Here is a 72,089-nt window from a genome sequence, read left to right as displayed (position 1 = left end):
ATCCGACCCCCGAACTCCTCAGACTCAGTCCGGAATCAGCCAACCAACAGATAAATATTTATTGAATGAGCAAAATATATTTAAATCTAAAAGTAGAGTTTGGAAAATACTTACAGAGCTATATGGTATTTTTAGAAAGCTCGCGACGTTGCAAACGGCGGAGGAAGAGCAAAGTAACAGTGTAATTTACACTATTGCCGTGGGTAATAAATTACCCATTTTCAAACGGGGACAAACCAAGGCACGAAATTGATAGGGAATGATCTTGAGATATTTATGAAGTTAAAGGAAACGAGTTTTGGCCGTGGGTGGTGGTGGAAATGGCGGTCGAAGGCCAAAAAGGGGTTGAACGGAGTTGAGCTCGTGGGAGCTGCTCCGGCAACGGATCGAGGCCGGAAATGGGTGGTTTAGGTTGGTAAGAGGTAGGGGAAGAAGCTGTGAAAAGATGGTGGCCGGAGGTGGTGCGACGTCGCCGGAAACGGTGAAAAACCGTATGGCTTGGAGGAGCTCGTGGTGGCTAACGGTGGCTCGGATGGAGGTGAAACTTGGTGGAGATGTTCACCGGTGAGAGGGGAAGAAAACTGGGTGGGTGGTGTAGGCCACGCCACCGGCGAGCGGCGGTTCTGGGCTGCGAAAGCAACCGGCGACAGGGGCAAAAACAGAGCAGGTGCAGCGACTTCCGGCGGCTCTCGAAGGCTAACGGATGGTCCGATGGCTCTGAAAATTGGTGGGGATGATCTCTGGTGGAAGGGGAAGAGAATGGTGGTGGCGGTACACTAAACGGTGGCCGGACGGCGGAGAACTGGGCGGTCAAAGGGGCGGCGACGGGAAGGGGTAGGAGAAGGGGGCTGCGCGGGGAGAGAGAAAACGGGAAGAAAAAGAAGAAGAAAAAGAAAGAAAAGAAAGAAAAGAAGAAAAAGAAAAGGAAAAAGGGAAAAAGAAAAAGAGGAAAGAAAAGAAATGAGGTCTAATCCTCACTCCGGAGACCAAAAACCGATCCGCCGAAAACGATATTAAAAACCGTAAAACGACTAAAATAAATTAAACACAATATCAAATAAATTAAAACCAATTTAAAATACATTAATTTAAAATAAATAAACCAATATATTAATTAAAATAAAAACAACAATTCAGTGAAAATACACGTAAAAGCGAGTCATCACATATTTAATACGGATGGGTTGAGATGTATGGGTGGGATGTCATCTCTACATAAGGAGATTAGTTCGACTGCACCATGGTCAACAAATCGAAGTGTCATCTATAATTAGAGTGTCATTTTCATCTCCCTCTGATACTGATAAGGCTTAGGATATTGATTGTGATAAGGATTTCTTCATTCTCACTAGGAGATACTGCGCAGTGTTCGCTAAGAAGAACACATTCTCCCAGACGTTGTTGCTCTCATTTTTCCGTATGTTGCATCTCATAGATGCCAAAAATGTGGATCCTGTGACACATAAGGCCACCTTCAATTGGACTCATGCAGAGTTCCTCATATGACTGGCATGTGGAGACCCCATCGACTTGCCATTATGGATATTTGAGAGTATTCGTTATGAGAACAGTATCATCTCTACTGACAACCTACCATATGAGGTGATTATTATTAAGCTATTACTAGACCAGAGAGTGCGACCCTAGGTAGAGGAATGGTTGACTAAGCAGATGAGCCCCCTAGATAGACATGACCTCTCATTGTCAAAGCATTGGACAGGGTAGGGGGTGTGTTCAACGTGAGCATGTGCCTAAACCAGATTTTGTTTCTCAGAGGCAGGTGTTGCTCCCACTAGTTAGCAATCAATGTGTACATCTGCAGGGGATGCGCGCGATGCGCCCCCTTCTTGGGTTGATGCGAAGGTCTTAGATATTACTGCGCATATCGACCGACAAATCGCTTCAGAGAAGAGTGTCACAGAGGTTGGCCATAGTTTAGATCGGCAATGCTACATACAGTCGTGGAATTGCAAACACCGTGCAATCGCTTTGAAAAAGAGTGGGGTCCACGATTAAAAAGTTAGTTTTTTTTTTCATGTAGGTCCCATATTAATTCATTTTTTTTAAAACGACTGCACGCCGCTTGCACAACCACGACTGCAAATATCATTTCTCTAGTTTAGATATCCTAAACGAAAAGGTTAACACATTGACTGACGAATTTCATAATTTTGTAAACAATGATTTTTGAGTTTTTTTTGCACTTTTCTGGTAGCTTATATATATATATATATATATATGTATGTATTTATATATATTTTTACTTTATGTAATGAACAATATTATTTAATATATCTAGTGTTTTTCTAGTTCAATTTTCAATCTTTTTTACTTTGAAATTTTATTTTTAATTTAAAATATACGTAATGAATAATATATACTGTAATGAACAAAAAACAAAATCTATTTTTTAATGAATAATGAATTAAAAATTCAAGTTATCTAGTGTAACTTTATCTAATAAATAAATTTTTATTCATATTTTGCCATTTCTTTTATACTTTATGTAACGAAACAAACAATATTATAATTTAATATATCTAGTGCTTTTGTATTTCAATTCTCAATCTTTTTTAATTAAAAATTTCATTTTTAATTTTAAAACAGTTCACGTTCGCATGTTAATGACAATTGTCCGAACGTTAGAATGAATAACTTAGATGTTCACACGTAAGTGGGCTTAATGTTCGAACGTACATGAACCGTTCGAACGTAAAATCTTATATGTTCGCATGTACCCATTCCAAAACGACATCGTATGAGTTACCTTCGAATGAAACATTATCATAGTTTGAACGTTTAACCATTTCTCATCCACCTTTAATGGCGGTTTCATAAAACTGTGACAGAAATTGATTGTTGGTGACGGTTTCAAGACTATAACAAATTCTAAACCATAAAAAAAACTCAATTGTGTTGTAGTGTACGTAGATTTCACTATATCTACAACATTTAATGCAGTTAAGCAACATTTAATGTAGTGAAATTTACATGCTGCCACTACATATAATAGCTAGGTGAGAAATATTGTTATATACAATTATGAAGTGTGTAAGCGCCCTATAGTTATTTTGAAAAAGAGTAAAGCCTGCTATTAAAAAATTAATTTTTTTTCATGTGAATCTCGCATTTATTCATTTTTTTCTAAATAACTGCGTGACGCTTGCAAAATCACGATGACAAATATTATTTCTCATAATAGAATCATGACATTATTACTAGATCAGATTTTTTGTCTACTAAAAAAGTACTCATTTGTTTTTTACCAGAATTATTATTTTTAGGACCAAACATTTCAATCCAATAAAAATATTTTTGTTATTATAATGTATGTTTATTTCTTATCTTCAAATTATAAAATTAAAGTATTGGATAAAAATATTGTAAGGAAACGATCATCGATTCCGATATTATTTGTGACAGCCCCACCCCTTCTTGTTCATGCTTCATATAACTATTTAACAATAACAATAAATAAGGATAAGAGATGCAAAGTAGCTAGCGATGTGATTTCATACCATTTTCAAAAGACATAATAATTATATGATTCAAATATCGAGAACCAATGGTGGCGCAGAGGCAACTGGTCATGCTCCAGGGTCATATATATATATACTAAGATTCTTCTACGTACAGTCGGTCCATGCAAACAGTGCGAGTTGCTGAGTTGTGACCGTATGGCACATGGCAGGGTTGTTTCCTCCCCCAGTGACAATTGGATGCATTTATTGTGTTGTTTCTTCTTCTTCTACTCTCTCTCTCTCTCTCTCTCTCTCTCTCTCTCCAAGAATTTCAGCCTCCTTTTTGCATTATTTACATATGTTCTCACTTCCTCGCATACAAGCTTTGCTTTGCATTTTACCACCCATCACATTCGTAAACCAAAGGAAAGTTGGAACTCCAATCCGCTATCATCCACCTCCCTTCCCCCTCCATGAATTTCAACTCTGTAACCCCTCGACTCTGTAGTTTCGGCATCTCAAATCGGTTGTATTTCGTGTTCATCCATGTATTCAAACCATGTATTTGAGCTTTATAAAGCTCTGGCCGTTGGCTCCGTCTCTACTTTGAGAGTGATACATGGTTTTTGTTTTTGATTTCATAAATAAATAAAAAGACAAAAGATCCCACTTGTGCAAAACCTAAATGGGAAAGAAAAAACCCATACAAAAACACTGAAATAGAGCTTGTGTTCCTCTGGATCTCTGTCTTCCTGCTCGTCTGGATTTTTAGTTGCCAACTTGATTTGTAATTTCTGCTTCCATTCTTAAATCTTCCCTTGGTGGCTTAGCTAATTTTGGCAGATCTTGAGAAGGAGCTTTTTCTTACAAACTAAATACCCTTTTCAGGAGCGAGTGACATGGAATTTCCTTCTTCATCAATAGACAATATTCTAGGACGTATTTCAATTGGAGGTTGTATTTGGTTACTTGTTTTTTGGGATCTGGCTTCCAGCTGACTTGGTCCCCAGTTTCGAGCCTTCAAGTTTTTTATAGCAGGTAGAGCAGGCACCAAAATGGAAAACCCAAAAAACCCACTAACAAAAATCCATATGCTCAGAAAACCTACTATCAAAAGCCAAACAAACATTGAAATAAGGGGAAAAAAAGTAGATAATCGGAACCTTATTTTTGGTAAGTCATAAATAAATCAGTGGGGAAAAAGGGACATTGAGGATTTTGGAAGAGTCGGAGCAACCTACACTATTTTCAACCTCCATTGGTTATGTAGTAGAGACATGTAAGAGTTTTATTTAAATTCTATGTTTCACACACCCATCTTAATAAAATTTGAAATAGCTCAAGTTTATCAGATAAAAGATGAGTGATAACGGGATAAGAAAAATCCTAAGAGATAAGATTAAAACTCTATATCTCTAATTATAGTCAGATACAAACTCTTAGATTTCTTGATGGTCAGAAATCTATAAATAGCATTGAGGGATTAAAGGGTTCTCACCTACAACATTAGAGTGCCTTTTGCCATCGTGAGCCACTTGTGAGATAAGATTGTTAGGGTGATCCTTCCCTCATAGCCAGATCTAATTCTTCATCAAACTGATGATAAAGGTTCGTATTTATTTATTACTGTTTATTATTATAGATCATATAAAATTAAAAATCTATTTATTAATATTCATGTTAAATATTTTTAACATGTGGTATCAGAGCTAGGTTATAGATTTTTATGATCTCAATAAAATATAAAGTGAATATATATTTATGTATAACTGTGTTTTTATCATGAAGAATAAAAAGACACCTTTTTTATCTGACAAAGAAAATTACGATGGTATTCTGTTTCCTGTGTTTGATTTTCACGAGGACCCACAAAGTGACATTATGTATATGTTTTGAATTTCACTTTTGCCATATTGAGAATGTGCTGGAGGAAGAGAAACTCCCTCACGTTTTTCCTTCTAATCATGCTTGGGTTTTATTTTCACTTTCCCTTGTTGTATTGTTTCTTTTCTTTTTATACTGTGTTGCGATGGAAAAGAATATTGAGGGTGTCTGTAAATATTAAAAAAAAAAAATGCCGTTTGAGCCACTGCATGTTAAGCCTTCGAGTATTGAAAAGCCGCTGTGAGTTTAGCGACTTTAGCCTTGTACTATGTGGCCGCCGTGTGTGGTGGTGGCCGACGGTATAAAGGAGGTGGCCGGCGGCACAGTTGGATTGTAAAGTCCCGTATGGGTGCCGCCCCTACCTATTTAAGGCTCTCGTCGGATGTGTGGTGAAGATCGGCGTCGGGAGGAGGAGTTGATATCCTCGCCGGCGTCTCTGTAATGGCGGCGGAGGGCTCTCAACCCCATTGGCCACGACAGTATGTGGCAATAACAGAAAAAAAAAAAAAAAAAAAAAAAAAAAAAAAAAAAAAAAAAAAAAGAGGAATGAGAGGAAAGTGATTTGGGGGTCGGCGACGTCCCTCTAATTGCTGGAGATGTCCATAGCCGCATCTGAAGCTTGAAAGGATATATGGCTGAAGCTTGAAAGGATATGTGGCTGTGATGAGGGAAGCGGCGCTGTATGTATCTAAGGGAAGAAGAAAAGAAAACCGTAGGTTTTCTTCTGAAAGCTAAAGGGCCGGGCCGTGGGCTTTGGCCCAGTCCAACCGAATTTTTTGTTTTTTTCCTTATGTTGTGTAACAGTTTTAGTCTGTAGACCGGTTGTAGGCTTGGCCCAGCCCAAGTCATTAAAACAGTTTTTCTGATAATAAAGGGTTTTTCTGATAATAAACTGGGCCGGGCCGTGGGCTAGCCCGATAGTTTTAGTGATGTGGCCAGCCCGTCTCCTGTGATCCGACCCATGCTTTTTATGAACCGGTTTTCGGCCTGGGTCACTGAACCGGAGCGGTTCAGACCCGGACCGGTCAGATTAAAATATTATTATTTTAATTTTTTTTTTTTAAAAAAAAAATCTGAAATTTTATTTTCTTTTATGTGCATGTCCTCACTGTTAAATACATGTACGAATTGTTTAATTTTATGATTCTTATTTAAATTATTGTTATATACATGTTATTATTGTCATCTACATGTATGAAAATTTTATTAAATACATGTTATTATGTACATGTATGAAAATTTTATTAAATCCTATATATATGTTATTATTGTTATCTACATGTATGGAAATTATTAAATTCATATGCATGTTATTATTGTCAAATACATGTATTAAATGTCATATGCATGCTATTATTTACATGCATTAAATCTTATGTACATTTTATTATTATTAAATACATGTATGAATTGTTTATTTTGGTTCTTATCATCATGCCATATATATATATATTTATATTATCCAATATGGAGCAAATGATTCACATTAAAATTAAAGAAAAAATTGGTTGCCCAAAGGTACAAGACTTTCTTAAATTTTGGTGAAAAATCATTAAATTCCATAGTAAGGTGGATATGATTGAGTGAATAATTTTGTGTGTCAAGATCTACTCCCAAAGGAGGGTCTTGATGATACTACTAGTTCATCCATTAAAGAAAGGTTGGAGGGAACACTTTGTATGTCAGAGTTTACTTCCAAAGGAGAATTCTGATGATACAACTAATTCATCCACAGAATTTAATATTGGAGGGAACACTTTGTATGTTAGAGTTTACTCCCAAAGGAGAATTCTGATGATACAGCTAGTTCATCCACAGAATTTAATATTGGAGGGAACACTTTGTATGTTAGAGTTTACTCCCAAAGGAGAATTCTGATGATACAAATAGTTTATCCATAGAATTTAATATTGGAGGGAACGCTTTGTGTATTAGGGCTCATTCCCAAAGGAAGGACCTCAATGACACTATTAGTTCATTCATAATAGTTTAAATTCTTAATAATGCATGGTTTAAATTCTGAAATAAAAACTGGAATGAACATTTTGTGCATTGGGATCCACTTCTAAAATGAGGGATTTCGATGACACTTTTAGTTTATCCATAATGGTTTAAATTCTGTTATTGTTTATGAGTGTCGATTTCAAAGCATTAAAATGATTAAAATGCTTTTCTTGCAGTAAGTATATGAATATCATTATAAGTTTTATGTATAGAATGGACTCTAATATAAAGAAACATGAGCTTTACACTAAGAGTTTTTTAAAGTTTAACATCAATTATCATTGAGAATAGTGATAAAGATCAGAAAAGTATAATGTTTAACTACTTACATATTAAACTGTACAAATTTTTTGTACATAATGGTTTACTTTAAAGGTATTATTATTTCATTAAAATAATCAGATATGAACAAGTTAGTAGCATGGTTGTTAGCTAGATATAAATTTATTTTGCTAATTTGTATGAAAAGTCATTTGTATCTTTTAGGAAATGATTATGATGAAAATATAAGAATAGTGTCAATTGAAGTTTGAAGGAAATAGTGACACATGAAGGTTTATGTGCCTTAAGCATAAGACATGACTTGAAGGAAAGGGTAAACCAAATAAGTTTATTTCAAATCATATCTTATACATGTTTATACATACTTTTTAGGTTAAACTCGAGTGCAAAAGTTTTATTTTGTCTGTATAAGTTTCACTCTATAAATGTTCACTTATAAAGTATGTATAGGAGCCAAAAGGAAAAGTGATTTATGAAAACTTTTACAATTTATGGCATAGAATTTGAAATATAATTTGTGGCATAAAAGTTTGGAGAATATCTTCAAGAAAAGTTAAAGAGATTAGTAAATAATTTTTTTTTTTCCGCATTTAAGTTTTCTAATCTCAAGATGTGTGTTGATTTGTATAAAAGGAAACTAAATCAAACATATCAATAAAAGATGCCATAAGAAATGGAGATTTTCTTAAGATAATGCATATAGACACACGTAAATCTTTTTTCCTATAATATTTGATATAAATATTTCATTACTTTTATAGATGATTTTCATGACATGAATGTATCCATCTGCTACATGAGAAGTCTCAAGCCATTAGTAATTCTTGTAGTACTTCTCATGGGGAAGAATTGCAGTTAGATAGAAATGTAAAAATCATTGAATTAGATTGAAATAGTGTCATGAAAAATATTAAGAGTTGGGCTATAATGGTTTAGAACTTATATTGTGTTTTTAGGCTTAATGATTTATTTATTTATTTTTATTTATGAATTGTTTTAAGGCATATTCATGTATAGGTAGTCAAATTAAAGTAATAATTTCTAACCCAAATGAAAGATTATTGAATCTTATAACAGTTATTGAGTACATTATTATTATTGATTACTTAAGGAGATTCAAATGATCTAGACTATATTGCTTCTACTTATGGTTTGTATTTTGAGAAAATTGAAATATCAAATTTCTTATGGTTGGCAAAATCAGTGGGAGTATGGAAACTAGAAATGTGATTATTGTGAAGTGCATTCTCATACTTTTTGAAAAATTTGTGGTTTCCTTTTATGATTACCTCAATGATAATATGGAACAACAAGTAAATGATCATTCACCTCATCAGAGAAACATCATGAAGAATTGGTCATAGAGACATCAGAACAGGTAACCTCATGCAATTTTCTTGATTTGCTATTTGGTTAAGTTATGTGGTGTATCTTCAAAATTTGAATGTGATATAGAAATAAATAAAAGTTTACATATGTTTTCACAAATTATAGAAATAAGTGATTCTATAAAAGATTGATGCATAAAAGAGTGATTGAAATCCATGGATCAATGTAAAGTCTGTAATTTCGTTTAAAGTTTCTGAAATGTATGAAAAGTCAAATGGAAATAGATTTTGGAGACAAAATCTTGACTTCAAGGGCAATGTTAAACGATATAAAGTTAGACTTGTAATTAATGATTTCACTCATAAATGAGCATTGATTAGAGAATTATTTTGTTAAATCTAAAAGAACTTATTGAGGATGACTATGACATTAGTAACTCATTATGGTCTAGAGTTACATCAAATAAATGTGAAAATACTTGTAGAGTAAAAGTCTGAAATCTACAAGAAACGAACAAAAGGATTACCTAAAAGAGGTAAAATATTTTTTTTTTTTTGAATCTTGGTATATGAAATTTGATAATATCAATACTATTTTGGTTTAAGAAAAATATTTATTGTTAATGTATATACCCGTAAGTCAGTGGGAGTATATTTACATTTTGGTCATGCATGTATATGACTTTTTGGCAAGTATGAGTCATCGTTAGTAGTATGATATTAAAGTTACGTCTCTAAATGAAATTTATGAATGAAATATCATTCGTAATTGAGATTGAATTTAATACCAAGAGGATGACTGTTAGGATTGTCTCAGTATAGTTGCATAAAGTTTGAAAAGATTTTGCATGAAAAATTACTGGTAAATGGATACTTTAAAGATAAATGTGACATATTCAGTATTTACAGTGTTCTCAAATTGATTAGATTATTAAAGAAATTTCAGTATATGCTTTTAAGATTGAATATCAGTTTTTCAGTCGGCACATTTGGTTGTTGCCAAAATAACATAAGGATGTTTGACTCAAAATCTGTGAAAAGAGTGCAAGGTTAATTGCAAACAATTAAAGACTATATTGTTGTCTTAAGAAGAACTGATACTCTTAAGGTAACTGGATATTCAGACCTTATTTTATAGAATTACTCTAATGATGGAAAATACAGTTATGGTTATGTATTTTACTATCTAGTAGAGTTATTTATGGAAAAGTATGAGACAAATCTTTTATTGCTTCATGTGCAATAGGGACTGAGTTTGTGGTATGTTTTGAAGCCACAGTTTATAGTATCTAACTAAGAAAATTTATCTTAGGACTTGGAATTGTCGACTTATAGCCAAGCCGCTAAGAATGTATGACAAGAATTCCTTAGAGTATTTTTTTTTTCTCCAAATGATGAGTATTTAATGAAATTTTAAATACCCAAGTGTTAAGGAGAAAGTACAGAAACAAATATGTCCATATCAATAGTATGTTAATGATTATAATTTAAAAAACATGTTGAAAAGATAGGTTCAAATGCTTATACCCATAATGTGAACATGTTATATAGATCATTGATATGCTGAGTATTTAGTTACTGGACATTGAAAGATATCTATTATGGTTGTTTCTGTTTTCTTGTCTTTCCACTTATTTGTACATTGAATGGTTTGGAAGAATGATGACAAGATAATGTCTGTAACAGACATGAATTAGAACCCAAGGCATCAAGGTATTGGCCTTAATTGTCCCAATTAAAGATCATGTTAAATTGGTTACTGGTGTCGTGGTACATGGAAGGGAATTTGTTGATTATATAACAGAGGACCGCCATGACTCGCATCAGTAGTTGGATTTGACATTGATATTACAGAACTCATGTAATGTACTTTGAGCTATGGAAGTTTCAGGAAATGAATTTGCGCAGTATGGTTAATTTCTTGTAATAAACCCATGAGTGGAAAATATTATTTTATGGGTGTATGGGCTAAGTGGGAGAATGTAAGAGTTTTATTTAAACTCTATGTCCCACACACCCATCTTAATAAAATTTGAAATAGCTCAAGTTTATCAGATAAAAGTTGAGTGATAATGGGATAAGAAAAATCCTAAGAGATAAGATTAAAACTCTATATCTCTGATTATAGTCAGATACAAACTCTTAGATTTCTTGATGGTCAGAAATCTATAAATAGTACTGAAGGATTAAAGGGTTCTCACCTACAACATTAGAGTGCCTTTTGCCATCGTGAGACACTTGTGAGGCAAAGTTGTTAGGGTGATCATTCCCTCATAGTTAGATCTAATTCTTCATCAAACTGATGATAAAGGTACGTATTTATTTATTACTATTTATTATTATAGATCATATAAAATCGAAGATCCGTTTATTAATGTTCATGTTAAAATATTTAACAAGACATTCTTCTCGAAATCTTCCATGATGATCTTAAGAGAGGTAAGAACTCCATTGGTTTTGTATTTTCTCTTTTTGTTTCATCTTTTGAGAGCTAAGAACTCGAGGGCAATGAAATAGAGGGAAGAAAATGAAAGGATGGATCACTAAACAGGGCGTTTTTATTTTTGGCCACATCACCCGACGTTTGCACCGCGCTTACTCAAAGTGACTGCCTTTAGCTTTTTTCTATATACTATAGAGCTGATCTTGCATGTTTGCATGCATGCACAAGTCAACGAATGTGGTGGTCTGATTCTGACCCATGCATGTGTTTTAAATGCTAATATTACAGTATTTGGGACACGCAGATGAGTAGTGATCAGTAGTACTGACTCTAACAGATGAGTAGTCTGATGATCTGAATTTTTTCTTTATATTGATTAATTACAGCTGTAATTTCAGTTTCATTAAATAAAATGAAGTCATTAAAAAAAAAAAAATAGTATTGACCCCTGCATTCACCCTTCAGCATTCTTGCATACATGCTGTACAACAAATCCACACTACCTTTTGACTTATGATTATGTCAAAACCTTAACGTCAAAAATCAAATCTAATTAATAATTAATTAGATCAACCAAATTTAAGATAAGGCTGTAGGAATATTAGATCATCGAGATCATCTCTTTCTCTTCTTCATTGTTTTATTAAATGATTCATTAATTTGAAAGAATGGTAGTGCTACTCCCACAGCTGATAACGAGAGCTTCTGCTAGTTATTTTCTGTTTTGTTTTTTTGGCTTTTTTTACATATATTTTTTTAACTTTTAAATATTTTTTTAAAAAAATAAAAAATTCATAATATTATTAAAAAATACTTAAATCATTAAGTATAAAAATAATCAATCTATTTCTTCATTTGTGCATGAGAAAGATAAAAGGTAAGAGGAGAAACATGTGGTTTCCTCCACGTGATAGTTATATTATTGGGGTCTCATCATTTTAAAAATTTTCTTTTGATCACGTGTAAACTATTAGTCTCGTGATGTATGTTTTGTCCCATTGCCTAAAAACAAGGTAAAATAATTAATGCCAATAATTCGTTATAAAAAAACAAAATAGTGCCCATAAAAGACGTTGCAACCATGAGCCCACCTCCAATAGGATTGTCATAAGGGAAAACCTTGAGGCCAGTTAGGTGTGAAATTAATCATAAAGTGCCACGGTAGGCATCTCAAAGCAATTGAATTGGATCCGCATAAACCCAATCCACCTCTTTCTCTTCTTCTCTCTCTCCCTCTCCCTCCCCCCATCTGCACTCAAGATGCCAAAAGAACTACACCAAAAACCTCTCCCTCTCCCTTGCTCATCTGCACTCAAGAAGCCGAAGGAAGGCCAACTATTTCTCTATCAGTCAGCTCCTCTTGTTGCCGGCTTCATAATATGGAAGACAATTGCGGTGATAGCTCCAGTCACGCTACAGTTAATCATCTACCATAACCTGTTGAAGTACCAAGGACAATTTCTTCATAAAATAACATAACTTTAAACCAACAACAACCTCATCCTCAGTTTGCTCACGAAGAAAAAGGAAAAGAACATAATAAAAGGACATAAAGGGGGGGATAACAACATTTATACCTGCTACTTCCTCTTCCAACCCCTTTTCTCGATAAAAATACCATTGCATAAAAAAAAAAATGAAGAACCAACGAACCCTGGTCCTTGCCTAGAAAACGAGTCGCTGAACCCACAAAAAAGAAAACATAAGAGTGAAAAAAAAAAAAAAAAAACAGAGTTCCAGTGTAAAAGAGATTTTAAATGTATTGTGGTGGAAAGACGAAAGTTCTAATGTCTTTGTTTTCAGAGCAAATCACCGAAAGAGAACGTAATGATTTTTCATTTTCAATTTTCAGATTTGTTTTCGTTTGAAAGTAGTCATCAATATAGTTTTACCAGTACTTCATTATCACAAGGAAAGTGAAAAGAAGAGTCGGGCCCCATCTTCGAATAAGCATCGGTGACCATCAAATGAGTGAAATTTTGAACATAGAATCAGCTTGATAATGTCCATAATCAAATGGGTTTCAAGCTAAAACTTTGAAAAAAAAGAGTTGTCTTTTTGTGCTTGGAATTACAGACCAATGGCTCAAAATTTTACGGCGAAGTGAGAAAAAATTCTGTGCATATATTGAAGTATGAATTTCGAACTCGTGTGTTGCAATTTACTCAGAGAGAGAGAGATCGGAGTGGGACTGTATAGCAAGCAAGATACAGATGGGGAGGGAGAGTGAGAGATCGATCGGATGTATGCCGGTCCAGTTTAATTGCTTTTAGGATGCCTATGTGGCAGTTGATGATTGGCCGGTGTGAAAACTATTTTCACACCCGACCGGCCTGGAGCGCCACTCTTGTCATAATCCAAGGCTCATATATCAGACTTTTTATACAAATTATAGCCCTGCACATTACTATCACTTTTGTTCAGCATAGAATCATTTAATTTGAAAAAATTAAAATCCAGCCATTCCGTAATTAGTGGGAGGATAACCACAAGTGTAACAAATATTAAATAATAATATTTTATTTGATTTGATTTATAATAAGTCAATTGAAGCAATGCGGCTGAAAAATTACAGAGAATAAGGGAGGCGGAGTTGGGTTGGTTCAGCGACAACGAGCGTGCGATGTCTGAGCTATAGAGAGAGAACTATGAGAGAAAGAGTTTGAGATGGAGAGATGAGTGAACGGAAAGGGAGAGATAGGCATGAAGGAGAACTGCTTACGGTGGAGAGAATTCCTCTGTTTCGGTTATAGACAAAAACAGAGGCATGGCTGGCAGTTTACATGGTTGATCTTGTGCACGACACGAGTGTCTCGGTAGCGAGAATTGGTATGAGCAGAGGATGGAGGTTGAGCAGCTGGTCATGGCTTGTTCTGGGCTGTCCGTGGGAGTCCATGCAGGGAAAACTCGGACTGAGAGTGCAACCGTTTGCTTTGATTTTGAGCAACCAAACAGAGGCTTTGAGGTGGTGAGGCCGCGACGGTGAAAACTGTTGAGTACTGTGGAGTTTGGTCCACACCGCTCGAGCGGAGGTATTGGCTGCTCGAGCGAAATCAGGCAGATTCGAACGCTCGATGTTAGCTCGACAGTAAGCTTGAGCGTATGCGGAAGGAAGTTCACTCAAATTGCCGCTTGAGCGAACATACATTTTACACAGGTCTAGGGTTTTTTCTACTGTTTGACTATATATATCATTATTATATCATATGGTCGTACTGTAGAAACACTGTGGGCGTACAGTGATTGATCAATCATTGTAGTGTGATATTCCTCAATAATAAAATCCTTTGTAGCTCCCATGGACGTAGGTAATTTGCCGAACCACGTAAATATTGTGTCATGTATGATTGTTTTCTCATTCTATATTTACTTTCACTTGTCATCGTTTTTCACAACAAAAACGGGTCTGGGTGGAGGTGAAGCTTGGCTTCGTTCTAGGTTTAGCTTGTGGCAGCGGCTTTCAATTTACCTTTTGGTTGAGTAGGCCACAAGCGTGAAGCTCTACAACAGACCAACTACCAACAGAGATGACACAAGGTAGCATCAGCGCCAAGGAAGAAGAGAGGCACATCTCGGATCCGTCCAACGGCCCAAAAGTGTATGATTGGTGATTTGCTGAGGATGACGATGACTATGGATAAATGAAAAAGAGATGGTTGTGGCTAATGGAGACAGAAACCAAGAGAGGCCCAAAAGTGTATGATTGATGATTTGCTCGGCGACTGCTGACGGTGACAACTGAGGCAAGGCAAGGCGGAGAGAGAGAGAAAAGACAGCGTCTTACTCGAAAGACAGAACTTGGGAGGGAGAAATTTTTCTCCCTCAGCAGTCGCCGAGGGAGAAAAATAGAGTAGCAGAGTGAAGTGGTGTGAAAATAGACCAAAACATTTGTCGATAGGAAGGTAAAAAGACTAAACTATTTGTCGGCAAAACATAAATAAAAGCAAACAACTTGCAATTTTTAAATACAACTAAGGGTAAAATTGGGAAAAAGATTTAGATGAAAACACTGTAGTAGAATGGATTCCCGCTTATATATAAAGTAGATATATACCAATTGCTCTTAACTTCCCAGAATAATGTCTCTTCCAGTTTCAGCAATTTATTCTCAAACCTAGAATCCAAATTCTTTGGTAAAAACATCCAGTAGCAAATTATTGTCCTAGCTTATGGGGAGATCGTTTCCTATCTTATGCTAACAACTCCATAGTATATACAAAAGATATGCCATACTATAAAATAATTTTCTTATTATTTCTCAATTCTGTATTCAAATGCCAGTCTTAAGGTAATATTATTGTTAACACAAATAATCTTAATTTGAAACACAAAATTCTTTTTCTTTTGTAGGAAATGGCCTATGGGAACTTGGAGCAAGTCCAGAAGCTGAAGGAAGAAGTGCAGAGATTGCTAATGGCTCATGTCGATAAACCATCACAAAAGTTGGAGTTGATTGATGCGATCCAACATTTAGGCCTATCTTACCATTTTGAAAGTGAGATTGACTCTATATTACGAGAAATTCACAAGTACTATTATTACAGTGAAGATGAATTGAAAATCTCTGGTAATGACCTTTACACCATTGCTCTCTGTTTTCAATTAGTAAGGCAACAAGGTTATAACATTCCAAGCGGTTAGTCCTTTTTTGTAACTTGCTCAAGTTCATTAGATTGATCAACAACTTATAATCTCTATAAATTGTACAACTATTTAGGAAATTCAACTTTAGCTACAAACTCATACTTGTGCTGAGCAGCTAAAGTATGTATGGTATGCATGCACTCATGACCTCATTATTATCATATAACCTACATGCAAATAGGTCATATCATGTGTTGGGTGGTAATGCAGATGTTATCAACAAGTTCAAAGACAACAAGGGGAACTTCAAGGAGTCACTTATTGACGATGTGCGAGGCATTTTATGCTTGTACGAAGCTTCACATATGAGGGTGCATGGAGAAGATATACTTGATGAGGCACTCGATTTTACTACTGCTCGCCTTGAGTCGATGGCGATTGCAAATTTAAATCCTTCTATTGCTGCACAAGTAAGTCGTGCCTTACAGCGGCCCCTTCGAAAGTGCTTGCCGCAGTTAGAGGCGAGACATTACTTGTCTATCTACCAAGAAAGTGGTTCATTTAATGGGGTTTTATTGAACTTTGCTAAGTTAGATTTTAACATAGTGCAACGAAAACACCAAAAGGAACTTGCCCATCTCTCAAGGTAATTAAAGTTCATTAAACATATCACACTCTATAAAGTTGGTGTTAATCTTGTACTTATAGGCATGCAAGAACTATGGAGTAGATTTCTATTGAATATTTTGCATGCTTAGGTGGTGGAAAGATTTATACGTTGCGACAGAGTTATCGTTTGCCCGAGATAGAGTGGTGGAATTGTACTTTTGGATTTTGGGACTGTACTTTGAACCCCATTACGCTCTTGGTAGAAGGATTCTTACGAAAATAATTTGCATGACATCAATCATAGATGATGCATTTGATGCCTATGGTACATTAGAAGAACTCGATCTTTTTGCAGACGCAGTTAAAAGGTTTGGTACTTGCATTGGAACGTGATTGTCTTCAATTTTTTGGTGTTGATCAAGTCAAGATTTAATATTGTTTGATTGATTTTTTTCTTTTTACAAATACCTTTAGGTGGGATATCAATTGCATTGACCAACTCCCATAGTACATGAAATTGATCTATAAAGCACTCTTGGATGTTTATGAAGAAATTGAGGAAGAGATGTCCAAGGAAGGTCCTACTGTTTTTACTATGCAAAGTAAAAGGTATATACATACGAGTCTATGACACTATCAATTAACTTTGGCTTAATCTTTTTACAATTAAATGGGATTTATAGGCATAATAATTTCGTTTGCTTTAATGTTATAACCAGATGAAGAATCAAGTTCAAGCCTACTTTGTTGAAGCCAAATGGTTGAATGAAAAATATGTACCCACATTCGAGTAGTATATGAATAACGCACTTGTATCATGTGGTTTCGCCATTCTTATAACTGTATCTTTTGTTGGCATGGGAGACATCGCAACAAAGGAAGCCTTCAATTGGGTCTTCAATCGCCCTAGGATGGTTAAAGCATCAGAAATCATAAACAGGCTTATGGATGATGTTGTTTCTATTAATGTACTTATAATTAATAGACAGCTTGTCCCCTTCATTTCCAAATTTATATATATGTGTGTGTGTGTGTGTGTGTATCAAAATGATAAGAAATCAATAAATTTTTGGATTACATTTTTTGTAGTTTGAGCAACAAAGAGGCCACATTGTCTCAGGCATTGAATGCTATATGAAGCAACATGGTGTGTCAAAGCAAGAGGTACATGAAGCTAGAATTTCAGAGGCAAATTGTGAATGCATGGAAGGATATGAATGAGGAGCTCCTTAAACCTACTCAAGTGCCAATGCCTCTTCTTGTGCGGGTTCTTAATTTCGCACGTGTAATTGATCTTCTTTACAAGGATGAAGATGCCTACACACATCTTGAAAGAGAACTGATAGGGGGTGTCACTTCATTGCTTGTCAATCCAGTGTTGCTATAATTAACTATGACTCTATCAATGTAAAGCTCTTGGGATGATAATATATCTGTGATTATCTCTCATGTATTGCTTCCTTAAATAAAGCTCCAATAAACCATGCATCCTATTGCATGATGTATCGATGTAATAAAAACTTATAAATTTTAAAATCATGATATAATGATCAACACCGTTTGATTACACATATGAGATGATATGTGATTTTTTTAAAGGTTTAAAAGTTAAATAAAATATTATTATAATATAATTTTTTAATATTAGTTTTGTTTTGGGATTTGAAAAAGTTGAATTGTTTATTATATTTTATGTGAAAATTTGTGAAAGTTGTAATGGTAAGATGAGATAATCTCATTACAACTTTTCCAAACTTCTAAACAAAAAAATAATAATAATTTAACTTTTTCAAATCTAAAAAAAAAAATATATTAATAAAATTATATTATTACAATATTTTAATTTTATAATATTTTTCTTTAATTTGTTTTTCTCATTTTTCATAACCCCATAAAATATTTTAACTCAAACTATTTTACTACTATTCACAAACTATTTTACTACTATTCACATATTAGCTCACTATCCAAACGAAGCCTTAAATTATCAAGAGGTGAGAAAAATTATGTGATCTGGCCACTATGCTGATTTTTAAAAGGGCGACAAGGCGCTATTAATTTTGCTATATATTTTTTTTAAGAAAAATTATGTGACAATTTCATCTTTCCAAATGTTTTCTTTTTAGTTCTTTTTTTTTTAATGAATGATTAATCATGTGGTTTGCTTTTGCATATTGGTCCACTTAGAGCATTGTTAATGGATTAGGCATATGTAAATGACAATTTTGATGAATGTAGGATGAATTTAGATTTTGACTATTCCATTTATATAAGTCCCTACATTGGAATAGCTATTTTTTTTATTATATAACAATAAAATAATATAAGATAAATTTAACTTTAGCTATTCACAACAAATTTTCACATTGGATATCCATTTATTTATTATATAGTAATGAGTAATTAATAATTTAAAAAATATTTTAATTATTAATTTATTTAATTTTATCATATTTTAATTATTAATTATTAGTTTATTTTATTTTATCACATTTTGTTATTTTATTTAAAGAAACTTGTGGAAGTTTGTGAATGTAGATAGAGAGAAGAGAGAGTGTTATAAAAAAATAAAAAAAATAAGATTTGCTATATGTACAGTGTAAACCAAATTTGAGTTTTTCTTTATCGATATTGTAACTAAAAGCTACAAATTTTGTTAATAGATAATCCATTGCAGTTGTGTTTTACATCTAATGGTTAAAAAGTACAATAAATTTTGAAAATGACTAATCCGGTGAGAATGCTCTTAGAGCTCACCATGGCTTTGGATGGGTTGGAGAATGGGCAAATACAGGGTGAGTTCTTAATAGGGTGCTTTTTCTTCATTAATCTTGTCTCTTCCATGAGTCACTAATCGTTCCCTATTACTTTTAGCTCTAGGATGAATCGTAAACCTGTTGGCCAGACTGACTTGCTCAGGATCGAAATAATACACCATGTAGATAAGGAGAAAACTGAAAATTACATTCTCAAACTAGTAGTATGGCTGGTCATCCATGTTGAGTATTTTGGAGTCTGGTCCACACCGCTCGACCGAAGGCATTGGCCGCTCGAGCGAAATCAGACAGATTCGAATGCTTGATGTTAGCTCGACAGTGAGCTCGAGCGGATGCGGAAGGAAGTTTCACTCGAGCGGAGGCATTGGCCGCTTAAGAGAAGTCAGACATAGTTGAATGCTCGATGTCATCTCAACAGTGAGCTCGAGCGGATGCGGGAAGGAAGTTCGCTCGACGCGCTCTCGACATGCCGCTCGAGCGAACATTCATTTTACACAGCTCTAGGATTTTTTCCGCCGTTTGATTATAAATATGATTATTATATCATATGGCCATACTGTAGAAACACTGTGGACGTACAGTAATTGATCCATCATTGTAGCGTGATATTCTTCAATAATAAAATCTTCTTCAGCTCTCGTGGAAGTAGGCAATTTGCTGAACCACGTAAATCTTGTATCGTGTGTGATTGTTTTCTAGTTCTATTTTTTTTCAATTTATTGTCATCATTTTTCACAACAATTGGTATCAAGAGCCAAGGTTCGGGTCTGAGAAGAAACAATGGCTGGAGATGAATTGAAGGTATCGGGGATCGAGAAGTTTGATGGCACGGATTTTGGATACTGGAGGATGCAGATAGAGGACTAGCTCTATGGAAAGAAACTTCATCTTTCTCTATTGGGAAAGCAATCGGAAAAGATGGATGATGCTAATTGGAACCTGTTGGATCGACAGATTCTGGGGGTTATTTGATTAATCTTGTCGAGATCCGTTGCACACAACGTCATCAAGGAGAAGACGATTGCGGATCTCATGTCAGCTTTGTCAGGTATGTATGAAAAGCCGTCAGCGAATAACAAGGTACATTTGATGAAAAATTTATTCAATTTGAAGATGGCAAATGGTATGTCTATTGCACAACATCTGAATGATTTTAATACTATCACAAATCAATTGTCGTCTGTTGAAATTGAATTTGATGATAAGATACGTGCACTGATACTATTGGCTTCACTGCCAAATAGTTGGGAAGCTATGAGAATGGCTATTAGTAATTCTGCTGGTAAATCTAAATTGAAATATGATGATGTTCGTGATTTGATTTTGGCTGAAGAGGTGCGCAGGAAAGATTCAGGAGAGACCTCGGGTTTGAGTTCAGCTCTAAATGTTGATTCTCGAGGGAGATCACAAGGCAGGAACTCAAACAGAGGAAGATCAAAATCAAAGTACAGGGGCAAGAGCAAGTCAAGGCCTGGCCAGCAGGCAACTTGCTCGAATTGTGGTAAAACTGGCCACATAAAGAAGAACTGCAAAAAACCTAAGAAGACTGAGAATGATAGTGCTAATGTGGTAACTGAAAAAGTACAGGATGCACTATTGCTTGCAGTTCATAGTCCAGTTGATGACTGGATACTGGATTGAGGGGCTTCCTTCCATACATCTTCCCACCGGGAGCTAATACGGAACTATATTGCAGGTGATTTTGGGAAGGTGTATTTGGCTGATGGAGAGGCTTTGAACGTAGTGGGGATGGGAGACATTGATATTGCACTCCCTGGCAAGAACAAATGGACCTTGCAAAAGGTCAGACACATTCTTGAGTCGAAGAAGAACCTCATTTATGTTGGACAACTTGATAAATGTGGTCATTCAGTGGTGCTATCAGATAGCACCTGGAAGGTCACAAAAGGGACATTGGTACTAGCTCGGGGTAAGAAAACTGGTACACTATATATGACTACTGGTTTGATTGACACTATTGCTACTACCGTTGCAAAGAGAGTAGATTTGTGACATTGCAGGTTTGGCCATATAAGTCAGAAGGGTATGAAAGAACTTTTGTCTAGAGGCAAGCTACTAGAACTGAAGTCAGTTGATCTCAGTATGTGTGAGAGTTGTGTTATGAGGAAACAAAAGAAGGTCAGCTTCTTGAAAATGGCAGGATGCCTAAGACAAGAAGACTGGATCTTGTGCACACAAATGTGTGGGGTCTTTCCCCAGTGGCATCTCTTGGAGGTTCTCGCTACTATGTCACGTTCATTGATGACCATAGTAGGAAGGTATGGGTTTATTTTTTGAAGCATAAATCTGATATATTTAATGTGTTCAAAATTTGGAAAGCCATGGTTGAGACAGAGACAGGCTTAAAACTGAAATGTTTGAGATCTGACAATGGTGGTGAGTATGTTGATGGTGGATTCAAGGAGTATTGTGCAGCTCTGGGTATCAGAATAGAGAAGACGATTCTTGGGACACCACAGCAAAATGGAATTGCTGAGCGTATGAACAGAATCATTAATGAGCGTGCTAGAAGCATGAGGTTGCACGCTGAACTACCACCCACTTTTTGGGCAGATGCAGTCAGCACTGTCATTTACTTGATAAACAGATGGCCATCAGTTCCACTGAATTGTGGACTGCCTGAGGAGGTTTGGAGCAGGAAAGAGGTCAAATTTTCTGACCTTAAAACTTATGGCTGTCTTTCTTATGTGCTTATTGATTCTGATGCTCGTAGTAAACTTGAAGCTAAGTCAAAGAAATGTTATTTCATTGGCTATGGAGACGAGGCATTTGGCTACCGTTTCTGGGACGATCAGAGTCGGAAGATCATAAGAAGCAGGAATGTGATTTTCAATGAGAAAATTATGTACAAGGATAAGTCTAGTACAGCTTCTGTAGTAGCTCCTCAAGAGTCCGAGTTTGTAAGATTGGATGACCTACCAGAGGTCACAGTGCAGTGTAGAGATGTGAGTGACGGGGAGAGTGGGTCCAGTGCACCCATTCCTATTATTCCGCAGGTAGTTTCAGAACCGTCCACTCCTACAGTTGCAGTTCGCAGGTCAGTTAGGACTATACATCCTCCACAGCGTTTCTCACCCACTTTGAATTACATTATGTTGACAGATGGTGGAGAACCGTAGAGTTACGAAGAAACCTTGCAAGATGAAAGCTCTAGCAAGTGGAAGCTGACCATGAAAGATGAGATGGATTCCCTGTTAGGGAATCAGATATGAGAATTGACAGAACTTCCATCAGGGAAGAAGGCATTACATAACAAGTGAGTGTACCAGGTGAAAACTGAGCATGATGGCAATAAGAGGTACAAGACTAGACTTGTTGTAAAAGACTTTCAGTAGAAGCAGGGTATTGATTACTCTGAGATCTTTTCTCCTGTGGTGAAGATCACAACCATCAGGATGGTATTGGCTATGGTTGCTACTGAAGATTTATTTCTTGAGAAGTTAGATGTGAAGATAGCTTTTCTTCATGGAGACCTTGAAGAAGACATCTACATGCATCAGTCTGAGGGGTTTGTGGTACAGGGAAAGGAAGGTTCAGTTTGCAAACTGAGGAAGAGCTTGTATGTCTTGAAGCAAGCTCCTAGACAGTGGTACAAGAAATTTGATAACTTTATGCACAGTGCAAGGTTCATTAGATGTCAGGCAGATCATTGTTACTATGTCAGGCACTTTGACAATTCTTATATTATTCTACTGTTGTATGTGGATGACATGCTTATTGCAGGGGCTAATATTGATGAGATCAATAATCTAAAGAAGCAGATGTCAGAGCACTTTGCAATGAAGGATTTGGGAGCTGCAAAGCAAATCCTTGGCATGAGAATTGTCATAGATAAAGTCAGAGGTACATTGAGACTCTCACAGGCTGAGTATGTGAAAAAGGTACTCAGCAGGTTCAATATGGACAAGGCCAAACCAGTTGGCACACCCTTGGGTAGTCACTTCAGACTCAATAAGAATTAGTCACCTGAGTCAGATAAGGAACAAGATTACATGAGTAAGATTCCTTATGTCTCAGCTATTGGTTCACTTATGTATGCTATGGTTTGCACAAGACCAGATATTGCCCATGCAGTGTGAGTTGTTAGTAGATACATGAGTAACCTAGGAAAGCAACATTGGGAAGCAGTGAAATGGATTTTGAGGTACCTAAAAGGCTCCTCAGAAACCTGTTTGTGTTTTTCTGGAGAGAGCTTGGAGGTGCAGGGCTATCTTGATGCTGATCTAGCTGGAGATATTGATAGCAGAAAGAGTACTACGGGCTTTGTTTATACACTTGGTGGTACTGCAATGTCATAGGGTTCTAATCTACAGAAAACAGAGGCTGCAAAGGAGATGATATGGCTATAGGGCTTCTTGGAGGAATTGGGTAAAAAGAATCAGAAAGGCACTCTCTACAGTGATAGTCAGAGTGTCATATTCCTTGCCAAGAATCCAGCATTTCATTCCAGGACCAAGCACATTCAGATCAGGTATCACTTCATACGATCATTGTTAGATGACAGACAATTGTTACTTGAGAAGATTTGTGGAAGCAAGAACCCTGCTGATATGTCGACAAATGGTGTTACACTTGAGAAATTGAAGTTGTGTGCAACATCAGTTGGTCTTCTAGTATGAAGACAGGGGCAGTAAGTTGTAGAGGTGGAGGATATCATGTTTGAAAAAGACGGCGATACAGCGAGTGTACCAATCTCCAAGTGGGAGAATTGTTGAGTACTATGGAGTCTGGTCCACATCGCTCGAGCGGAGGCATTGGCCGCTCGAGCGAAGTCAGGCAGAGTTGAACGCTTGATGTCAGCTCGACATTGAACTCGAGCGGATGTGGGAAGGAAGTTCGCTCGACGCACGCTCGACACCTCGCTCGAGCGAACATGCATTTTACACAGCTCTAGGGTTTTTTCCGCTGTTTGACTATATATATGATTATTATATCATATGGTCGTACTGTAGAAACATTGTGGAAGTACAGTGATTGATCCATCATTATAGTGTGATATTCCTCAATAATAAAATCCTCTGCAGCTCCCATGGACGTAGGCAATTTGCCAAACCACGTAAATCTTGTGTCGTGTGTGATTGTTTTCTCGTTTCATTTTTTTTTTCAATTTATTGTCATCATTTTTCACAACAATCCAAGCCAGGGCTATCAATTGTGGAATCAGGTCTCCTGTTAAATCCCCAGTTCGCTCCCCCAGCTAGAAGACTATTCAGTTATCTACATGCACACCCAACTCTAAATCCCCTATGTTGATAGTTGAAGACCAAGAGATGCTCCGGGATGTGAGTAAGCGGAAATTGACACCTGGAATAAGCAAGAGTCAAGAATTTGATACTGCTAAAAGCAGGTTAAGCAAGCACCATAGGCTGAGTAAGAGTAGCAACCACTCTCCAACAATTGAAATTAAAAAGGATTTATTCCCGATTAGGAGGCCATTTTCTCTTCCTATCATCGACTTCGATATTGACCGGATCAAGGCCTTGGACATCATCGACCGAGTGGACACAATGCTTGGTCTATAATTCTATATTACGTTTCAAGATGCAAAGCAAAGGAGACCTTGTCTTTGTGTATTGGGTACATATGCTGCATTTTCCAATCTAGGGTGCTCTCATCCATTATGACAAGGTAAAATCTCAGGCGAGTTACAAATTAGATGATGAGTGATATAGGTCACCACCTTTTTGAATGTGAAAAGTTAGGGTGATAATGGATTGGTAATTTAATTGTTGTAGAGATGGAAGGTATTAGTTCTGTATGTTATACAGACTTATCATTTTATAATAATCCAAATTTCGTGGTTCTGCTAGTTCTTTTCTATGCTTGTTAGTTTTCTTTGTTCTATGCAACAGCCACGATTGTTGTTGGAATGTAGATGTAAACTAACAGTACTTCACATTCTTACATACAGAGCAATAGGAATGGACATTAATTAGGTTATTTAATGGAGAGATAGGCTTCCAAAATTATTTGGTATCAGAGATGGAAATACCAAATAATTTATTAGCAATTTTATATGGTAAGAGATGAACATATATCTCTTAAAGTTATATTCCCCATATGCCAATCGTAATTTGTCCTATGGGTGTGTATCCGGATATGTATCTGGGATTTTAAAACCGAGTGAATACCTGCTTGGATAAACCCGGGTGGATATTCGGTTTTAGATATCCATAGAACTGGATACCCGGATTGTAATTGGTATCAAATTTTAACTATACTTTTTTTCAGTTGTAGTTTTTTTTTTTTTTTTTGAACTTTAGTGAAACAAAATTCTATTTACAAAAAGAAAAAAAAATCCGATTATGAATAACTGGTTAAATTAACTGAATCCGGGTAAATAACCGTTTGGAATCACTCGAATTTCTGGCTTTTGTACCAAACCGGGAAAAAAAAAATTAAGTTTGGATGCACACCCCTAATCCAAAAAAGAAAAAAAGGATAAAAGTTTGTAGATTGAAAACAAATTATCTACTAATTTTTTTAAGAGAATTAAAAATCTACCTTTCATTTATAAGTTTTTATAATTTGAAGGTGCGGTAATCCCTCTGTGATTTATAAACTGATGTATAAATACTATTCATTGTGGAACCTATAGCAATTATTAAAAAACTCAAAACACAAATGTTAGGTTCTTGATAATGCTGCACGTACAAAGGAGGTGTGTGGGGTCAGTCACTACAAGAAATTGCTCCATTTCCGACGGGTCCAGTAGCCGGAAAAAACACATGGTTTCGCCGATATTAGTTATTACCCGCTATTTCTAGTCGCCACAGGATAGCCGCTATTAAAGAGCCAAGTAAAATATTTTTCGGCTACTTTTATAATAGCCAGAAATACAACTTATTTCCGACAATAATAATAGCCGCAAATAAATAAAATGTTGTCGCAATAACTTTTGCCAATATCCATCATAAATAGCCAAAAATAATTTTCGGTTATATTTTTTAGCCGGAAATATTTATTAGTATCAAAATTTTTTAAGCCGCAAATAGATACTGGCTAGTTTTTAGTCGCCTAAATATTTTCCGGCTATATATTTTAGCAGGAAATTCGTATTTGCAGCTACATTTTATAGCCACAAATAGTTGCCGCTAGGTTGACTTGGCTATTTTTATTTCCGGCTATATATTTGTAGCCGGAAATAATTATTTGCAGCTACTTTTGTAGCCGGAAATAGTGAAGCTTTGCTGTTGTTAAATTTATTCCGGCGAAATATTGTTGCCGGAAATGTTTGGAAGCAGTCCCTATTTAATTTGTACATTCATACGTTGTTTTTCCTTTATTAACTTGCTTGTTAATAAACAAAGCAAGTTAATAAGTTAAAAAATACTATATATAGAGAAATTCATTTTTGCTTGAAACATCATTCATATAACCTCAAAGTACATATTTAAAGCTTAACCACTGCACTGCCATTGTTTTAAGTTTTACATAAAACAATCCAACATATCACAATGTAACAAAAATTTACAAGTGAAAGTCTTTCTATATAGGTTTAGCTAGCTGTTCCATCAATATTTGACAGCTTATGAAATGTTTTTGCTCTATTTCTTGATATCTTGGTTCAATCCTGTGAGAAACAAGAACAAAAAATAGGTCATGAGCTTTTAGAGATGTCATCAAACACAAGCTAGCTCCTTTTGCATCAAGTGGACATTGAACAAGCCCTTCTAAAAAAATGCTTTGACTTGGTCTAAGTTGCATCATCAGTTATGTTTTATATGTTGCAACTATTTGATGCTTCTGACTCAGACAAGAGAATGATTAAAAGCAAAGAAAAGCAAGCAGAAGACTACACTCCTAAGTTTGAAGTATTTGTTGGTCAACGACCATGTCTGAACACTAGTCAGTATAAGAGGGCTTCGAGAACTCTTCACATAGTTTGGCTCTATATTTCTTGATATCTTGGTTCAATCCTGTGAGAAACAAGAACAAAAAATAGGTCATGAGGTTTTAGAGATGTCATTAAACACAAGCTAGCTAGCAGTTTCAGATCATTCAGATTAGATTCAGAATATTTCCACAATAAAGGATACTCATTAATCTTTCAATTTCAGTTTCAGATTAGATTCAGAAAATTTCCCGAAAGAAGCCATCAGAAAACATCTCCTTGGATCTAAATTCAATCTCATAACATACATCTATACCACATGAAAAAGGACGTTGTGAACTATGTCTTTGTTTCCAATGATTTCCACCACTTAGTTACTAGGAAAGCATAATTCAAAACCTCATACTCGATTGCTACGAAACAAATGCAAACCAATAAAAATAGAACCCTCAGAATTTTTAATGGCCTTTTTGTAGAAAATTTAATGGACTATCAAATAAAAACAGAGTATCCACATCCACCAAACTTGGACCATTGGATCTGTCTAAGGTGGATTGTGTCAATAGTTAGTTTACTATATATCCATCGGAGCATTGCAGTTGGAGTATTCAACCTGCATATCCATAGAAGACCTCATGCTAAGCAGTTCTATCCAAATCCTCTTAAAGAAATCTCTACATTCTATACTACAACAAAGTATATCACTTTTATTTTTTTGATCTTTGCATCCTGATTAGAGGCTACACACAAACTCAGGAAGCTCGTTTATTTTGCTGCTGTGATGTGAAAAAACACATACAGAAAGTTTGGAATAGGATATCTATTCATCGCAAATTTGTAGAATAACCATGTGGAACGGCTCATATAATCCTCTTTAACTAACCAATGGTTATCTTCTTGATATATATAAATATTTACGAAATTAACAAAACCAATAATCATAAGCAACCTTTTTTCAAAAATGGCAAGAAGAAGAAAAAATCAGAAGGAAAAGGGAAAAAAGAAGGCCAAGAGCATGCTTATTGACAAACCAAACAAATTATTTATATACAAATCAGCTAGTATTAATTGATATAAAAATATATATTCATTTTCATATTTTTTAATATTGCAATGGATGATCTCTTACTGAAGTTTCTACATTAGTAATGAATCAATGCAACCAATAATAGGGATGTATGGGGCTACATATCTTTGGGTTACTTTAAGCAGGCTAGCATCTGATGTAAATTTTAATTTATGAAGGGATGATTCAAAGTTCTCCCCTTGCAAAAAATTGACATGTTTCAGGTTTGAAATTTTTAACAGATAACCAAGGCCTGACAACTCCATATAATGTTTTTAGTGTTCTCTTTTTGAACCATTCATGGGAGGTGCTAGCTAAACCAATACAGACTGCATGTATCTTGTTAAGTTTATAAGCTCATATACATTATATTAATGTGGGATTTCTTTGAAGGGAATTCGGGTGGAGGCAACATAAGCTACAAAACTCCTAAACAACAATAGGCAGTACATACATCTAAAATAAAAGTGCTTTGCTAGAAGATTGCTCTGTTTTAGGGGAGTTTAATGGAGTGGTTGAATTGTGTGAATAAGGAGAGGCTAATGACAAAAATAAAACTTTCATAAAAAATTTCAGGGCCTAGCTAGCATTTTCTATTTCATCGTAAATTCCAAGCTCACCAACACTACTAAAAGAGTTATTGTTGCTTTGATTTAAAGAACCATTCAAAGTTAGATAGATTTTTTTGTCATATGTTAAGATCTTGGCATAGAACACAGCAAGTTAAATTGTTTATCCTGAACAAGGAAATTTCATGTGAACATTTATATTTTAAATCTTCTAAACTGCCCATCCACTAGAAACCAAGCAAAAGATTTAACTTGCTGTGTTCTACGCCAAGATCTTAAATGTGCACACGTTGTTAATTGTTTCTAAGATGTAAAAAAGGTGATGTCTAATATAACTTAACATCATATGGTTGAGATAGAAAACTCACCCACATAAAAGGCCATTAGTTCTAAGAAACCAATTAATCCTGCATGTTTTGACAGAAAAAAGGGAAAAAAATGGAATCATATTAGTGAATCTTCAATTAAAAATGAGGCCAGTAGTTCAATAACTGCCCAAGAATATCACAATAATGCATGGTACTACTGCTAATCAGTTGGAGTGGGAACTCCAAGAATTCAGTCAGGTCCGAACAAGTACTTAAATTGCAAAAGCAACATATATAATGAAGCATTCAAGATCAACATATATAGATCAGCACAGCATATATTAATATCTCATTACAATTATTTAGATCTCAAATTTATTAATTACTCACCCGATACAGAGCAAGAAACTTTATTATCGTCTTCCATGTAGCAATAAGAATTGGGTTCGCTGCCGCTTCCACAATAAATCGAGTACCATGAAAGCACAAAACCATATGAGAATAAATTGTGGAGGTCTGTACATGATGGGGAAATATTAATAGGATGATTAGCATCAATTTGTCCTGGCCATGATGTCAGAGAGATTTGTTCTATCGTGCATGACTCCTCCACATCCATCGCATTCACTCCACGGTCAACAATAAGAGATTTGTCCTGGCCATGGGGTTGAACCATAGTCGCAGGACAATCATGCTTAAGCAGAACCAAATCCATGAATAAGTTTTTTCATTTTTTCCCCTTTTATAAGCAAACAAGAAAATCCTATCAATAATAATCTGGACAGGTACATTTCAAAATCAAAGACAAAAACGTAAAACAACTAAACTACATCTATCAACTACAAAGTTAGAATCGATATGACCGAGAGATAAAAAATGCAGAGATACGAATGAGTTACAGAGAGAGAGAGAGAGAGAGAGAGAGAGAGAGAGAGAGCGAGCGAGATAAGAGAAACTCACCAGCGATTGGACGACGGCGAGAATACCGCGGCGATAAGATGGCGAGAAGACGACGGCGCTATCAATGACCAGAAACCACCGTGTTATCGCCGGAGAGAGAGTGAGAGCGAGAGAGCGAGAAAGAGAGGGAAAATGTAAACCGGGTGGGAAAATAGGAAGCGAGAGTTTAAGTGAATAAAACTATTGAGGCGACCAAAAAGTTGCCTTAATAACACAAAAAGTCACCATAATAAAAAACTTATAATAGCGAAAAAACTGTTATGACAATATACAACAACCAACGAAATTATTTGCGGCTATATTTTTTCCGTCGGTAAAAATAGCCGGAAATATATGCTTTTTGCGGCTCTCTTTTTGAATTGACAGAAACATTTTACCGAAGTTTAAAAATTGACTTTTTGCGGCTATAAATCTGTCGCCGGAAATAAAAATAGTCGCAAATAGTCATTTTTCTTGTAGTGAGTGCTCTTTGCAAGGGATAAAGCAAGAGTTTGTTGAAGATGCCTCAAGGCAACCTTGCTATGGCCCAAAGCAAAATTAAGTTTGGATTAAGTTTGGATTGATCTTGCTATGGCCCAGAGAATGATCCATGCTGATTAAGTTTGGATTGATTATACAAAATTAAAAATTTCATCTCATCTTATTTTAATTTATTATTATAATTTTTTTAAATTTTTATATAAAATATAATAAATAATTTAATTTTTTCAAATTTCAAAACAAAATTAATACTAAAAAATTATATTATAACAATATTTTATTTATTATTATTTAAAACATCTTATCTCATTTCATTTCATTTGTGTAACCAAACGTAGCCTAAGGAACAACATCACTGAAATTTGATGTTGGTGACAAAGTGATCATGTAGTGAAGCATACTCCTCAAGTTTAGAAAAGCTTTCTAAATAGAAAAATACACATGACAATCTTTATTTTAAAATATATTTTATTCATTTTATATAAAGTGCTACAACTATAAAAAGATTTTATAAAAAAAATTAATGTGACTTCATACGATACGTTAGTTATTTTTTACAATAAAAATAACTTTACAATATAATGTGCTGCATGTACTCACGTCAATTTATAAGTTTATTTTTATAAAATATTTTTGTGTCTAAAACATTTATCATAACGTGAAATATCTAAAACTTTGGGATTTTTTTCTCGAATTTTTTTAAAAAAAATTCAACATCAAACTGAACATTTTTAAATAGTAAAAAAATGCATATTATTTAAGCTTTTTAAATTTTTATCTCATCATTGTCCAATAATTAAAGAATAATGGCACGGGAGGAATAATACAGGCATAACATACAAAGCCACTACATCATTTGACAACACCTGTCAAATCATCTCTGGCCTCAATTTTTGCAAGAATCCATAGATTTTTTAAATTTTCTTCTCAAATTGACTGCCTTTCTTGACTAAGGAAGAAAAGGACAAGAAGCTATTGGAGATGGAAAGATAAATTATTAATTAAGCTAAGGCTTACAAATTCAAAGATGACGTCAGGAATTGGCTAATCCAATAATAGGGAAGTGGAATTAGGAAAATAATATAGTAACTAATGCTTGGATCTGGCCAGGTATAATTTTTGTTTTTATTGGTAGTGGGTGTCCAAGAATACTATCTCGACTAATCCGAGAGATGCATGCTTGCTTGATCTCCCACTTCTGCTTGCAAATTTAAATACTATACTAGCTAGATGCTGATGCAACCCCAAATGATGAAGGACTACCCTTCCAAATTGATCTGACCCAACATAGCTAGATGGGTTTTCACTCAAGAAAATAGTAGTAATAGAGGTGGCAATATGTGACACGACTAGTAAATTTAACACGAAGATGATACGAAAATAGTGGGTTTGTATTTGATATAATTGGGTTGACCCGTTTAGATACGATTAATAAACAGGTCAACTCGCTTAACCCAAAATCAATTTGCAATAATTTATTTAAATTTTTTTTCAACAATTTTATTATGTTGAGTTGTAATATTGATATTTCTCAATATACTTGTGTTTTTAATATTGGTATTGTAATTCTAGACTTATGTTGACCTATGCTCATATTTGTTATTGTAGGATTTATAATATTGGTTCTATTATAGGTTAAAGTTTGAAAAATATTGATATTTTTTATTAGTAGATAGTCATATTAATTTTTAGATATTGTAGCTACTAATAAATATAAATTTTAACTTTTATATGAAATTATATTAATCAGGTCAAATGACTACTAATAAATATAGTTTTTTAGATATTTTTTATACGAAATTATTTCAATCAAGTTAAATGAATTATGAGTGTTAGTTCAAGTTATTTACATAAAACTGGTTGAAATAAGTCATATCGTATTGACTTATTTCTAATGAATTATTAAATAAGTCAAAATAAGTGGTACAATTCGATTCATTATACAAATGAGTCAGATTTAGATTTGAAAATTTGATATGTTTAATTTAATACGTTAAGTTCAATTGATTTAAATAGTCGAATCTTCATAATTAACTTAATACCAAATAAATAAGACTATAAATGCAAATGCTTTATCCCATATAAAATAACATCCGAAACCAATTATCTGTTTTCGACCCGGACTCCACATCTTTCTGTTTTTACCCATCTCGTTTTATTTTGCCTTTAATATTAATGCAACCTGCCTAATATCGGTAATTATGTTTGACGTCGTAACTGCAGGCTGATCGCTTGATGCGAGTGATAGGGACACACCACCTTGGCACGACGTCGAGTGATGATTGACAGCTACCAGCCAACCCAAAAAGAGTCTTGACTGTCTGTGCAGCCCAGATTCGTACATATTGCAGAAGATCCACGTGCTATCTGCTGTTGTACGTAGCTCCGATCGATCACCAAGGCAGCCGACCAACTTCTTTGCCGCCCCATTTACTGTACTACCAACTTTGCCCCCCCATTTGCTGTACTTCTTTCAGCGCCGCCTATGAAGATGATCATGCATGCGTTAGATTATAGAGCCGTGATACCATTACAATCGAATTACCATCCATTTATAATTCTTAATAATATAATATTTTTTTAATATATAAATCCATCAAACCGAAAAAAAATCAAAAGAAAACTTTAAAAAATATATTATTTTAATATGTAATCGTAAACAAATTGAGTAATAGTTAGTATACCATTTTTCTATATTCTAACCATTAAAAAGAAACGACAGGTGATTATTATTTTGAATGCATTAAAAATAATAATCTATCATTTTGAAGTTTGAACTGATCAACAGGGGCATTCAAAACAACATATTGATCTGTTCAAATTTCAAAAACTTCTAAAATATGCATGCATGCAGATTGATTATTATTTATGAATAATATTACTTATCATCTTCATTTTTACCATCTTCTCATCATTTCATGATATGATATTAAATGATTAGATACTATTTATTATATTTTACTTATGAACCTATCAACTAATATCATATCATGAGATGATGTTATAATAATGAATAAATTTTATTATTATTTATTATTATTGTTTGTTGCTGAAATTTGGTATTAATATTATTTAATAATGAAGACTACTTCGCGGTAGATGATCTTTTCAAATAAGAGTTATAACTAGATTTTTTCTTCAAATAATTTCATGGTTAATTATAATTAACTTATACCAAGATCAGTAAAGTATACATGATATTATTTATGGCCATGGGACTTGAAATTGTAGATAATTGATTCGTAGGATGTTACATCATGTAGAGAGTGAGCCGGCTCACGTAAGCTCTCACATTAATATTGCCTAACCACACATGGGATCGAGTAGATTTCTTACAATTTTCTTGCTCATACTTTTAATAATTTAGAAAGATAGATACATTAATACGTAGATTTCACAATATCTACAACATTTAATTAATGAAGTTAAGCAACATTTAATATAGTGAAATTTACATGTTATCATGACTGTTTATATTAGCTAGGCATGTAATGTTACATACAGTCGTAAAATGTGTAAGTATCATATAGTTACTTTGAGAAAGAGTGTGATTCATTATTAAGAAATTAATTTTCTTTTCATATAGGTCTCATATTTATTTATTTATTTTAAGTAATTGTGCGACCTTGGCAAGATCATGACTGCAAATATAATTTTTCATAATAAAAATCGTGACATTATAAATAGACCAGATTTTCATCAACGAAAAAAGTGCTCATTTTTTTTTACCAAAATAAATTTTTTTAGGACCAAACATTTCAATCCAAAAAAAATATTTTTGTTATTATAATGTAAGTTTATTTCTCTTCAACTTATAAAATTAAAGTATTGGATAAAAATATCGTAAGAAACCATCATCGATTCCGATAATATTTGTGACAGCCCCGGCCACCCCTTCTTGCTCATGTGTCATATATAACTATTTAACAATAACAACAAAATAAGGATAAGAAATGTAGAGTAGCTAGCAATGTGATTTCAGACCATTTTCAAAAGACATAATTACAAGATTCAAATATCGAGAACCAATGGTACTGGCGCAGAGGCAACTGGTCATGATCAGGGTCATATACACGATATACTATGATACTGATCCTGCATGCACGCAAGTCAACGAACGAGGTGGTCTGATTCTGACCCATGCATGTGTTTTAAATGCCAATATTACAGTCTTTGGGGCGCCCGCGCAGCTTAATCCACAGAGAGATGGATATATATTGTCAAACAACACAAACTCTTATGGATAACGTCGAAATAACTCCATCCAACTCAGAATCAAGAGTAGTACTGACCCCTGCATTCACCCTGCAGCATTCATGCACACATGCTGTACAAATCCACACTGCCTTTTGACTTATGATTATGTCAAAACCTTAACGTCAATAATCAAATCTAATTAATAATTAATTAGATCAACCAATTTTTTTTTTTTGATAGAAACATAACAATATCATTGAATAGAACCAATTACAGACAATTATCAAGTCATAAGGCTTGAGAAAGACAGTCTGGAATACTATCCCACCACATCTCCATATCCTCCACTCTCTAAGCATATCTAGCAAGGAAATGTGCTGCCATGTTACCTTTTCTATACACATGAGTAAAAGAAACATTATGAAAAAGACTAGAGAGACGCTGCACTTCAGAGAACAGGTTTCCAAGCATAGAATTAAGCATGACATTTTGTTGTAAAGCTTCTACTAAAAGCAAACGATCACTCTCCACTACAAGATGTGAGATGCCCATTGTAGAACACAACTATAATCCACGGAATATAGCTAACAATTCCACAGCTTCCGGGTCAATCACATCTAATTCCACTTTAGAAGCAGCCATGAGGATCTTACCAGTAGAATCACGAAAAAGGACGCCAATACCAGCCTTGTGAATATCTAAAAACAGGGCACCATTAGTGTTGAGTTTAAGAACCCCAGAAGGGGGAAGCTGCCAACAGAAATGATGTTGGAGTTGGGGTTGAGATTTAAGAGCAACCGATTTATAACTCTGCAACAGACCCAAAGAATGTGAAATAACATGACTGAGACTCGAACAAACATGGTCAAACTCCCATTTATTGCGCCTAAACCAGAAAGCCCAGGCAATGCAGAAAAAAACAACCAAAGAATTAATATTTTGAGCCTCAGCAATAGACAAAGCCAAATTTGTAAAACTAGTTGGTGAAAAAGATGCCATAGAAGGAAAGAACTGGGTCCATGAAGACCGAATCTGGGCACAACCAAATACAGCATGCAATAAATCCTCATCAGAGTGGAGACAGAAAGTACACGATGCAATATGGGGCATATGTTTTTTCAGCAAATTAATCTTTGAAGGTAAACTGTCCTTACAAGCTCTCCATGCAAAGATTTTAATTTTATTAGGAACATGAAGCCTCCACAACACTTTCCATAAACGCATATAACGCCTCATTGAGGAGCATTCAGCTGTATTATCACTAGACTTGTTCAGAATCAATTTATAGCAATTTTTAATAGAGAAAAGACCACTTCACTCTAGACCCCAAATCATTTTATCAGCAGTACCCAGAGGGAAAATCATGACCTTCAGAATATCAGCCACAACTATTGGATTGAAGAGAGATCTAAGTTTGGACAAGTCCCACCCCCTAGCATTTCCAAGAAATAGAGAAGCCACAACATCAGAAGTCAAATGCATAGCAGAATCCAGCTCACCACACAATGACCTATGTCCTAGGACCCAAGGATCCTGCCACACCTTAATATTCTGCCCATCACCAAACCACCAAAATCAGCCCTCTCGTAACCACCGCTTTGCCTCCCAAATGCCCGCCCATGTATAAGAAGGACAATGCCCCAAACTAGAGTCCAAAAAAGATGATTGAGAAAAATATTGAGCTTTAAGAAGTTTATACAGCACCAAGTTCTCATTTTGCAGCAGCCATTTAAACCCTCCTCTACTCTTTCCTGCACACATATGTTGCCAACTAATCCAATGAATTCGACGTTCCTCCCGTTTTTGCCCCCACCAAAATCTGGCTATTAAAGTCACTAAATCTGAACAAAAACTAGCAGGCAATAGGAAACAGCTCATGGAATAAGTTGGGATTGAAAGAGCAACAACTTTCAATAAGATCTCCTTATCCCCTTAGGACAACAATTTTTCCTTCTAACTTTGTAGCTTTTGCCACACACGCTGCTTGATAGATTGAAATGCCCAGGTTTTGGATCGACCAACAATAGGGGGTAAGCCTAGGTACTTCTCATACTACTAAATTTCACCATTTCCCCATAATAGACGGATCTCATCTTGAAGTTCCAGCCCCACATTACAACTAAAGACCATAGATGTTTTCTCCTTGTTAATTTTCTGGCCTGAACAGCTTTCATAGATTGCTAACACAGCTTGCACCCTTCTGTTTTTAGCCACCAAAGCCTTACAAAAAATAACACTATCATCCGCGAAAAGCAAATGATTAATAGTTGGGGCATTTCTACAAATTTTCAGACCAGAAATTTTCCGTCGTAGACCAGCCTGATTTAACAAACAAGAGAGCCCCTCCATACAAAACAGAAAGAGATAGGGGGATAAAGGGTCCCCTTGTCTCAACCCCCGAGAGGGGAAAATAGGCCCTTTGGGTTCACCATTAACCAACACTGAAAAAGATACAGTTTGAACACAGCACATCACCAAAGAAATAAAACCCGACTCAAAGCCCAACATTTCCATCACCTTTTGAAGAAAACACCATTCCACCCGGTTGTAGGCCTTACTCATATCCAGTTTCAAAGACATATACCCTTGATTCCCACTCTTCTTGTGTTTTAGGAAGTGTATTAACTCATAAGCAATTAATACATTATCCGTAATCAAACGACCCGGAACATAAGCACTTTGAGACTCCCCAATAATACTAGGAAGCACTTTCTTCAAAAGATTCGCAATAACTTTAGAAATAAGCTTATAAATTATATTACACAAGCTAATTGGGCAATAATCAGCAACCACAGCAGGGCATTTAGTCTTTGGAATTAGAGTGAGATACGTATGGTTAAGTGAGGAAGGAAATGAACCTGAATTTAGAGCCTGAAGAACCCCAGCCTGGATTGAAGGACCCACCACATGCCAATATTTTTGATAAAAAGCCGGAGACATGCCATCTGGGCCAGGAGCCGTAGAAGGGTTCATTTCAGATAACGCACCCACAATTTCAGCTTCTGTAAAACGCTGACTAAGTTCCGCATTCATAGCGGAAGTGACACGGCCTCGAAGACCTTCAAGAAAACCAGTAGAGCTGCTAGGATGTGAACTAGCGAATAGAGACTGAAAATAGTCTACCAACAGCTTATCCCTCAAAACTCCCGAGCACCAGATGCCATCACCATCCTTTAAACGATCCAACTTGTTCTTCCGCCGTCGCTGTGAAGCCTTCATATGAAAGTACTTAGAATTATTGTCACCATGCTTAAGCCATAACGCCTTTGATCGTTGCCTCCACATCAATTCATCCCGTTCTAACCATTTGTGAAACTCCTCTCGAGCCTGATTATGTTCCAGAATAAATTCTCCAAGAGGATCAGAATTAGAGAGTAATTCCAAATGTTTGCGAGCCCGGGTTAGTTGCTGTTGCACATTGCCAAAACAGGACTTATTCCAAGCATCCAAAACGAGTACCACAGTCCTTGATATGAGATATAACCGCATCCATATTATGGCTGCTTGCTCCATGTAGCCAAGTGGACTTAATAATAACCTCACGTGCCTTCTCACCAACCCACATCTCCTCAAAACGAAATTGTCGTTTAACCCGAGATGGAACCCCCTCCCCTGCAGTACTGACCCAGATTGGAACGTGGTCAGAATAGGCCACCACACCATGAACAACCACAGCATTTGGGAAGAAACCCAACCATGACTTGTTTACCACAGCACAATCTAAACGTTCATTAGTACAACGATTACCTCCCTGCCGGTTGGACCATGTAAAACGATTACCTCTGAATCCCAAATCCCGTAAACAACAATCATTAAGAGCCTCCCTAAATGCTGAGATTTGCCATTCCATCCTAGGCCATCCACCACACTTCTCATGAGGGTGCAAAATTTTGTTAAAATCACCAAAGACAATCCAGGCATCACCCCGATTGCGACTTAAATGCTGTAGCATATCCCACATTCACTTTGACCCACTTCCGGATAACCATACACACCCGTAAGAAACCACACGCCATTAACAGAAATATCCTCAACATATGCATCAATATGACACTGTGAGTAGCTACGAATCGAAAGAGACAAGTCCCGACCCCACAACATAGCTAGACCCCCTTTTCGACCAACACAATCAACGACCAAACAATTAACAAAACCAAGTTTGAATTTACATACCTCGAATTCATGAGCTTTGAGCCTTGTTTCCTGTAAAAACAGGACATCGGGAGCTTCCCTCTGCACCAAGTCACAGAGGGTTCAAATGCCCCATGGGTTCCCAAGCCCATGGGCATTCCAGCTTAAAAGCTTCATGGGGCGCAACAGTGCTGGTCCACAGCCACTGTCGATATAGATAAAACCATAGAGAGCCCTGCCGGCGAGGAAATACCAGCAGAGTGCCCACGCTTCCGGGGAGAACCATCACTGCCTCCATCAAAATAGAGGGCTTTTCGCTTGTTGGAACTTGGAGAAACCTTTGCCTCCAGAAAAGCCGAAGAAATAGAGCCTGTAATGGACGAGATTCTCTTCCATTTCTTGCTAGAATACCCATCCGGACCTGCCGCCTTCACAGAAACAGGACGATCAGAAGCAGAATGGGAGAGACGAAATACGTCTGGGTTGTGCCCTTTCTCATTGCCCGATTGAGGACTCTGCTCCTCCAAAGAATATCCAGTACCCCGATTCGGCCCAGCAGAAATTGGTATAGGAACATTACGTTGTATACAAAGGCCCGGGAGGGGATAATGTGAGTGCGGGCCCAGAGAAGGCCCATCCCCTGAACCAAGCTGAGAAAGCCCGACCACCTTAGCTGGCCCATTCGATGACAAAGAAACAGTTGGAAGAACTACCTCCGTATGAACCGCTGTAGCAACGGTCTCTAACTGCTCGCCTTTATCCATAACTGTATCAACCGGAGCCTTCAAGCCGCCGGAAACTATCACGGCAACAGTGCCTACCTTCCCACAACCCTCTGAACCTGAGCCATCTCGAGGAGGAGAGCGACACCCCGGACGGGAATTGTCCCTTTTCTCCCAGGAATGGAAGTCACGAAAGTGGTCACCATAGCTAGTAGCCCGTAGTCATGTCCCATACGACAATGTGATATCAGGACCGGCCTAAACAGCAGCCTCCCAGACGACCATAGAAATAGCAGAAATTTCCTAAACGTTCGTAACTGAAATGAACCCAACAGGAGTTGGCAATCCCCAGTGCAAGACGCGTCCCATGTAACAGAGGCTTCGACACATCCAACGTAACACGAACAAGAAGGAACTCGCCCCAAGTCAACTCCCCTGCCTCCAAATCAACCTCCTCAACCCGGCCAAGTTTCTGACCAATTAGAGTGCCAACCCGAACATTACGAGCCCGTAGAGGAAGATCATGAAACCGTACCCAAAATGAGGAGTCCCGAAACTGAAGTTGATGCACCTGTTTACTGCCATCCACTTCCTGCACTAATACTAAGTGCTTATCAAAAGACCACGGGCCCTCACGCAACACTCGCTCCTTAACACGCAGATCATCGAATTCAGCAAAGAAAAGATTAACATTAAGATCCCGAAAGCACACGCCACGCACCGCTTGCCACGCTCGCTTCATAGTTAACTTGAAAGCCTCCCGGTTAAAGTGTTTGTCAGTAAAAAGAGTAAGAAGCAACCCCTACCTTGAACCAGAGAAATATCTTCCAAGCCGTCATTGTCCACCATAACCGCTTCCTCCTCCTGTTCAGTCAAAGATAACTCTGATATAACCCATCCAGATCATCCGTCATAGCAACACTCGAATCAAACAACGAAAAGCAACAAAGAAAACACAACCAGGACTGCACAACAGCAAAGAGAAAAACACCTCTACTCCGACCGAGAGAGGATCTTGAATCTAATTTTAAAGAATACTGAATGTCTACATAGATCAACCAAATTTAAGATAAGGTTGTAGGAATATTAGATAATCGAGATCATCTCTTTCATCTTTCTTTCTTTCTTTCTTTCTTTCACAACATTATTAAAAAATACTTACTTAATCATTAAGTGAAAAACAACAATAATAATAAAATAAAAAAGTCCCAACGATAACTTCCAGTAGGAGCCACCAGTGAAAAGAGTAACATATTCTTTAAAAAAAAAAAAATACATACATTTTACATTATCCATAGAAGATATTTGAATGCTACTAGTGTACATGATCATCCCATATATATAAGCATTTGACGGCAAAGGTATACACCAATAGTTAATAATGAGATTAGATAATTTGTAGGAAGATGATTTGTATATATTACGTAAAACACAAGCCCACCCATTTTCTTTAAAAAAAGTTGATAAATTTGAGACTTACATAAACAAATCTATTATTTAATGGTGGATATCACTTTTTTTAAAAGGAGTACGCGAAATTTGCACATTTTAAAATTATTGTGTCTTATAATATTACTCTAATTTGTATATTCTGGGAGTAATCTATCTATAAATTAGGTTTTAAAGAATGAAACTGTATTAGTTATTGTACATATATAAATATTTACGAGTGGCAATACTCTCGCACAAGTAATTAATCTATTAAAATATAATTTAATTATATATTATATTTATATTATCTCATTTTCTTAAATTAATTCTAATTAGCTAGACAAATTTGCTAGTTTGGGGAGTGAGATGAGATGAAAATTTTGTAAATAATAATAAGATAGTTTGTGAATAGTAGTGAGATAGTTTGAATTAAGTATCTTTTAGGTTTTGAAAAATGAGAGAGAAAAATTGAATAAAAAATATTATAAAGTTAAAATATTGTAAGAATATAGTTTTATAATATTATTTTTATTTGAAGATTTGAAAATTTTGAAACTATTTTTTATTTTTTATTTGAAATTTTGAAAATATTGTAATAATTAGTTTAAAAATTTTGTATTTAAATTATAATTAAGAATAAGATGAGATGAGATAAAATAAGATCAGATGAGAATTTTATGTCTCATTGATGCCCCAAACTTGCCTATAATATGCTAATTTAAAAAAGTATTAGAACCAAATTCCCTCCCGACCATTTTAGTTATTGCGAAGAGAGAAATTTAATAATTTAAATCATATCATGCATACATATTCTAACATGTAAATTAATATTTTAATTAATTAATTAATTAATATTAGTAATTTACTTTTTATATATGATCTTTTGATAAGTGGACGTATGGATGGATAGATTCGAGCCAAGTCGATCTTGGCATCATGAGGTGTATGCAATTAACCTCGACCAGGTTTACGATAATCCTGATCTGGTTTTATTCGTTAACGTCTTACTTTTACATGAATATTTTCTTTTTATGATTATTTCTCTCTTTTTTAATAGTTTATTTTGTGATTATTTGATCTTTCCTCCTTTACAGCAATTCATGCATGCACAAATTTAATGACCAAATTACCCTCAAATAATTTTGGGATTATGAATATCCGTTGAACAGGCATTTATTCTTTCCATTTATGGACTGAAGTATCTAATTAATATTATTCCTTATCAGAACTCCATATCATATGATTTAGATATGTATAGCATAGAATCTGATTAGTGACTCCAATCCAATCTGACTCGATCATGATATATACTATATGGTTTTAATTTATATAATTAATTAATTTCTAGTGGTGCTAGCTTCTGTATATATATACAGTGCGTCATGGCTCTATAGCCACACATGGGGGATCGTGACTAGGATTCCGCAAAAGCAAAAGCTATTTTTTTAATGTATTTTTTAAATAATGTTAAAATAAAAAAAATTATATTATAATATCATTAGAAAAAATACTTACTTAATTATTGAGTTAAAAAAAACACACACGCAAGCAAGATTTTTAATCGGGAAAAGCCACGTGTGGTTCTAATATATATGATCATTAATTATGAGAAAAAGGTGAACCTTAAAAAGAAGAGAAAATGGAATCTTTTGATTGTAATAATTTATTTTTTGTTAATTCTCCTAATATATATCATGGATTGATGAATCAATAAGAAGCTATCATCATTAAGAAGAAAAAATGAACACATTTTCTAGTAAATCAACGCTTAGTTTAGTACTATGGACATGCTTTTACTTGCACTCTTATCCCATGAGTGATCATTATGATCAGGAATTGTTAAAGATGTGTACTTGAGTTCAATTTGTGTGGATCTCTTCACTTTAATTGCTAGAACTTTTAGATATATACAAACAATTTACAATTATACACGAACAGAATAATGTTAGATATAAATTTTAAATAGATAAATATCGTATAATTTATTTATTTTTATATAAAACAGGATCATCTTATTAATAAAGAATAATTTTTTTTTTTTATATTTTTTAAAGTGTAGTCAACTTTTTAAAAAGACTTGTACGAAATTTCTATATTTAAACTTTATACAAATCATTTTTTATTAAAAAAATGAGTTTTTCATGTGAGTTATTTTCAGCCTCAAGTATACTAACCTCGCATATTCTTTTTATGAAAAAGGAAAACCCATCATGAAAAAAGGTTGAAAAAAAAAAAAAGAACCATTTTTCTCAGTGGGCAGGTCGCAAAAGCTGGCTTGTTCACGTAAGGATCTTATGCATAATATTAGTAGTACTTTTGTAGAGGAAGTGTGCGGGGTTGCGTATAAATCATTGTCATATAAATATATATAATTGAAATATGAATTGATAGAAAAATTAAATACACCAAAAATTAAATTTCAGTGACAATATTATGAGCATGTATGTTTTAACATAATCAAAACTTTTATGTGCAATTATTTTTACGTACTCTTTTGTACACTATATTAATGTGATTGGTTACATATCAAAAAAATTAATATAGTCAATCATATCAATAGAGTGCGTAAAAAATATTTAAAAATAATATTATGTAGTATTACTCACTCAATCAAGAACACCATATATATATATTTATATCTTGAGTTCTTGTGTGGAATTCCTTCCATCGCTATATTTTAATTTGTCGTCTAGTGTATTATCATCTTTAATTACCTCATTCAAATACTATTAATTCTTCAAATAATATTAAATACAATTTTAAAATATGCAAGTTCAAGCACTCATTTTAAAAATAAAAAGTTAGATCTATTATTAAAAATATATATATATATATATATTTATGTGAGTCATAAATTCAATCATTATTTTTTGAAAAAAGGGTATTCGAAACTTATATATTCTAAAATTACAAATATCATTTTAAAATTCTTATTAATCAAAAATTTCACGCACTCATTTAAAAAAAATGATTAGATCTTTTATTAGAAAAATAATTTTTTCATGTAAGTCGTATATTCCATCACTTTTTAAGAAAAAGAGTATACAGAATTCACATATTTTTAAATTACAAATACCATTTCTAAAATTCTTTTTAATCCGAATTTTCTTGAGGAATAATGATATTGGAGCGTTTAAAAGACTAGATCGAGGCCGACATATTATAAGCATTTTCCCCCACTGAACTGATATCTAAGCATTTAAATTCCACAAAGAAGAACCTTTTTTTTGTTTGTTTTTGGTTTTCGGAACTTGTCTTGATTGATTGATGCGACGTTTGATATTTTGGAACCTGTCTTGTTGTTCAAAGTTTCATACCTTTAATTACAGAAGCCTTAGAAAATAAGCAAGCATTACCGACCATGTACCACTCTTATCTTATACCCCTACCCCATTAATGAGTCCCATTTTTATGCTTCATTTGACATGCATTGCTAAATTATTCGCATAAACTACTTTTCCCGCTTGATCACTTATTTTGATTGATAGATTCCCATGTTGTTTTGATCAATCAAGAACATGATTCATAGTATAGTTCAAAGGGAATTGATCTTGTACTCTTGTGGAAATGGGTAGGTTTACAGCCACCGCTGGGAGATTTTGCTGATTGAGATCTCCTGATAATATATTTAAGTTTTTTCTTCTCTCTTTTTTACATGCATTTTTTAGCATATTTTTAAATATATATATTTTAAATTCACAACATCATTAAAAAAAAAATTCTATTTATTATACTGTCATTTTATTTGTATCTTATTAAGTAAGATGTGATATATTTATCACTATTAAATCATCATTTATTGCATACTTATTTCTCATTAAATGGTGATAAATGTACCACATTATATATAATAGAATGCGAGTAAAATAATAGTGTAATGTATAATATTACTCTTAAAAAAAACTTCTTTATTTAGAAGTTAAAAACAAAAAAATATCTGAGCGAGAGCGTCTAGCAAAATGCTTAGTATTTTTAGTTGTAGATTTTTTCCATCGTTTTTTGTCCTTTGCTGTTGATATTTTTCTTAAAGAAAAATAAGTAATAGGGTTTAATTATTATCTTTGATGAAATCTATATATCTGGCTAATCATTGGAATTAGTACTGTGTATTTATTTTTTTGTGGACAAGAACTTCTAATGATCCATGAATTAGAATGGAAAATAAACTCAAAACAATAAATTGAATTTTTTTTTTTTGGTTCTTCGTAAAAGGAGATGTAGGGGTGACCAGCTTAACAAACTTTCTTGGATGTGATCATAAGAGCAGCCCTTCCCGCTGTGGAATGCCTTGTTTGAGCATTAGCTACTGCCCAATGGGCGAGCCCTTCATTTCAGCACCCCCCAAAATATCCAGTTGGTCCAAAGCCTATTCTATGACTCAAAGGTCAGATTTTACTACCACATGAAAGTGATTTCAACTTATGCCCTAACTTAAACTCGATTTTGAAACCATGAAATACAAGCTTGTACCAACTGAGCTACCACCTTGGTGATCAATAAATTGAAAGTTATTTTGTACAACCAATACCTTTGATTTCATATCCATTTACAAATAACTTTTTAAAATTTTCAATTAGATATTAACAAACAAGAAATTATAATAATGGATTAAAATTTCTCATAATTTTCTTGTCTAAATATTTGTTATAAATACTATATTAATTAATATTGCTCAGAGAATTTGAAATTTAACATTTAATACAAGGAAAAATCTAGTTGCAAGTATAATTGTGCACTAATATGTGCATTAATCTAATGTGATTGGTTAAAAAATATATTTTATTGAAAACAATGATAATTTAAATTTTGAATATGAAGTAATCAGTATTGGTATGCAGATTAGTACACGACTTTACTTGTATGTAGGAAAACTCTTAATACAATGGCGTCCACTATGAGTTTAGATTACCAAAAATATTTGAGTAAAAAATTTTTTTTATAAAATCCTCACCCCAATTATAATTGGCATCTTAATTAATTGTTAATTAGAAAGTAATATTTATGACAGTGGTAGAGGTCATGGAGAGGTAGTAAATTTTCCCGCCAGAACGTGCTACGGCCACAGAGAATTCTCACCAAAAATCCTCACCGAACAGCAACATTTGTTTCTTTTTATTTTTTACTTTTTTTAAACATTTTTTTAGAACTATTTAAATGTTTTTTAAAAATAAAATAAAATTACAAATTCATTTAAAAACAGTTTCTTAATCATTAAGTAAAAAAAAAATATATTAAAAAAAAACTAAAATGCAACTCGGTAAGAAATTTATGTGGGAATAGTATTTCCCTTTCCCGTATGAGTATGTCAGAGTAAAGAGAGTTACGGCACAAGCGTTAAATGGATAAGGCACAAACAACGAAATGCCAACCGATATTGCCAATTGCCTCCACAAGCACCCACCCCAAGTGTTGCTTTCTTTTCCCTATATATAGGTGCGAGTAAACGACACAAACTCAGTTATAAGAGTTTGAAAGGTGTAAAGAGAGAGAGGGAGACATCATTATTCTTCCAGAGAATTTATCAGCTTCGTAGCCATGGAGGTTGAAACTGCGAACAAAGACATAGGAGCAACACAGCCTAGCCCCCTGATAAAGATCGGTTTGGTGGCATCCATAGTTGCCGTCGTGCAGTTTGGGTGGGCTTTGCAACTCTCCCTACTGACCCCATACGTCCAGCTTCTCGGCATCCCGCACACTTGGGCTGCCTTCATTTGGCTCTGCGGTCCCATCTCTGGTATGCTCGTCCAGCCCATCGTTGGATACTATAGTGACCAAAGTACCTATCGCTTCGGTCGTCGCCGTCCGTTCATAGCTGCTGGGGCCGGCTTCGTAGTGATAGCGGTCTTTCTCATCGGTTATGCCGCGGACCTCAGCCACCTCTTTGGTGACCGTGTGGATAAACCCACGAGACCCCGTGCCATCGCCTTCTTCGTGGTCGGCTTTTGGGTTCTTGACGTCTCCAACAATATGCTGCAGGGCCCATGCCGAGCCCTCCTGGCTGATCTCTCCTGGAACGACCAAAAAAGGATGCGCACATCCAATGCGTTCTTCTCGTTCTTCATGGCGATTGGCAATGTCCTCGGCTACACTGCCGGGTTCATTTAATGAGGTTTTGTTGAACTTTGCTAAGTTAGATTTTAACATACTGCAACGACAACACCAAAAGGAACTTGCCCATCTCTCGAGGTAATTAAAGTTCATTAAACATATCGCACTCCATAAAGTTGGTGTTAATCTTGTACTTATAGGCATGCGGGAACTATGGAGTAGATTTCTATTGAATGTTTTGCATGCTTAGGTGGTGGAAAGATTTAGACATTGCGATAGAGTTATTGTTTGCCCGAGATAGAGTAGTGGAATTGTACTTTGGGATTTTGGGAATGTACTTTGAACCCCATTACGCTCTTGCTAGAAGGATTCTTACGAAAATAATTTGCATGACATCAATCATAGATGATGCATTTGATGCCTATGGTACATTAGAAGAACTCGAGCTCTTTACAGACACAGTTAAAAAGGTTTGGTTCTTGCATTGGAACGAGATTGTCTTCAATTTTTTGGTGTTGATCAAGTCAAGATTTAATATTGTTTGATTGATTTTTTTTCCTTTTACAAATACCTTCAGGTGGGATATCAACTGCATTGATCAACTCTCACAGTACATGAAATTCATCTATAAAGCACTCTTGGATGTTTATGAAGAAATTGAGGAAGAGACGTCCAAGGAAGGAAGGTGTGACGCCCCCAAATTCCGTTTGGGATTGGACGGACATTTGAAGCGTCGAGACATGCAACACAAGGTTACCTGCCCCCGTTCATGACATATAAGATGCAATGTTTCTAACATGTATATAACATTATACAATATTCGCAGCGGATAAATTATTTTCTTTAGCAATACTATGTACCAAACTGAAAATATCCCAAATGCTTAAAACATACTTCATATATATAGACCCATTGAACAACTAAGATCACAACACTGGTCCAAAATGGTTATGATCCAAAAAGTACTGGAGATGCAACTCCATCGTACAAGTAGTAATTTACGTTAACTACTATATTGACATTGACGTCGTACCGTCGCTCAGTCAACTGTGTCTAGTTGGTCAGCTCGTGATTATCCTTCAAGTCCTGTAACAAGATCTACCATTCGGGAGAAATGCTGTTGGGACTACCACAATGAGATTTGATTACAAATCTCAGCAAGTTGACAAAAAAACTTCCACACAGGCTAATGATGCATAGATGACAGTAAAAGTATAAATGTATAATCAAATTTATAAGTAATTAAAGCATAACTTGGCGTACAACATAGCATAATTGACATAACTTAAATTGAAACATGAATTGAACTTGACTTGACATGAATTTGATATAAAACTTGACTTAGCATGAACTTGTTCTGAAACTTGACTTAACATGAACATGATATGAAACTTGACTTGTCATGAACTTGTTCTGAAACTTGAATTAACATGAAGAATACATACTCCACAGTTGTTGTGGCCCCATGTATCCTACGTGCAAATACATACTCCACAGTTGTTGTGGCCCTATGTATTCTACGCAAACTTGACTTAATATGAAAAATACATACTCCACAGTTGTTGTGGCCCCATGTATTCTACACGAACTTGACTTAACATGAAAAATACATACTCCACAGTTGTTGTGGCCCCATGTATTCTACGTGTAAATACATACTCCACAGTTGTTGTGGCCTCATATATTCTACACGAACTCAATATGAAACGTGACTGGAATACGAAAGGACTGAAGCCCTGACGTAACATAACGTGACTTGAATATAACTTGAAATACATGACCAACTTGAGATAGAAACATTTCGTAACATGACATAACATATAATAGACAACATATTTAACATGACATACTTGCAACAATGAATATTATATGACTTGACATACATGTAATAGGTGGCATACTTAGCATGACGTACTTGTAATGTACAGCAATACATGACAGAATATATTATGTAATAGATAAAAACTGATAACAGAATAAATTCTGTATAATAGACAATTACGTGATAACTTGGCATGGCATGACATATATGATAACACACATACATACACTATAGTTCCTTTACTTAGCACACATACACAGTAGACTGCTAGTATGTTAAAAACTAACTTACCTTGATCTCCGCGTTTCTTATAAAACCTTAAACGCGATCACGAGGAACTGTAATTAGTGATTCTAAAAGTTAGCATTAAATCACTAATAAATTAAAATATGAAAAATACTAACTTAAAGAGTAAAATTTCCATTTTATTCTCTGCATGTAGGAAAATGACCGTTTTACACATAACTTAAGGATTTTGCATACTAACTCCAGATGTCACCAAAATTTACATACCTCATGTAAATTTTATCCTCAATTCAAATATCAATTTAGAAAAATTTAAAACTAATCACAACTATTAAAACTCCATAGGGCCGAAATTCTCATATGCTATTTCCATTGATTTTTTGTTTTCTAACTTGTTTTGATCAACCTTTTGATTTATGACTTATAAAGATGTGATCTTCAAACCAAACCATCACATGGTTTAAAAAGATGTCCTAAAACATATATAAGCTTCAAATTCAAGATCACATGGTTAAAAATTAACCAAAACATAAATTTAGCCAAGAACATCCACACTTTGGCTTATTTGAATATCTCTTTACATAAAATTTCATATCTTTGAAACTAACATGAAATATCTTCAAAATAATAATATAACATGTATATAAGATGCTTAGGATCCTCCAATAAAATTATCAAAGTGATTGGAATAGGTTTAGACCACCAAAGAGTTAAACTTTCTCAAAACAAAAACTGTTTTTCCTCTTTCAGTTTCTAAGTTTCTAAATCTAAGAAAATCTTTCATCAAAACCTTTAATCATGCAAAAATCCTCAACCAATAATCATATACACATGTTAACAATACTCCATAAAAATTTATGACCAATATCTATCCATTAGTTTGGTCAAAAATTCCAAACTATAACATATTCTCCAGTTTATCTCCCAGAATGACCTTTCTATAGTTTACATAATATTTTACTGATCAAATAATCTTCAAATGGGACAAATAAGATATTCACGTAAACTAGACTCAAAGAGGAACAACTTATATGAGGATATCTTATGATAAAATATTTACAAAAGCTTCAAAATGGGTGTGCAAAAGAACTCCTAAAAGCTGTCCGAGAGAGAGTATTTGGTATTCTTTCAATGGAAAGTGTAAATGAAGATAATTTCGTGGGAATGGGTGGCTGGATATACTTATGGATGAGATATGGAAGAGATGAGACTGGAGTGAGAGTTAAGTGTAGGACTCTCTTACCCGAAGTGAGAGTTAAGTGTAAGACTCTCTTACCCGGAGTGAGAGTTAAGTGTAGGACTCTCTTACCCAATAATATCCACGAAATTAGCTTAAAATATTTTTATCTAATAATATCCACAAAATTAGTTTAAAATATTTTTATCCAATAATATCTACAAAAATTAGTTCAAGATATTTTTATCCAATAATATCTACAGTTTTGAACAGACGTTTCGTCCGAAAATATGAAAAAATGTTATTGCGCCATAATACCTTAAATAACCCTCCGAGTCTAATAGCACAAACCATAATACATTTTGACACTTCTAACTATCTCCAATAATCAAAAATACACTTCGAATACCATAGTAAATAATAACACTAACTATGTAGTTAGACTAAAATCTATACGATTAATGGATTTGTGAAAACTTATGGGGTCTTCACGAGGTTCCTAAAGCTAATAGAAATTTCACAATTAAATTTCTAGCGGGCTGTTATAGAAGGTCCTACTGCGTTTACTATGCAAAGGAAAAGGTATATACATACGAGTCTATGAGACTATCAATTAACTTTGGCTTAATATTTTTATAATTAAATGGGATTTATAGGCATAATAATTTCATTTGCTAAATGTTATAACCAGATGAAGAATCAAGTTCAAGCCTACTTTGTTGAAGCCAAATGGTTGAATGAAAAATATGTACCCACATTCGAGGATTATATGAATAACGCACTTGTATCATGTGGTTATGCCATTCTTATAACCATATCTTTTGTTGGCATGGGAGACATCGTAACAAAGGAAGCCTTCGATTGGGTCTTCAGTCGCCCTAGGATGGTTAAAGCATCAGAAATCATAAATAGGCTTATGGATGATATTGTTTCTATTGATGTACTTGTAATTAATAGAAGCCTGTCCCTTTCATTTCCAAATTTATATGTGTGTGTGTATGTGTATATATATATATCAAATGATAAGAAACCAATAAATTTTTGGATTACATTTTTTTTTTTTAGCAGTTTGAGCAACAGAGAGGCCACGTTGTCTCAGGCATTGAATGCTATATGAAGCAACATGGTGTGTCAAAGCAAGAGGTACATGAAGAATTTCATAGGCAAATTGTGAATGCATGGAAGGATATGAATGAGGAGCTCCTTAAACCTACTCAAGTGCCAATGCCTCTCCTTGTGCGGGTTCTTAATTTCACACGTGTAATTGATCTTCTTTACAAGGATGAAGATGCGTACACACATCTTGGAAGAGTACTGATAGAGGGTGTCACTTCATTGCTTGTCGATCCAGTGTCGCTATAATTAACTATGACTCTGTCAATGCAAAGCTCTTGGGATGATAATATATTTGTGATTATCTCTCATGTATTGCTTCCTTAAATAAAGTTCCAATAAACCATGCATCCTACTGCATGATGTATCGATGTAATAAAAACTTATAAATTTTAAAATCATGATATAATGATTAACACTGTTAGATTATACAGATGAGATGAGATGAGATGTGATTTTTTTTAAAGGTTTAAAAGTTAAATAAAATATTATTATAATATAATTTTTTAATATTAGTTTTGTTTTGAGATTTGAAAAAGTTGAATTGTTTATTATATTTTGTGTAAAAATTTGTGAAAGTTGTAATGATAAGATGAGATCATCTTATTATAACTTTTCCAAACTTTTAAACAAAAAAATAATAATAATTTAACTTTTTTCAAATCTAAAAAAATATATTAATAAAATTATATTATTACAATATTTTAATTTTATAATATTTTTCTTTAATTCATATATCTCATTTTTCATAACCCCATAAAATATTTTAACTCAAATTATTTTACTACTATTCACAGATTATCTCAATATCCAAATGAAGCCTTAAATTATCAAAAGATGAAAAAAATTATGTGATCTGGCTATTGTGCTGATTTTTAAATGGACGACAAGGCGCTATTAATTCTGCTATATATATTTTTTTAAGAAAAATTATGTGACAATTTCATCTTTCCAAATGTTTTCTTTTTAGTTCTTTTTTTAAGTAAATGATTAATCATGTGGTTTGCTTTGGCATATTGGTCAACTTAGAGCTCACCATGGCTTTGGATGGGCTGGAGAATGGGCAAATACAGGGTAAGTACTTCTTAACAGGGTGCTTTTTCTTCATTAATCTTGTCTCCTCCATGAGTCACTAACCGTTCCCTATTACTTTTAGCTCTGAGATGAATCGTAAACCCGCTGGCCAGACTGACTTGCTCAGGATCGAAACATTACACCATGCAGATAAAGGAGAAAACTGAAACTTACATTCTATCTGGTCATCCAAGCCAGGGCTGGCAATTGTGGAATCAGGTCTCCTGTTAAATCCCCAGTTCGCTCCCCCCGCCAGAAGACAATTCAGTTATCTACATGCACACTCAACTCTGAATCCCCTATGTTGACGGTTGAAGACCAAGAAATGCTCCGGGATGTGAGTAAGCGGAAATTGACACCTGGAATAAGCAAGAGTCAGGAATTTGATACTGCTAAAACCAGGTTAAGCAAGCACCATAGGCTGAGTAAGAGTAGCAACCACTCTCCAACAATTGAAATTAAAAAGGATCCATTCCCGATTAGGAGGCCATTAATGTCTCTTCCTATCATCGACTTCGATATTGACCGGATCAAGGCCTTGGACGTCATCGACCGAGTGGACACAATGCGTAGTCTATAATTCTATATTACGTTTCAAGATGCAAAGCAAAGGAGACCTTGTCTTTGTGTATTGGGTACATATGCTGCATTTTCCAATCTAGGGTGCTCTCATCCATTATGGCAACGTAAAATCTCAGGTGAGTTGCAAATTAGATGATGAGTGATATGGGTCACCACCTTTTTGAATGTGAAAAGTTAGGGTGATAATGAGTTGGTAATTTAATTGTTGTAGAGATGGAAGGTATTAGTTCTGTATGTTATACAGACTTATCATTTTATAATAATCCAAATTTCATGGTTCCAAAATTAATTAGGTTATTTAATGGATGGATAGGCTTCCAAAATTATTTGGTATCAGAGATGGAAATACCAAATAATTTATTAGCCATTTTACATGGTAAGAGATGAACATATATCTCTTAAAGTTATATTCCCCATATGCCAATCATAATTTGTCCTATGGGTGTGTATCCGTATACGTATCCAGGATTTTAAAACCGGGTGGATACCTGCTTGGATAAACCTAGGTGGGTATTTGGTTTTAGATATCCATAGAACTGGATATCCAGATTGTAATTGGTATCAAATTTTAACTCTACTTTTTTTCAGTTGTAGGTTTTTTTTTTTTTTTAAAAAAACTAATTTAGTGAAACAAAATTCTATTGACAAAAAGAAAAAAAAATCCGGTTACAAATAACTGATTAAATTAACTGAATCCGGGCAAATAACCATTTGGAATCACTTGAATTTTTGGCTTTCGTACCGAACCGAAAAAAAAGTTCAAGTTTGGATGCACACCCCTAGTCCAAAAAAGAAAACAAGTATAAAAGTTTGTAGATTGAAAACAAATTATCTGCTAATTTTTCTAAGAGAACTTAAAATCTACCTTTCATTTATAAGTTTTTATAATTTGAAGGAGCGGTAATCCCTCTATGATTTATAAACTGATGTATAAACACTATTTATTGTAGAACCTATATATTGCAATTATTAAAAAACTCAAAACACAAATGTTAGGTTCTTGATAATGCTGCACGTACAACGGAGGTGTGTGGGTCAGTGCTCTTTGCAAGGGATAAAGCAAGAGTTTGTTGAAGATGCCTCAAGACAACCTTGCTATGGCCCAAAGCAGAATGGAGAATGATCCATGCTGACTAAGGTCTGGATTAGTTACATAAAATTAAAAATCTTATCCCATCTCATTTCAATTTATTATTATAATTTTTTAAAATTTCTATACAAAATATAATAAACAATTTAACTTTTTCAAATCTTAATATAAAATTAATATTAAAAAATTATATTATAATAATATTTTATTCATTATTATTTAAAAGATCTCATCTTATCTGTGTAACTAAACGGGACCTAAAGAACAACATCACTGAAATTTGATGTTGGTGACAAAGTGATGCTGTAGTGAAGCATACTCCTCAAGTTTAGAAAAGCTTTCTAAATAGAAAAATGCACATGACAGTCTTTATTCTAAAATATATTTGATTCATTTTATATAAAGTGCTACAACTATAAAAAGATTTTATAAAAAAAATTGACGTGACTTCATGCGACACGTTAGATATCTTTTACAATAAAAATGACTTTACAATATGATGTATCGCATGTACTCATGCCAGTTTATAAGTTTATTTTTATGAAATCTTTTTGTGTTTAAAACATTTATCATAATGTGAAATATCTAAAACTTTTGGTTTCTTTTTTTCCCGAAATCTTTTTTTTTTTTTCAACATCAAACTGAACATTTTTAAATAGTAAAAACTGCATATTATTGAACTTTTTAAATTTTTATCTCATCATTGTCCAATAATTAAAGAATAATGGCACAGGAGGAAAAATACAGGCATAACATACAAAGCCACTACCTCATTTGACAACACCTGCCAAATCTCTGGCCTCCATTTTTGCAAGAATCATAGATTTTTTAAATTTTCTTCTCAAATTGACTGCCTTTATTGACTAAGGAAGAAAAGGACAAGAAACTATTGGAGATGGAAAGATAAATTATTAATTAAGCTAAGGCTTACAAATTCAAAGATGACGGCAGGAAATGGCTACTCCAATAATAGGGAAGTGGAATTAGGAAAATAATATGGTAACTAATTCTTGGTTCTGGCCAGGTATAATGTTTGTTTTTATTGGTAGTGGGTGTTCAAGGACAATATCTCGATTAATCTGGGAGATGCATGCTTGTCCCACTGTTGCTTGCAAATTTAAATACTACACTAGCTAGATGCTGATGCCACCCTAAGTGACGAAGGACTACTCTTCCAAACTGATCTGATCCAACATAGCTAGACGGGTTTTTAATTAGAGAAGTAATAGTAATAAGGGTGATAATATGTGATACGATCAATTAATTTAATACAAAAATGATACGAAATTAATAAATTTGTATTTAATATAATTAGATTAATCTGTTTAGATAAGATTAATAAATAAGTCAATTACGAGTTAACTCGATTAACGTAAAATCATAATTAACGGTAATCCATTTAAATTTTATGTTTGGTAATTATGTTTGACTTTAGGCTGATCGCTGATGCGGGTGATAAGGACACCCACCTTGGCACGACGGCGAGTGATTGATTGACAGCACCCAAAAAGAGTCTGCCTGCCTGTGCAGCCCAGATTTCTACATACTGCAGAAGATCCACGTGCTATCTGCTGTTGTACGTAGCTCCGATCGATCACCAAGGCCAGCCGACCGACGTCTTTGCCGCCCCATTTACTGTACTACCAACTTTGCCGCCACATATACTGTACTACCAACTTTGCCCCCCCATTTGCTGTACTTCTTTCAGCGCCGCCCATCAAGATGATCATGCATGAGTTAGATTATGACCATTAAAAAGAAACGACAGATCACAATTGACCGTTAAAGATGTACGTAAGTATAGTTATACATATGTAATCATCGTTTGCATGCACGCGTTTTGCTTTCATCTACCAAATATTACTTGGATAGGGGCATACAAAACAACCTGTTGATCTGTTCAAACTTCAAACTTCTCTCCGAAAATATGCATGCAGAATGATTATTATTTATAAGTAATGTCACTTATCATCTAAATTTTCATTATGATTTTATCTTTTCATGATGTGATATTAGATAATTGTAGACTATTTATTATATTTAACTTGTGAACTTATCAACTAATATCACATCATGAGATGATGAGAATTAGATTAATAAAAGATTCTTTTATTATTTATTATTATTTTATTTGTTGCTGGAATTTGGTATTAATATTATTTAATAATGAAGAATACTCTGCGGCAGATGATCTTTGCAAATAAGAGTTATAAATAGATTTTTTCTTCTAATAATTTCATGGCTAATTATAATTACTTATACCAAGATCAGTAAAGTATACATGATATTATTTATGGCCATCGGACTTGAATTTGTAGATAATTGATTCGTAGGATGGGACATGTAGAGAGTGAGGCTCATGTAACCTCTCACATTAATATTGCCTAACCACAAATGGGATCGAGTAGATTTATTACAATTTTCTTGTTCATACTTTTAATAATTTAGAAAGATAGATACATTAATACGAAGATTTCACAATATCTAAAACATTTAAAGCAGTTAAGCAACATTTAATATAGTGAAATTTACATGCTGTGTCATGACTGTTTATATTAATTTTCTTTTTATATGGATCTCGTATTTATTTATTTTTTTCAAGTAATTACACGACTCTTACAAAATCACGACTGTAAATATTATTTCTCATAATAGAAATCATGACATTATAACTAGACCAAATTTTTCGCCGATTAAGAAGTTACTCATTTTTTTTTTTACCAAAATAAATTTTTTTAGGACCAAACATTTCAATCCAATAAAAATAATTTTGTTATTATAATATATGTTTATTTCTCTTAAAATTATAAAATTAAAGTATTGGATAAAAATATTGTAAGGAAACTATCATCGATTCCGATAATATTTGTGACAGCCCCGGCCACCCCTTCTTGCTCATGTGTCATATAACTATTTAACAATAAAAATAAATAAGGATAAGAAATGTAGAGTAGCTAGCAATGTGATTTCAGACCATTTTCAAAAGACATAATTACAAGATTCAAATATCGAGAACCAATGGTACTGGCGCAGAGCCGGCAACTGGTCATGATCCAGGGTCATATATATACACCATAGAGCTAATCCTGCATGCTTGCATGCATGCAAGTCAACGAACGAGGTGGTCTGATTCTGACCCATGCATGTGTTTTAAATGCCAATATTACAGTCTTTGGGGCGCGCGCGCAGCTTATTCCGCAGAGAGATGGATATATATTGTCAAACAACACAAACTCTTATGGATAACGTCGAAATAACTCCATCCAACTCAGAATCAAGAGTGGTACTGACCCCTGCATTCACCCTGCAGCATTCATGCATACATGCTGTACAAATCCACACTGCCTTTTGACTTATGATTATGTCAAAACCTTAACGTCAATAATTAATTAATTAGATCAACCAAATTTAAGATAAGGTTGTAGGAATATTAGATCATCTCTTTCTTTCTTTCTTTCTTTTTTTCTTTCACAACATTATTAAAAAATACTTACTTAATTATTAAGTGAAAAACAACAATAATAATAAAATAAAAAAGTCTCAATAATAACTTCCAGCGAAAGTCACCAGTGAAAAGAGTAACATATTTATTTGAAAAAAATAAATACATACATTTTATATTATCCATAGAAGATATTTGAATACTACTAGTGCACACGATCATCCCATGTATATAAGCATTTGACGGCAAAGGTATACACCATAGTTAATAATGAGATTAGATAATTTGTAGGAAGATGATTTGTACATAGTATGTACCAAAGCAAACCCGCCCATTTTCTTTAAAAAAAAGTTGATAAATTTGAGACTTACATGAACAAATATATTATTTAATGGTGGGTTTTACTTTTTTTAAAAGGAGTACGCGAGATTTACACATTTTAAAATTATTGTGTCTTATAATATTACTCTAATTTGTATATTCTGGGAGTACGTAATCTATCTATAAATTAGGTTTTAAACATGAAACTGTATTATTTATTGTACATAAATATTTACGAGTGGCAATACTCTCGCTAATTACAAGTAATTAATATATTAAAATATAATATAATTATATATTATATTTATATTATCTCATTTGATTAAATTAATTTTAATTAGCTAGACAAATTTACTGGTTTGGGAGTGAGATGAGATGAAAATTTTGTAAATAATAATAAGATAGTTTGTAAATAATAGTAAGATAGTTTGCGTTGAGTATTTTTTAGGTTTTGAAAAACGAGAGAGAAAATTTGAATAAAAAATATTATAAAGTTAAAATATTGTAATAATATAGTTTTATAATATTATTTTTATTTGGAGATTTGAAAATTTTAAAACTATTTTTTATTTGAAAATTAGAAAAAATTGTAATAATTAGTTTGAAAATTTTATATTTAAATTATAGTTAAGAATAAGATCAGATGAGATAAAATAAGATTAGATGAGAATTTTATGTCTCATTGATGCTCCGAACTTGCCTATAATATGCTAATTTAAAAAAGTATTATAATTAGAACCAAATTCCCTCTCGACCATTTTAGTTATTGTGAAGAGATAAATTTAATAATTTAAATCATATCATGCATACATATTCTAACATGTAAATTAATATTTTAATTAATTAATATTAGTAATTTACTTTTTATATATGATCTTTTGATAAGTGGACGTATGGATGGATAGATTCGAGCCAAGTCGATCTTGGCATCATGAGGTGTATGCAATTAACCTCGACCAGGTTTACGATATTCCTGATCTGGTTTTATTCGTTAACGTCTTACTTTTACATGAATATTTTCTTTTTATGATTATTTCTCTCTTTTTTAATAGTTTATTTTGTGATTATTTGATCTTTCCTCCTTTACAGCAATTCGTGCATGCACAAATTGCAGGACCAAATTACCTCAAATAATTTTGGGATTATGATCTGTTGAACGCACGCATTTATTCTCCCCATTTATGGACTGAAATATCTAATTAATATTATTCCTTATCCAAACACATGATTCATATCATATGATTTAGATATGTATAGCATAGAATCTGATTAGTGACTCCAATCCAATCTGACTCGATCATGATATATACTATATGGTCTTTTATATAATAATTAATTTCTACTAGTGCTAGCTTCTGTATATATATAGAGTGCGTCGTGGCTCTACAGCCATACATGGGGGGATCTTGACTAGGATCCCGCCAAGGCAAAAGCTTTTTTTTTTTTTTTTTGCTTTTTGTTTTATGTATTTTTTTAATGATTTTAAATATTTTTAAAATAAAAAAATCAAAATATCATTAAAAAATACTTACTTAATCATTGAGTAAAAAAAAAACACACACACGCAAGCGAGATTTTTAGTCGGGGAAAAGCCAGGTGTGGTTCTGATATATATGATCATTAATTAAGAGAAAAAGGTGAACGTTAAAAAGAAGAGAAAATGGAATCTTTTGATTGTAATAATTTATTTTTGGTTAATTCTCCTAATATATATCATGGATTGATGAATCAATAAGAAGCTATCATTAAGAAGGAAAAATGAACACATTTTCTAGCAAATCAACGCTTAGTTTAGTACCATGTACATGTGTTTATTTTCACTCTTATCCCAAGAGTGATCATTATGATCAGGAATAAAGATGTGTACGAGTGTAACTTTGGCGGATCTCTTCACTATATATAATTGCTGGAACTTCTAGATATTACAAACAATTTACAATTATACATTAACAGAATATTAATGCTAGATCTAAATTTTAAATAGATAAATCTCGTATAATTTATTTATTTTTATATAAAATTGGATCTTATTAATAAAGAATAATTTATTTTTTATTTTTTAAGGTGTGGTCTACTTTTTAAAATTTATACAAATTATTTCTCATTAAAAAAAATGTGTTTTTCATGTGAGTTAATTTCCAGCCACAAGTATACCAACCTCGCATATTCTTTTTATGAAAAAGGAAAACTCATCATGAAAAAAGGTTGAAAAAAAAAAGAAAGAACCATTTTTCTTAGTGGGCCGGTCGCAAAAGCTGGCTTGTTCACGTAAGGATCTTATGCATAATATTAGTAGTTCTTTTGTAAAGGAAGTGTGTTGAGTAGCGTATAAATCATTTTCATATATAAATATATATATATATATATATATATATATATATATATATATATATATATATATATAATTGAAATATAAATTAATAGAAAAATTAAATACACCCAAAATTAAATTTAAGTAACAATATTATGAGCATGCATGTTTTAACATAATCAAGAATTTTATCTGCAGTCAATTTTGTATATTCTTTTATATATTTTATTGATGTGATTAGGTGCGTATTAAAAAAATTGATATAATCAATCACATTAATAAAGTACAAAAAGAATACGTAAAAGTATTTATATACAACATTATTTACTCAATCAATAACACCATATATATATATATATATATATATATTTATATCTTGAGCTCTTGTGTGGAATTCCTTCCATCGCTATATTTTAATTTGTCGTCTAGTGTATTATCATCTTTAATTACCTCATTCAAATACTATTAATTCTTCAAATAATATTAAATATAATTTTAAAATATGCAAGTGCAAGCACTCATTTTAAAAATAAAAAGTTGGATCTATTATTAAAAATATATATATATTTTTTATGTGAGTCATAGATTCAATCATTATTTTTTGAAAAAATGGTATCTAAAACTTATATATTCTAAAATTATAAATATCATTTTAAAAAAAATGATTAGATCTATTATTAGAAAATAATTTTCTCATGTAAATCGTATATTCAATCACTTTTTTAAAAAATAATTATACAGAATTTACATATTCTAAAATTACAAATATCATTTCTAAAATTCTTTTTAATCCGAATTTTCTTGAGGAATAATGATATTGGAGCGTTTAAATGACTAGATCGAGGCCGACATATTATAAGCATTTTCCCCATTGAACTCATATCTAAGCATTTAAATTCCACAAAGAAGAACCTTTTTTTTGTTTGTTTTTGGTTTTTGGAACTTGTCTTGATTGATTGATGCGACGTTTGATATTTTGGAACCTGTCTTGTTCTTCAAAGTTTCATACCTTTAATTACAGAAGCCTTAGAAAATAAGTAAGCATTACCTAACCGACCATTTACCACTCTTTTCTTATACCCCTACCCCATTAATGAATCCCATTTTTATGCTTCATTTGACATGCATTACAAAATTATTCGCATAAACTACTTTTCCCGCTTGATCACTTATTTTGATTGATGGATTCCCATGTTGTTCTGATCAATCAAGAACATTGATCCATAGTATAGTTCAAAGGGAATTGATCTTGTGCTCTTGTGGGAGATGGGTGGGTTTACAGCCACTATTGGGAGTTTTTGCTGATTAAGATCCCCATATAGTACATTTTAAGGTTTTTTTTTTTTTTTTTTACATGCATTTGTTAGGATATTGTTAAATATATATTTTTTAAATTCACAACATCATTAAAAAAAATTCTTTAATCACAAAGTTAAAAACAAAAAAAATATCTCAGCGACAGCTTCCAGCAAAATGCTTAGTATTTTCAATTGTAGATTTTTTCCATCGTTTTTTGTCCTTTGGTGTTGATATTTTTCTGAAAGAAAAATAAGTAGTAGGGTTTAATTATTATCTTTGATGAAATCTATATATCTGGCTGATCATTGGAATTAGTACTGTGTATTTATTTTTTTGTGGACAAGCACTTCTAATGATCCATGAATTAGAATGGAAAAGAAACTGATCAAAACAATAAATTGAAATTTTTTTTGTTCTTCTCGAAAGGAGAAGTAGGGGCGACCAATTTAGCAATTCTCACTGGATGTGACCATAAGAGCGGCCCTCCCTGCTGTGGAATGTCTGGTTTGAGTATTAACTACTGTCCAATGGGCGAGCTCATCATCTCAACACTTCCAAAATATCTAGCTGGTTCAAAGCTCATTCTATGACTCAAGGGTCAAGTTTTACTATCATAAATAATTTCAACTTATGTCCTGACTTAAACTCAATCTTAAAATTATGAAATACAAGCTTGTACCAACTGGGCTACCAACTTGGTGGACAATAAATTGAAAGTTATTTTGTACAACCAGTACCTTTGATTTCATATCCCTTTACAAGTAACTTTTTGAAATTTTCAATTAGATATTAACAAACAAGATATTATAATAATGGATTAAAATTTCTTATAATTTTTTGGTCTAAATATTTTGTATAAATACTATATTAATTAATATTGTTCGGAGAATTCGAAATTTAACATTTAATACAATGGGTCCACTATGAGTTTAGATTACCAAAAATATTTGAGTAAAAAAAAATTATATAAAATCCTCACCCTACTTATAATCGGTATCTTAATTAATTGTTAATAAAAAAATTTATGTGCAGTCATTTTACGTACTCTTTTATGTACTCTATTAATATGATTGGTTGTATATTAAATAAAATTAATCTAACTAATCATATTAATAATATATATAAAGAATATACAAAAAAATAATTATACCTAAAATTCCTATTGCTTAATTAGAAGGAAATCTTTATGACAGTGGTAGGTCATGGAGAGGCAGTAAATTTTTCCGTATATGAGAGTATGTCAGAGTAAAGAGATTTACGGTACACGCTGTAAATGGATAAGGCACAAACAACGAAATGCCAACCGATATTGCCAATTGCCTCCACAAGCACCCACCCCCAGCGTTGCTTTCTTTTCCCTATATATAGGTGCGAGCAAACAACACAAACTCAGTTATAAGAGGCTGAAAGGTGTAAAGAGAGAGAGGGAGGCATCATTATTCTCCCACAGAATTTATCAGCTTCGTAGCCATGGAGGTTGAAACTGCGAACAAAGACATGGGAGCAGCACAGCCTAGCCCCCTGATAAAGATCGGTTTGGTGGCATCCATAGCTGCCGGCGTGCAGTTTGGGTGGGCTCTGCAACTCTCCCTACTGACCCCGTACGTCCAGCTTCTCGGCATCCCGCACACTTGGGCTGCCTTCATTTGGCTCTGCGGTCCCATCTCTGGTATGCTCGTCCAGCCCATCGTTGGATACTACAGCGACCAAAGTACCTGTCGCTTCGGTCGCCGCCGTCCGTTCATAGCTGCTGGGGCCGGCTTCGTAGCGATAGCGGTCTTTCTCATCGGTTATGCCGCGGACCTCGGCCACCTCTTCGGCGACCGTGTGGATAAACCCACGAGACCCCGCGCCATCGCCTTCTTCGTGGTCGGCTTTTGGGTTCTTGACGTCTCCAACAATATGCTGCAGGGCCCATGCCGTGCCCTCCTGGCTGATCTCTCTGGGAACGACCAGAAAAGGATGCGCACATCCAATGCGTTCTTCTCGTTCTTCATGGCGATTGGCAACGTCCTCGGCTACGCCGCCGGGTCCTACACTCACTTATACAAGATTTTCCCCTTCACAAAGACCAAAGCTTGCGACGTCTACTGCGCAAACCTCAAGAGCTGCTTCTTCCTTTCCATTGCGTTGCTCTTGTCGGTAACCATCCTGGCTCTCACTACAGTGAAAGAAAGAGCGCTTTCTTCGCAACCGAAGCCGGAAAACGCCGCCGGAGAGGAGGAAACGGTGACGAAGTCAGCTGGGTTACTCTTTTTCGGCGAAATGTGGAGCGCTTTAAAGGGGTTACAGAGGCCAATGAGGATTCTACTTATAGTGACGTGTCTCAACTGGATTGCATGGTTCCCGTTCCTGCTGTTCGACACAGATTGGATGGGGAAAGAGGTGTACGGAGGGACGGTCGGGGGGGGGCCGAAGGGAAAAATGTACGATCGGGGTGTGCGGGCGGGTGCGCTGGGGCTCATGCTCAACTCCGTGGTCTTGGGACTCACATCGCTCGGCGTGAACATCATCTCGCGCGGCGTTGGGGGAGTGAGGCGCTTGTGGGGTATCGTCAACTTCTTGCTGGCACTGTGCATGGCCATGACCGTCCTGATCACAAAGCTGGCCGAGTCTGCTCGGCATAAAGCCGCCGCTAACGGCGTAGCAACACTATCCTCGCCACCGTCGGGTGTTAAGGCAGGAGCTCTGGCACTGTTTACGGTGCTGGGTATACCCCTGGCAGTAAGCTTTTTCTCTTTTTCTTTTTTTCGCTTTTTTGGGTACGAAATTAAAGCAGATTTTAGACCTCATTTACTGCAATTTAATTTTGACTTGTTTACTTTTGTTTTACACTTGTCGAAAAGCTTTTGTCCCCAAGTCCCTTCCTCTCATTTTCTCTATGGTCGGTCCTTTTCCTTTTCGTTTCTCACACTTTTTATTTTTGGGAAAGAAGTCAACTTTTTTATGTTCATTTCTTCAAATTCATTCACTTTTCCTAAAACATTTATAACAATTTCTTTAGGAATCAATACGATGTTATCTCCAACAAACTTGATTTTTGAAGATATATTTTTGAGAAATTCATAATAAATGTTACAATGAAAATTCCATTAATGGAAAAGATTACGATTCTCTAAAATTTTTGTCCTCATTTTAAATGGTTCTATAGCGAGAGAAAAACATATACAAAAGAGTTGTTTGTTTGGTTATACAGTTTAGATTAGATAAGAAGATAAGTTTTATTAAAAGTTAAATAAAATATTATTATAATATGATTTTTTAATATTAATTTTATTTTAGAATTTAAAAAAATTGTAATGATTATATAAAATGAGATATATAGTTTGATATTTTATAACCAAACATACCCTTAATATTGCATGAAAAATTCACATTAAACAACTATAAATACTGTATGTATGATCTTCATAATTCAAATCTTTGCCAGTATTACTCTAAGCCTTGGTATTTGAACAGTCATTTAATTAGTAGCTCGTGACAGAATAATATTTAATAATATGATTAATTTCAATATATATTGGTACTGCACGCAGGTGACTTATAGCATTCCTTTTGCTTTGGCGTCCATATTTTCCCATTCTTCGGGTGCTGGCCAAGGTAATAACATTTCAATGCGATCCAAACGCTTGTAATTTGGGATCATGATCTTCTTTGGTGGCAAATTCTCTTAAAAGCTTTATAAATTGGATCTCTGATTACATGCAGGACTTTCTCTGGGAGTCTTGAATCTTGCAATCGTCGTTCCCCAGGTTAATTTTCGCCTCTCAATTATAATCTGCTTTTTCTTTCTCTTGAATTCGTACTTCTTAACTTTTTAGTAACGTTACGTGTAAGTATTGTACAATTGCTTTGAAAAATAGTAGAATTTATTATTAAAAAATTAATTTATTTTCACATAGATTTCGTATTTATTAATTTTTTCAAAATGATTACAAGACACTTGCACACTCACAACTGCAACTATAATTTCTTATCTTATATATATATATATATATATATATGTTAGTAATAGAAATGATTATACAAATCCCAAATAGACAAACACGGTGTATGCCTTTGTTGAAAGGTAGACCATACCCTAAAAAATATAAAAACATTAATCTATATTAGTGGACCCATTATTTTACAAAAGACATGGAGACTTTTCTATTTAGGCTTACAAATAGAAAATGATAGTAATTATACTGACAAGTAATATTAAAAATGATATATTTTTTGCGTGCAGATGTTGGTGTCAGTTCTTAGCGGACCCTTTGATGCCCTATTTGGAGGTGGAAACTTGCCTGCATTTGTGGTGGGTGCCATTGCAGCTGCTGCAAGTGGAATACTCTCACTCACCCTGCTCCCATCTCCAACCGCTGATCTCTCTGTTTCTAAAGATGTAATAGCAGTCCCTTCATTCCATTGAATCTTTTTTCATTCAGGAGGAGTTCATCCTTGATCTTCTTCTTTTTTGTCTTGTATTTGTTGTTTTTTTTATTGGGTTCCCCGGCCTGATCCTGATCTCATTACTCTGATGATCTTATGGAACTCATGTGTTTGTTGTGATTGGCATTTGTGGTCTAAGAGCACCCAATGCTACAAAAGCCATGCATTTTAGTTTTTAGTGGCATCAATATCAATGTCTAGTACTACATATAAATATAGATCCAGTCTTTGGAATTACCCCAATATCAATGGATGCGTATCTGATTTTCTCTTATATACACCGATCAATTTCATGTCCAATGGAAGGAATTAGGAAGTAGATTGTGCTTTTTTCTCTTATACTTCATAATTTTTTAGTGTGCTAAGGTTGATATTTGTGAAGAGTGCTTTGTTTTTATTTTTTATTTTTTTTTTCTTGTCTCATTTCATGGGTGTCCTCTGGCAGTTATATTAGTCTACTAAAATCACTTGTGCCCTTTGACACTTATTCTACTCTATTAATCTCACTCTTGCGCTTCCTATTCTTGTGACCGATTATCAAAAACTCAGTAGGTAGTGAACCAGTACTAGTGTGCATGATATGAGCTAGTCACAAAATGTGGGAATAGACAATGCCTCAAAACTTTAGAGCAATCATAAATGAGTTTTTAATAACCATCGTATAGTGAGAAAAATCTTAATATAAGCATAACTGAAATCACATCAGAAATAAAAACATAGGCAATGTTTACTCCTATGGAAGGATTGTGCATCTTGGCAGCCAATCGAGCAAAAATAGAAATAAAACAGAGATGTTGATACAAATACTGTAACAAAATCAGAAATAGAGGCCACAATTAATGCTACTCGTACCAAAGCATAAGTTGAATTTGATGTTTGATTTTCACATACAATACAACAACAACACAATGTACTATATGAATATTATAATCACATAATCAATACTAAGGTCACATTCACATTTCATGTTATTAGAAAATAGTGAACTAGAAAAGAAAAACACTATAAACACAAAGAAATCTCATAAAGGGATCCCACACATTGATGTGCCACGTCTCCGGCCCCCTTCTTCTTTATTTTTTTCCTTTCTCCCCCTCTCCTCCTCCCCCTTTCCCTCTCTTTCTCCCCCTCCTCGTGCCAGCCATGGTGGTCGGGGACCACCTTAGAGTGGGCAAAAGCTACCGACGATCCATGGAGCTCACAACAGTGTCGTAAGCTTGCCATGCACGTTTCATGCATTGTGTTTTGGCCAATGGCCACTGTCAGTTTGGCCGGGTTGGTCGTGGCTTGAATGGCCAACGGCCGCCATCTGTTGGCTAGGGTAGTCGAAAACTAGCCTAAGAAGGCAGACAACGCTGGTGAGGAAAAGGGGAGGAGGGGAGAGGCATAGGGAGTGGGAAGCACACTAATAATGTGTCACATCAATGTGTAGAATCCCTTTATAGGATCCTTTGTGACGCCCCTAAATCTCCACGCACGGACACGGGGAAATCGAGACGTCCGGATGATGACATCACGGGTCACCACCCTAACAACGTGTGCCAAGTGTGTGCAAAAGCAACAATGTGCACGAGAAATACGCAACGAAAAGCAAGTCAATAACTAAGTACCAGAATTTTTCTTGTTTAATACAAATCAATTCAAAACATACATAAATAAATATAACAAAACACGAATATAATATAATATCAAATACAAAGCATAACATCAGCAACCCGGCGGAGCCGCATCCTCGGGCTCAGCCTCCTCCTCCTCATCCTCGAACTCTGCACCAAAAGCTACGGAACCAAAAATGGTACCGCAGGTAAGTAAAACCCAAACACCACCAGATAAAAACACATAGAACTCAAGCAATATGGATGCAAGAAAAGCCAATGCACATGTCCCGCAAAACCACATTTTTACCACGCACGCCAAAAAACCCATTTGGCCCATAAAAACATATCCTCAAAACCAAGCCTCGCCATTATCCCAGATAATGGCCCAAACCACCATTTTCCCAGAAAATGGATCAATGCCTCGAAAACCAACATCGCCATTTTCCCAGAAAATGGCCCACATCCGAAAACCATAAAAACAATCCGGTTTTTGCATGCACCATGATCTCCCCTAGGGATCATCCGCATACCCTGGCTCTGTGCCACACCGCATGTAATGACTACGCATGTGACACCTAAACGAGTGATGCCCAGACTCGCGCCCAGCGCGTACCTGGCCAGGCCATCCTCTAGCCCTCGCCAGCGAAGGGCCACGGAGTCGGTGAGTAAAGCGATGCCCAGACTCGCGCCCAGCGCGTACCTGGCCAGGCCATCCTCTAGCCCCGCCCAGCGACAACTTAGGGGACGCCACTCAGTATTATCCACTCCCGAGTGACCAGAGGAGCTCCACCGAGATAATAACCCGGCTTGGGCTCGTGAGACACACGCATCCGAAAATCCATTCAATCCAGCAAAACAGGATTTCTCAAATAAAATAAAATACACCTGCATGCACCATGCAAATGCAATTATCAATGCACAAAACAAACAACCAACCATAATACAATAAATCAAGCAACTACGTCTTCCACCCATCCGACCCCCGAACTCCTCGGACTCAGTCCGGAATCAACCAACCAACAGATAAAATAAATTGAATGAGTGATATATATTTAAATCTGAAAATAGGGTTTGGAAAATATTTACAGCGCTATACGGTAATTTTAGAAAACACCCGGTGTTGCAAACGGCGGAGAAAAAGTAACGTTACAGTGAAAAATCACTATGGCTGTGGGTTGTGAAATATCCACTTTTGAACGGGGACAAACCAAGGCTCGGGATTGATAGGGAATGGTCTAGGGATGATTGTGAAGCTATTGGAAGTGGTGGTTGGCCGTGGGTGGCGGCGAAAACACCAGAGAGAGGCTGGATTTTCCAAAAAGGAAAGCTAGCTCGTGGGAGTTGTTCCAGTGGTCGTTGGAGGCCGAAAATAGGTGGATTAGGACGGCAAGGGACCGGTGATGAAGTGGTGAAGAAATGGTGGCCGGAGGTGGAGCGACGGCGGCGGATCGAGCTAAAAACCGTGTAAGCTTTAAGGGGGTTTTCCGGCCAAACGGCTGGCCGGATGGGGGTGAGAATTGGTGGTGAGGTGCACCGGAGGGAGAGGTGTCGACCGGTATGGGCAGTGTGCACCACGACGGCTGGACGGCGGCCGGTCGAGGGCAGGAAGGAGCTCCGGCGTGAGAGAGGAGGAGAGAGAGAGGGACGGGGTCGACGATGGAGAAAGGGGAAGAAAAAAGAAAAGAAAGAAAAAAAAGAGAAGAAGAAAGAAGAAGAAAGAAGAAAACGAGAAAAAGGAAAAAGAAAAAGGAAAAAGGGAAAAGAGGTGTAGGAAAAGAAGATGAGGTCTAATCCTCATTTCGGAAAAACAAAACTAAACCGCTGCAACGAGATTAAAAACCGTAAACAATTAAAAGAAATAAAACACAACATCAGTTAAATTAAAAACTAATTTTAAAACGCAATAAATTAAAATAAATAAACTAATATATTAATTAAAATAAAAACAATCATTTCAGTGGAAATACAAGCGAAAGTGGGTCATCACATCCTTTATGTCTCTAGCAGTTCTCATTGAAAAAATGTTCATGTCTACACTAGTTTTGTCAAAAAATTAATTTCAAAGATCATATAATATTAGAGAATAGTGCAAGAAATAACTCGGATGGTGTTTACAAGAAATATATCAATTAATATTTAAATTTGTTATAAACTATCTTGAATTGTATGACCATATTTATCTAGTCGTCAAATGCATAGTGCATAGTACTAGCATAGTGAGCTAGCATAGTCCCCTTTGTACGCCTATATATATCGTTGAATTCTTTAAGAAATTTATAAGTTTGAGATACAGATCAATAAGAGAATCTCCTCTCCCGCTCTCTCTCAATTTCTTGAAACACTCTCATTCTCTCGTTTTCTCTCTGTCTAAAAGCCTAAACTCTCTCATTTTTCATTGATTTTATAACACGTTATCAGCACGATGCAAAAGAAAAAAAAAATTCTTCCACCTCTAGCTCCTTCCGGAGATCACTACCCTCAAATCTTTCTCTCACCATGTTGGTCTCGTTCGAACCATTTTGCTGCGTTGCCGTTTTTCACTTTGCGAGGTGTTCGAATCCTCGTCCCGGCGGCTCAAGGTCTGGGTTTTAAGCCGTGAATGGCTCGGCTTCTCATGATTGAAACCCGGTAGAAGGGTTCTCTGGGCTCGCCCATATTTCCTCTCTCTCGAATATCTCTCTCAAGACCATGTTCAGCTTTTCACGCCACTAAAGGCTGCTAAGAACCAACTAGTCCAAGCTCACGGCTGTCTTCCTCAAGCTCACGTAAATCTCTTTCATTTAAGCCTCTGACCCATGACTGGAACGTGGAGACACCCACTGCAGTTCCTTGATGTTCCTCAACAACATGCTGAGTTCTCCAGGAAATTCTCAATCGGGACCATCCGGAAATTAAAATGGAGGTTATTGTCGGTTCAACCTTCGGCATCGACGTTAGGGACCGGAGCAGCGCCATCCCGAGCGCTGCCGATCAGCGCAAGCAAGATCGAGCTTCCTTTTAAGGAAAGCCTGGTACTCAAAATCAGTCAGGGACCAGATGTCAGCCAGGTTGAAGGACCTGTCTGAGCTGGTAAGCAAGAGGAAGCATAGCCACAAGGAGTGGAATCGCTGAGACGGGAGGCAAGGCCGTGTCCTTACTGGAGTTGGAGTTGCAAAAACTGCTTCTAGGCCTCTTCGATTTGCAGAAACCACTTCTGGCTCTCTTCGATCTTCCCTTTTTCTTTAATATATATTATCCCTTTTGCCAGTCAAACACCACTTTAGTTTCAAAATATAGAAAAATATTTTCTTTCATTATTACTAAAGATCCATGACCCACAATCAGGATGGCTCTCGAGAAGTGATGCATGGCTTCCTCTTTCGTGGGTCTTCTCAGCAGCTTCAGATCTGGAACAGAATGGCTTGAAGATAGTTCTGCATTGGAGTTAACTTATTGCAGGAAAATCGCTGTTTGAGACTATAAAAGTGGTTTTCCTCTTGGTTGTATCAGGCCCTTGTTTTTCTTGTTTTCTTTTCAAGTTTTTTTTATTTGATTGTTCAAATTTCAGCAGCTAACTTTGACTTTGCTAGCTGGATAGGGACGCACATGCTTTAATCAATAGAAGGAAATATGGTCAAAAGGTGACAATGGGACAAAGAGACAAAGATTTGACTGGCTGACTTTATTGGCAATAGATCATGCAATTTTCAAGAGTGGACCTTTATCATTTTGGCTTTATGCGACAAAGTCACTAAAGAAAACGTGAAAGTTTGAAAAAGAAGCTTTACTTTATACACCATTACATGAAACTTACTTATTTTTGTTTTCTGACAGGATCTATCGTGATTTTTTTATCACATTAATAGCCTTCTATTTCAAGTTATGATTATTGAGGCACTGAATAAGTTAGACTTTTCGTGAAAGCTTTTGAGTAAAAGGTGGAGTTGATAACACACGCAAAAAGCTTTCACATGATAAAGTCTTTTAGAGACAGTTGCAAGAGATTCTGTTGAAAACAAATTATGAAGTTAGTAATCGTCAACTTCAAGTAAGTTTTTAATATAGTATTTACAATTGCTGAGGTGAATATTAATGATTATATTCATTATTATTACTTGGTAAATTTTATGTTTATTCACATAGTTTATATACAAGTTTTATTTATTTATACTTATCATGAATTATTGATGATAAGATTCATCTTGGAATGGAAATGGAGAATCCCTGAAGGATCGCCCTAAAAGCTCATTATAATTTATGCACCAGAAGTTGCATAATTGAAATTGTGGAAAGAATATATATTTGAATGAACGTCTCGAATGTGCTCCTGAAGTAGCAATATCGAGTATGCTCCTGAAGTAGCAATATGAAATGCAAACGTTCACAATATATTCTAAATTTATATCTGGTCTTTCAGTGACTGAGCAAAATAATGAGCTTTTGATAAAAATCATTAGTCACGTCT

The 72,089-nt window shown here is 34.8% G+C and overlaps 2 protein-coding genes and 1 pseudogene across 5 annotated transcripts; all 3 read left to right on the top strand.

Annotated features, from left to right (window-relative positions):
- The first annotated feature begins 15,755 nt into the window (after window positions 1–15,755).
- On the top strand, window positions 15,756–51,864 carry LOC122296732 (annotated as a pseudogene).
- On the top strand, window positions 46,562–47,941 carry LOC122295530 (sucrose transport protein SUC2-like). 4 transcript variants are annotated; one of them, XM_043104571.1, is made up of 3 exons: window positions 46,562–47,277; window positions 47,545–47,609; window positions 47,717–47,941. In XM_043104571.1, the coding sequence occupies exon 1, from the start codon at window positions 46,627–46,629 to the stop codon at window positions 47,194–47,196; it is 570 nt and encodes a 189-aa protein (XP_042960505.1). In that variant the 5' UTR covers window positions 46,562–46,626; the 3' UTR covers window positions 47,197–47,277; window positions 47,545–47,609; window positions 47,717–47,941. The 4 variants fall into 4 exon arrangements, with proteins under 4 accessions (XP_042960505.1, XP_042960504.1, XP_042960503.1 ...); XM_043104570.1 differs by lacking the exon at window positions 47,545–47,609; XM_043104569.1 differs by having other exon boundaries at window positions 47,545–47,941.
- Window positions 51,865–62,995: 11,131 nt separating the features above from the next.
- On the top strand, window positions 62,996–66,321 carry LOC122297587 (sucrose transport protein-like). The gene is made up of 4 exons (XM_043107697.1): window positions 62,996–64,340; window positions 65,153–65,216; window positions 65,325–65,368; window positions 65,845–66,321. The coding sequence occupies exons 1-4, from the start codon at window positions 63,087–63,089 to the stop codon at window positions 66,025–66,027; spliced, it is 1,545 nt and encodes a 514-aa protein (XP_042963631.1). The 5' UTR covers window positions 62,996–63,086; the 3' UTR covers window positions 66,028–66,321.
- Window positions 66,322–72,089: the final 5,768 nt, after the last annotated feature.

The sequence above is a fragment of the Carya illinoinensis genome, chromosome 15 (assembly GCF_018687715.1).
Source record: "Carya illinoinensis cultivar Pawnee chromosome 15, C.illinoinensisPawnee_v1, whole genome shotgun sequence".
NCBI lineage: Eukaryota > Viridiplantae > Streptophyta > Magnoliopsida > Fagales > Juglandaceae > Carya > Carya illinoinensis.
This window is presented reverse-complemented; position numbering and strand designations above follow the sequence as displayed.

What these genes read in the sequence shown, in the direction of transcription:
- LOC122297587 (XM_043107697.1), top strand. Translation starts at nt 63,087, where the DNA reads ATGGAGGTTGAAACTGCGAACAAAGACATGGGAGCAGCACAGCCTAGC. An exon ending in TTCTTCGGGTGCTGGCCAAG is followed by an intron (nt 65,217 to 65,324) that starts GTAATAACATTT and finishes GATTACATGCAG; the next exon opens with GACTTTCTCTGGGAGTCTTG. An exon ending in TTGCAATCGTCGTTCCCCAG is followed by an intron (nt 65,369 to 65,844) that starts GTTAATTTTCGC and finishes TTTTGCGTGCAG; the next exon opens with ATGTTGGTGTCAGTTCTTAG.
- LOC122295530 (XM_043104570.1), top strand. Translation starts at nt 46,627, where the DNA reads ATGGAGGTTGAAACTGCGAACAAAGACATAGGAGCAACACAGCCTAGC.